The 67,110-nt window shown below is 51.9% G+C and overlaps 21 protein-coding genes across 21 annotated transcripts in view; 12 read left to right on the top strand and 9 right to left on the bottom strand.

Moving 5' to 3' along the window:
* The window catches only part of A1O5_10407 (uncharacterized protein), a gene marked incomplete at both ends in the record, with an annotated part of 6,016 nt that extends 468 nt beyond the window's left edge, over positions 1-5,548 (top strand). Inside the window, 3 exons of the mRNA XM_007750983.1 lie at positions 1-5,073; positions 5,101-5,274; positions 5,393-5,548. The exon at positions 1-5,073 is cut by the window's left edge and continues 468 nt beyond it. Of these exons, the coding sequence (XP_007749173.1) occupies positions 1-5,073; positions 5,101-5,274; positions 5,393-5,548 (5,403 nt within the window). The remainder of the gene's footprint in view (positions 5,074-5,100; positions 5,275-5,392) is intronic.
* Positions 5,549-6,358: 810 nt separating this feature from the next.
* A1O5_10406 (uncharacterized protein) lies at positions 6,359-9,507 on the bottom strand (the record flags this gene model as incomplete). Its single annotated transcript, XM_007750982.1, has 3 exons — positions 6,359-9,011; positions 9,059-9,246; positions 9,292-9,507. 3 exons carry the CDS (start codon positions 9,505-9,507, stop codon positions 6,359-6,361), a joined length of 3,057 nt encoding a protein of 1,018 aa, XP_007749172.1.
* Positions 9,508-10,084: 577 nt separating this feature from the next.
* Positions 10,085-10,852, bottom strand: A1O5_10405 (TDG/mug DNA glycosylase; the record flags this gene model as incomplete). The annotated part of the gene is made up of 1 exon (XM_007750981.1): positions 10,085-10,852. The coding sequence occupies one exon, from the start codon at positions 10,850-10,852 to the stop codon at positions 10,085-10,087; it is 768 nt and encodes a 255-aa protein (XP_007749171.1).
* Positions 10,853-12,553: 1,701 nt separating this feature from the next.
* A1O5_10404 (uncharacterized protein) lies at positions 12,554-13,827 on the top strand (the record flags this gene model as incomplete). The annotated part of the gene is made up of 2 exons (XM_007750980.1): positions 12,554-13,317; positions 13,374-13,827. 2 exons carry the CDS (start codon positions 12,554-12,556, stop codon positions 13,825-13,827), a joined length of 1,218 nt encoding a protein of 405 aa, XP_007749170.1.
* Positions 13,828-15,025: 1,198 nt separating this feature from the next.
* On the top strand, positions 15,026-17,282 carry A1O5_10403 (uncharacterized protein; the record flags this gene model as incomplete). Its single annotated transcript, XM_007750979.1, has 11 exons — positions 15,026-15,272; positions 15,347-15,450; positions 15,519-15,562; positions 15,614-15,807; positions 15,879-15,976; positions 16,048-16,137; positions 16,196-16,335; positions 16,412-16,550; positions 16,646-16,777; positions 16,835-16,998; positions 17,117-17,282. 11 exons carry the CDS (start codon positions 15,026-15,028, stop codon positions 17,280-17,282), a joined length of 1,518 nt encoding a protein of 505 aa, XP_007749169.1.
* A 637-nt stretch (positions 17,283-17,919) lies between these two features.
* On the top strand, positions 17,920-18,872 carry A1O5_10402 (uncharacterized protein; the record flags this gene model as incomplete). Its single annotated transcript, XM_007750978.1, has 2 exons — positions 17,920-18,050; positions 18,125-18,872. The coding sequence occupies 2 exons, from the start codon at positions 17,920-17,922 to the stop codon at positions 18,870-18,872; spliced, it is 879 nt and encodes a 292-aa protein (XP_007749168.1).
* A 3,799-nt stretch (positions 18,873-22,671) lies between these two features.
* A1O5_10401 (uncharacterized protein) lies at positions 22,672-24,309 on the top strand (the record flags this gene model as incomplete). The annotated part of the gene is made up of 3 exons (XM_007750977.1): positions 22,672-23,005; positions 23,092-23,489; positions 23,893-24,309. The coding sequence occupies 3 exons, from the start codon at positions 22,672-22,674 to the stop codon at positions 24,307-24,309; spliced, it is 1,149 nt and encodes a 382-aa protein (XP_007749167.1).
* Positions 24,310-25,203: 894 nt separating this feature from the next.
* A1O5_10400 (uncharacterized protein) lies at positions 25,204-27,061 on the top strand (the record flags this gene model as incomplete). Its single annotated transcript, XM_007750976.1, has 9 exons — positions 25,204-25,404; positions 25,454-25,561; positions 25,613-25,702; positions 25,754-25,817; positions 25,870-25,933; positions 25,983-26,097; positions 26,143-26,357; positions 26,407-26,476; positions 26,528-27,061. The coding sequence occupies 9 exons, from the start codon at positions 25,204-25,206 to the stop codon at positions 27,059-27,061; spliced, it is 1,461 nt and encodes a 486-aa protein (XP_007749166.1).
* Positions 27,062-27,533: 472 nt separating this feature from the next.
* Positions 27,534-28,895, top strand: A1O5_10399 (uncharacterized protein; the record flags this gene model as incomplete). The annotated part of the gene is made up of 1 exon (XM_007750975.1): positions 27,534-28,895. One exon carries the CDS (start codon positions 27,534-27,536, stop codon positions 28,893-28,895), a length of 1,362 nt encoding a protein of 453 aa, XP_007749165.1.
* A 155-nt stretch (positions 28,896-29,050) lies between these two features.
* A1O5_10398 (uncharacterized protein) lies at positions 29,051-30,484 on the bottom strand (the record flags this gene model as incomplete). Its single annotated transcript, XM_007750974.1, has 2 exons — positions 29,051-29,866; positions 29,993-30,484. 2 exons carry the CDS (start codon positions 30,482-30,484, stop codon positions 29,051-29,053), a joined length of 1,308 nt encoding a protein of 435 aa, XP_007749164.1.
* A 3,491-nt stretch (positions 30,485-33,975) lies between these two features.
* Positions 33,976-35,572, bottom strand: A1O5_10397 (uncharacterized protein; the record flags this gene model as incomplete). Its single annotated transcript, XM_007750973.1, has 4 exons — positions 33,976-34,082; positions 34,133-34,606; positions 34,662-35,047; positions 35,103-35,572. The coding sequence occupies 4 exons, from the start codon at positions 35,570-35,572 to the stop codon at positions 33,976-33,978; spliced, it is 1,437 nt and encodes a 478-aa protein (XP_007749163.1).
* Positions 35,573-37,184: 1,612 nt separating this feature from the next.
* On the bottom strand, positions 37,185-37,790 carry A1O5_10396 (uncharacterized protein; the record flags this gene model as incomplete). The annotated part of the gene is made up of 1 exon (XM_007750972.1): positions 37,185-37,790. The coding sequence occupies one exon, from the start codon at positions 37,788-37,790 to the stop codon at positions 37,185-37,187; it is 606 nt and encodes a 201-aa protein (XP_007749162.1).
* Positions 37,791-39,595: 1,805 nt separating this feature from the next.
* On the bottom strand, positions 39,596-40,400 carry A1O5_10395 (uncharacterized protein; the record flags this gene model as incomplete). Its single annotated transcript, XM_007750971.1, has 2 exons — positions 39,596-40,093; positions 40,143-40,400. The coding sequence occupies 2 exons, from the start codon at positions 40,398-40,400 to the stop codon at positions 39,596-39,598; spliced, it is 756 nt and encodes a 251-aa protein (XP_007749161.1).
* Positions 40,401-42,288: 1,888 nt separating this feature from the next.
* A1O5_10394 (homeobox protein cut-like protein) lies at positions 42,289-44,581 on the bottom strand (the record flags this gene model as incomplete). The annotated part of the gene is made up of 3 exons (XM_007750970.1): positions 42,289-44,183; positions 44,233-44,400; positions 44,449-44,581. 3 exons carry the CDS (start codon positions 44,579-44,581, stop codon positions 42,289-42,291), a joined length of 2,196 nt encoding a protein of 731 aa, XP_007749160.1.
* A 400-nt stretch (positions 44,582-44,981) lies between these two features.
* On the top strand, positions 44,982-48,646 carry A1O5_10393 (uncharacterized protein; the record flags this gene model as incomplete). The annotated part of the gene is made up of 2 exons (XM_007750969.1): positions 44,982-45,141; positions 45,195-48,646. 2 exons carry the CDS (start codon positions 44,982-44,984, stop codon positions 48,644-48,646), a joined length of 3,612 nt encoding a protein of 1,203 aa, XP_007749159.1.
* A 677-nt stretch (positions 48,647-49,323) lies between these two features.
* On the bottom strand, positions 49,324-50,496 carry A1O5_10392 (uncharacterized protein; the record flags this gene model as incomplete). Its single annotated transcript, XM_007750968.1, has 3 exons — positions 49,324-49,860; positions 49,906-50,358; positions 50,434-50,496. 3 exons carry the CDS (start codon positions 50,494-50,496, stop codon positions 49,324-49,326), a joined length of 1,053 nt encoding a protein of 350 aa, XP_007749158.1.
* Positions 50,497-51,729: 1,233 nt separating this feature from the next.
* On the top strand, positions 51,730-52,218 carry A1O5_10391 (uncharacterized protein; the record flags this gene model as incomplete). Its single annotated transcript, XM_007750967.1, has 1 exon — positions 51,730-52,218. One exon carries the CDS (start codon positions 51,730-51,732, stop codon positions 52,216-52,218), a length of 489 nt encoding a protein of 162 aa, XP_007749157.1.
* Positions 52,219-54,376: 2,158 nt separating this feature from the next.
* On the top strand, positions 54,377-55,957 carry A1O5_10390 (uncharacterized protein; the record flags this gene model as incomplete). The annotated part of the gene is made up of 1 exon (XM_007750966.1): positions 54,377-55,957. The coding sequence occupies one exon, from the start codon at positions 54,377-54,379 to the stop codon at positions 55,955-55,957; it is 1,581 nt and encodes a 526-aa protein (XP_007749156.1).
* A 1,205-nt stretch (positions 55,958-57,162) lies between these two features.
* On the top strand, positions 57,163-58,739 carry A1O5_10389 (uncharacterized protein; the record flags this gene model as incomplete). Its single annotated transcript, XM_007750965.1, has 2 exons — positions 57,163-57,673; positions 57,733-58,739. 2 exons carry the CDS (start codon positions 57,163-57,165, stop codon positions 58,737-58,739), a joined length of 1,518 nt encoding a protein of 505 aa, XP_007749155.1.
* Positions 58,740-60,407: 1,668 nt separating this feature from the next.
* On the top strand, positions 60,408-62,398 carry A1O5_10388 (uncharacterized protein; the record flags this gene model as incomplete). The annotated part of the gene is made up of 2 exons (XM_007750964.1): positions 60,408-62,276; positions 62,342-62,398. 2 exons carry the CDS (start codon positions 60,408-60,410, stop codon positions 62,396-62,398), a joined length of 1,926 nt encoding a protein of 641 aa, XP_007749154.1.
* Positions 62,399-63,166: 768 nt separating this feature from the next.
* A1O5_10387 (uncharacterized protein) lies at positions 63,167-65,203 on the bottom strand (the record flags this gene model as incomplete). Its single annotated transcript, XM_007750963.1, has 1 exon — positions 63,167-65,203. The coding sequence occupies one exon, from the start codon at positions 65,201-65,203 to the stop codon at positions 63,167-63,169; it is 2,037 nt and encodes a 678-aa protein (XP_007749153.1).
* Between the last annotated feature and the right edge of the window lie 1,907 nt (positions 65,204-67,110).

Below are 67,110 nucleotides of genomic sequence, written 5' to 3'. Positions count from 1 at the left end.
TTGAACATCGTCACGGCCCTGCTTGAATATGGCGCGGATCCGAATTTTTTAAGTCACGCCTGTATCCTCCGACTGGCTGAAACCGACTGCCAACTACTTCAACTCGTTCTTCGCGCTCCAAGGCAGCTACGGTACGAAACTTTTGGGAATCTGTGCGCCACTGCTATTCGGAATGGACTGTCAAATACTCTCAACGTCATCCTCCGCAGTATGGCTGACTATCCGATATTTCGCGACTCAGCTCTGCCGTGGAGCCGAGATAGTCTCCTCGAAGCAGCGATCTGTTCCCCTGATAAGAGTACGTTTTTCTGCATCGCAACGTCGACATCCACATGGCCCTTGAGAGACAATCGTTTGTTTCTGCATATCTTGGACACTGCGGCTATAGATCGCTGTCAAGCTAAAGACATGATAGAGGTTTTACTCTGCCTGAGTGATATGTCGCCAGCGTTCCATTCAAGCCCAGAGGTTGAATCGTCTTACTGCCACTGTGTACAAGAACAGCATGAAGATATTCTACGGTTAATGGTATCTTATGGCGTTTGTGTCTCGGCAGAGCCGCTTATGCTCGCATGCCAAAACCATGACGAAAAGATACTGGATATCCTCCTCGCCGGCCCCATTCGAGGAGAAGAGCAGGTGGTTGCTCGTACCTCGCACCTGCAAGGGCAAATTCAAAGAGACATGGGTCGGAAGATCCTTCGGCGTCTCCTTGCCGGAGGAGCCAAGGGTACGTGGAAACACGAGGAACTCATCACGGCAGTCTCGCTTGGGCAAGTCCAATGGGTCGAAGCTCTCGTCAACGCGAATGCTTCAGTAGACTACCACAATGGCGCAGCACTTCTCAAAGCCGTTTCGTTGGGACATGTTCGAATCGTTCAGAAGCTCCTATCTCGCCCTGTATCTCTTGAGACCTTGCGAGCTGCCTTTCCAAGTATCAGTCAACTCGAAACTTTACCACGACGACTCCTTACAAAGCTCTTTATCAACCAGGGACTGTCAGGGCAATGTCTAGACGACGCTCTCAATAGGGAACTTTGCAACTATTCATACCACAGAGATCCCGAATTAGTCGACATCTTGATCACGTCCAGCGCTCGCTGCAATGATCTTTCACTCACAGTCGCTTTTGAACACAAAGACGCGGTGATCTTCAAAAAAATAGGCCTTTCCAGGATAGTGCTCCATGAATCTGTTGCGGAATGGTTCAAAAGCTGGCATCGCATGCTCCTTCACGCGCAACGGAAAGATGAATATTCAGCAGTGGCCTCTGCATGCCTCAAGATGCTATTTGGCAAACTGGACACCATCGCAGCACTTTGTGATGCTCACGAAGGTCATCGGCGACTTGAATGCTTCCATCAGTATCTTGAACATGGTGCTGAGGACATTGATCTTCTCTCAGCATGGCTTAGATGGGCACCACAGATGGACAGCAACACATTTACCGAGCTTGTACTGACAGCAGCCTGTTTCTGCGATCTCAGCAGACTCCAGTTGGTTGTAGGGTCCAAACCACTGAGCAGTCCGTTCCCATCACCTTCCGCGACCTCTATCGAAAATCCTATGCTAAATTCTGAATCAGGGAGGGCACCGAATATGTTCTCATCTGTACAAATACCCCCGCTTCGTCACAATCCCGTGAATTTCTCGGACGCACACAGTGTTGAAAGTTTGAAGCTTATCTTTCGCCAATATTTCTATGGTGCCTATGAGAGTCACCTTGTGACAAGACTCCTCCAGAGACACCTGGAACAGTGTACCGAAATCATTCCTGAGGGCGAAATCTGGCCGCTGCTTACGATACAATATCTGCTGTCCCAGCCGATCGAAGTCACATTGTCAGAATACAGTTCCTGTCTTTACATGGCCATCGCGTCTCAGCAGTGGCTCGTTCTTGGCCTGCTACTAGACCGGCAATTGCCAAGGGAGATGGTTGCCCGCTTCTTTCTGGTTGATACGTCTCTGCTTGCGCCTCGTGCGATCCAAGTTCTTCTCGAATCACAAGCAATGACATGCATGGACGACAGATTCTTCTCTGAGGTTGTGCAGCGGACTTTCAATCATGCATGCCTTGCCCAAGACCAGGAGATAGCAATCCTTCTGTGCTCTAAATCTCGCTGCAAACTACGCATCGCGGATGTTTTGCTACCTCTGCAACAAGCAATTGATGCCTCCGACCTCGACTACATTTCTGCTTTGCTCGGTGCAACATCCTGTTCCAAGGTTGACCTTGAGGTACTTTGGAAACATGTCAGTCATCAATATCACAACGATGACATTCTCACGCTTGTGGAGATATTGCTTAAAGCCGGTGCAGACGGTGTCTCAGTCGGCGCTACATTGATAGATGCCATCGAAACAGATAACGAGCCCCTCATCGCGCTCATTCTGGGTCGATGGCAAAGTCCACGGTCCCTGCAGTATCGCGAAGAGTTTGACTATAAAGGACGCCGGCCAATTTCCAGAACATCAGGCCCTGGGCCCGATGCAGACTATTTTTCAGGGCTCGCTCGCGCTCTCTCCGTTGCTGTTCGTCGAGACCGAGCAACTATCTGTCGGCGCCTTTGCACAGCCGAAGCTCCACTTGTATGTCAAGGACAATCACTCATTGAGCTTGCAGTGGTCCTGGGAAGTCACAGTGCTCTCGTGGAGATGATTCAGTACTCGAAAACACGCCCTGCAATGAGTCAGGCTGTCAACTTCGCTTTACTTCAAGCTGTGGTACACAATCGCCTAACCTGGGTGCAAGGTCTAATGCACCTCGGCGGTTCAATCGAAGCATACGACTTTGAGCCCTTGAAAATTGCGGCGGGACTTGACCATCCTGATATGTTGGCAGCGCTCCTGCCCTACGCCCAATCCCCCCAGGGGCTTAACGCAGCATGCCAATCCCTTCAAGAGCGTCTTACTGCGTACGAGGTTGATCTGGACAATATTTGCGCGATGTTTGAGCAGCTCCGCAGAGCAGGCTTCCAGGTGGAAGAGAGGTATAACGAGGCTCTCTTTGCACTATTAAGACTCCGGTCTGCCGGCTCGGATCATGTCGGAATTTTGATCAATTGCGGAGCGTCTATCGACTACAGAGGCGGCGATTGCATGATACAACTCTGGAGACAAGGCAATGTGCAACTCTTTCCCGACCTCCTTCGCCACTGCAGTCAGCAGTCCGTCAGAACAAGACTGTTGAGTGAGGCATGTAGCGACTATTTACAACAAGAACAGGATCGTACCAGTCTTCGGGCCGCCGATATGCAGCTCGTCCTGGGTGCTCTCCTTGAGACAGACATACCTCAGGATGCGCGTGATATGGTGCTGGATGCAATTGCTAGGGCTTGCCATCATAAGCCCGAGTCTGCCTCGATCATCCAACTGCTACTGGAGAAAGGGGCTCGTTTCATCGATGGGGCTGGAGTGTCCCTCTATCAAGTTTGTCGCCTTGAAGATCCCAACATCACCTCCCTAGTTATCAACAGCCCGCCTCATGTGCGAACTCGCTTGCTAGCTCTCCATCGCCTCTTCCGCAACCAGGGTACAGGATATTCGAATGCCGCAGTGAGAGAGGTCGGGCAAGAGCCCAATCCATCAGACCAGGCATCCTTGTACAACATCAATTTCCCCACGTCGGCAGCTGAGAATCTCGACCTTGAGGCCTCGGACATCGTTACCTTGATTGAGGCAATGCTAAATCCAAAAGTTCAGTCTACAGGGACCAGTTTGATGTTTACGTTCTTCTTCATGCTAGGAGGTCTCCGCGTGTTATCGTCCCAACGTTGTTCCGACGACGATCGCAATGACGTGGAGCAAATGTTTGCTGCTGCCATAATGAACTCAGAAGCTAAAGAATTAGACGATCGAATCGAGTTCTTACTCAGGGTCTTGCAGATTGACGCACCAGATTCTGTGAGCTTGACCGCAGACGACATGGGCTTTGCCTTGGAGGTTGTTTCGCTGAATAGGCTACTTTTATTGTCGCTCCAGCACAAGAAGTTCGGTTTGGTGACTACACTCCTGGATGCCGGTGCCGACCCAAATGCAAGAGATGACGACAGACGATCTGCATTGTACCTAGCCACACTAGAGAAATCTCTCGATACAATGGAATCTTTGATCGGGAACGGCGCAGAAGAAGACGACGGAAGTCTGCACATCGCGACTTGCTGGCAACACCACGAAGCCATGCAGCTGCTTCTCGAGGCAGGGCACGAACCAGGCTATTGTTCTGAGCTTTTCTTTGGCGCTACTCCGCTCGAGGCTTTCTTACGATTTAACCACTCCGGGGCAGCACCTGATCATTTCGAGATGACACTCGCGGTGCTGCTGTGCGACGCCAATGTACCAGCAGATTTCTGGAGCAGTGAACCCAATCTTTTGTCTCTGGCTCTATTGGGTTCGTCGCCGTATCAATTGCTCAGCGCGCTGCTATATTACCTGCCTTCAGAAGTGGTTGAATTGCCTCTCATTCGTCGAGACCGGTTCATGTTCTCTGTCCTCAGCCTTGCCGAAAGAGGAGAGGATATTTTGTTGTCTGACGCTGAGCGAGTGGAACTGTCGACTCGTCTAGAAGCATTAAAATTCACGCGGACCTTTTACGCTGAGGAGGGAGATCAACCAGAAGACGCCGTCAATGTGCCAGAACACCTTGAGGTCCCCGAAGTGAGGGCACGCCGTCGTGCTTGGAGAGAAAAGGACTGTGCTGTTTGCACCGAGAAGCCTTCCGATCGAAACGCGATTCATGCAGCGCTGGCCCCGTCTTGTGAAGACAACCACGGGTGGGAGCACAACATCATCTGTACCGACTGCCTGAGAGGACATCTCGAATCGCAGATGTTCCCGCAGGGAGACGACAGGTTCCCCTCCGCCAAAGTAAAGTGCTGGGCTCCCAACTGTTTAGAAATCCTCGGCCACGCGGTGGTCCAGGCCCTCGCTGATGCAAAACGATTCGCTATCTACGATGCAGCCCTTGCTCAGCTGTTCTTTAATGATAATATGGCTAAATGCGCCAAGGCTGGTTGTACAGGGGCGACATGGCTCGGGGAGGAAGACAAGAACACGACCATTTTCCCATGCGAAGTATGTGGTGAATATACCTGCATACAGTGTAATCAGTTGTACGACATGCATAGGGACGAGCCTTGTCCCCAGGGAGAAGAGGCTAAAGGTATTGAAAGACGAAGGGAAGAGGAAGCGGCCACGGCAGCCCTCCTGGCCAAAGGGAAAAAGTGCCCACAATGTCAACTGCCGTTTGAGAGGATTGAAGGATGTGATCATATTGTATGTGGCAAGGATGCGCACTCGAGTGCGAGAGGTCGTAAGCCTTCCTCCTATCCCCTCTTTTTTCTTTTTTCCTCGGCTTTAGAGGCTTCTGCTAACCTGGGTTACTTGTTCCTAGGTGGCTGTGGATTCGAATTCTGCTACATCTGTGGCGCAGACTATAATGCCATTCGCAGGCAAGGGAATACGGCGCATGCGAGGAGTTGTAATCACTATGCATGATGGCATGATGAAAGAAGAAGAGATGCCATCTTTCTGTTTTCGAGAAGTGTGAAGTTCAAGTCCACCATACCATACATAATTACGATGGATCATGCCATAATACACGAGACCCATATGCTTTGAGACCTGCGGTCCGTATTCCATACTATTTATATATAGAATTTTGCCCCAAATTGTATACACCTGCTGAGGCTGCCTCCTCTTACTTGCATGACGGAGCTTGAGGACACTGATCATACGACCAGTCTCACCTTCTACAAATTGTCGCCATACGAAGCCCGCCTTCTACATGGACAACACGCAGAATGACGAGCAACCCTTCAATCCCTCACTCATCTCACAAGACAGCCTTCTCGCCTCGCGAGATCTGGCCCCACAGCCCAAGAGATGGTTCCCACCGTGCGAGTTGATTCTGGTCGACGCTCTGGAGTGGGAGGAACTCGAAGAATGCAAGAAGTTGTAGACGGAGTGGGCGAGAGCTGACAAAGCGGCTCTGACAACCTTGGAAGCCGCGTTGGCAAGCTTTGTCTTGAGTCATGCTATTATTACTGGTAACTGCCATCTTTGTAATTTCAGCCTTAATGGTTTCTATTTTTCTCTATCAAGTTTTCATGTCGGTTTTCGTCTCTCATATGGGTAGGTAGGTAGGGCGTGAATGCGTCTAGTAGTCGCGAAATAATAGACAGGTGCTAGCACTTCACGGCCTGTCCCGAATGGACCAGTAATCGATGATCATTCAGCTTCTTGCAGGGCCCCCATCGTGCATACTAGCATGTCACTGATCAACCAGGTAGGTGCGTGATCGATGCGGCCGGACATGGTCTGTTGATACAGATGTACGCACGGCGATCCCATATGAAATTCAGTATCGCGAGCTGCCGTATCCACCTCCGTATCCGTCGTTGTCGCCTCCGTCATCACCGTATCGACGCCGACCTTCCCCACCATAGCCTTCACTCTCGCCGTACTCATCTCGTCGCCCTCCGAAGCCGCCGTCGTCTCCACCTCCACCACCGTATTCATCGCCACGACCGCCGCCACTGTAGGACGAGTATTCGTCTTGTCGAGAACTGCCGAAGCCGCCGGGGACGTCGTAGGAAGATCCCTCTTGTTGTTGACGACCATATCCGCCGCCGCCATAGCCTGAAGGTTCTTCTTCGCGCCGACCATAGCCGCTGGACTCGTACCTCGACTCTTCTTGCCGCCGACCATACCCGTCTCCGCCGCCGGAGGAATAATCTTCACGGCGCTGCTCCTGGCGTCCGTATCCTGACCCGTACTCATTACTGTCATTGTCAGTTCGTCGACTATATTCGCGTTCCTCGCGGCGCCCGTAGCCCTCCGAGCCGCCGCTGTACCCGGAGCTTTGCGGTTCGTACTGTTGGCGTCTGCCGCTGCTGCCGTAGCTGTCGGCAGAGGATGGCTCCTCGTCACGGTCACGGCGCTGCTCGTAGCGATTACGGTCATCGTCATCATCATCATCATGTCCGTGTCGGTGGTGAGATCCATGATGATGATGCTCTGGACGACGTTCGCCGTAGGGGCTATCATCATCATTGTCGCCGTAGCGTCTGCGTAGATAGCACGTTAGTCCGCTTGGCCCATTCTCTTCTTTTCCCAGCTTTAGCAAAGCTATTTTTTTCTCTCTTTTCTTAAAAACATACCTCGTTTCCTCCTGATATCTTCCCTCGCTGGTCCGCTCTTGATGATGAATCTCGCTCTGCCACCCTCCGCTAACGGTCTCGCGCTGCTCAAATCGATTATACTCTTCATGCCGCTTCTCACCGCTGGGCTCGGTGGTCCTCGAATACTGCGCTTGACCGTACCTGTCTCCCGAAGGCGAATGGCCGAGCTGCGTCACAGTCTCTGTACGGGACCCGTCTTGACGACTATACGAGTCGCGCTTATAGGTTTCTTGACCCTGGTTGAGTCCGCCGCCGAGGATATCACCACCGATTTGACTCGTGATGCCGCCTACCAGAGAGCCCAGGACGCCCCCACCCACTGCTGCGCCGGCCATCTTGCCGAGCTGGTCGCCTGTTCTGGAAACATTAGGTGGTCGGCCACCACCGCTCTGATCTCCACCCAAGACAGAACTGATGGCACCGAGAGCACCACCTGCAATACCGGACGGCTGGTTTGTGTTGAAGTTGAGATTAGCCATGCCGAGAGGACGGTTGTTTCCGTGTCCGTGGTCCGTAACCCCCGGCTTGTGGTTTCTGCCAGTCTCCACGCCGCGTCGGCTGAGTTGTTCACGTAGCCCATCCTTTTCAGGGGCGGATTTGCCGCGCCACCATTCCTCAACGACGCCGAACATGAGACGACGCCCGTCGCTAGCGCCATCTTGCCCGTAGTCACGCAAGGCAGGGTGATGAAGGACGCCGTGGATGATGCGGTTCAGGGTGCGTTCAACATCGATTCGCTCATCGTCCCAGCAGGCGACAATCTGTGGAACCACCCATTTCACTATTTGACGGGCCACTTTTCCCGCGGCTTCGTTGAGGACGTTGGAGAAGTGGTCTTTTGAGAGCATAGAGTGAGTTGGGTCCGAGGAATTGTCGTCGTTGAAGACAATGTGTTGCTGAGCAACGCTGGATTGGATGATCTCGTTGGAGCCTGTGTTGAGCTCGGTCTTGACTTGATTGATGATAGGTACGATGAAAGGAGCTAGTAGGCTGAACACAAATTTATTGATCTCGTCTTGGATTTGCTCAATCAGGTCAGGCAGGATTGGGATCTTTTCAATCGTTTCGGTGATAGATTGCATGATTTCGTCGTGCCATTCGATGATCGGGTAGATTTGCTTCTGTACGTCGTCAAGGTAGCGGGTCCATTGCTCCGGTTGACGAGGCGTGATGCTGGCGTTCTGCATTTGATGGTTCAGAGCGTTTTGTTTCAATTCATTTGCTTTTCCCGCCTGGTCTTTTCCACCGAACACTCCCGAAGGCAATTTATTGAGGAGATCTTGCAGGATGCTGTTGTCCTGGTTGCCGTTTTGGTACTGCTGCAAGGTGTTGTCCAGTTCTTGAATTTCGGATTGCGTTGTCTTGTCGTCGAATTCGCCACAGACGGAATGGAGGAAGTCGACACCGCCGAACGTACCCGTGACAATTGGGTAGACTGGGTGACGTGCCTCGCGGAGTTGAATAGCAGTGCGGCGGCCGACATGAGGAAAGACGTCACCTTCACCCATTTCGATCAGAGCAAGTTCGACATAGTTGGAGTGCGCCGCGTAATCCTCCAAGCAGTGAGATCCGGTACCGAGCAGTCGGAGTGCTTCGTAGAGATCCTTCTTATTCTTGCTTCGTGAATATTGTCGACCGAGTTCGATGCTCCTACCGAAGAGTCTCTTCACCAGGCCAGCAGATGTCTCAATCCCCATGCCTTCAGACGCAATGTAATTCTTCAACCCGGTCTGTGGATTGACGGAGAGCTCCCGGCGTTCGTCAACGGGACCGCGAAGGCGACGATCATACCGCCTGGCGTCTTCGTTGTCTGCATAATCCTTAGGGTTACTGAGCGGAGTTAGTTACTACCCTGTTAGGAGGCTCATTTAGCTCACTCGATATGTTCCTCAGGTCGGTAACACCCGAGCCTCTGACTGGTGACTTCGAACTCGCCCGAGCCATATCCGAAAGACATGAATCCCAGTACCCAAAGCAAGATACGGATGGCTTCTGCGCTGACATATTTGACAGTGCCGACATCGACTGCCTGACTGTAATCGCGCAGCCAATTACCGAAATAAACCTGTTTGGGATTAATATGTGCCAGTGTCGATCGAGGACGACTCACTCTCTTCACATCAAGCTTGCTGAACTTCTTACCGCCCATGGCGCGGGAGGCCACAATGGTCAGCAAGGTGTCTTCAAGATCACCGTGTCGCCAGTTTTGCCCCTCAATTTTCGATGTGGATCCAATATTGCCCGCACCAAAAGCGTGAGCAGGTCTTGCCAGCAAAATGATGCCGACAGCGCAGAGAAAGAGGACCTGTGATGATGTGAGCGCCATGCTGGGCAGCAGCGGTTGAATTGATGGTTTTGGATTTGTTCTCAGACCGAGCGATATTGGAAGGTCGATTTCAGGTCAAGGACGTGGAAATGAGGCTCACGGCTCGACCGATGTTGTCTCGAAGAAAAGAAGATGGCAAAGCTGGTTGTATCTTATGCGCCGTAGACAGACATCATAGAGTGGCAGACAGCGTTTTATAAGGAATACTGTGGGACAGAAGGTGAAGTTGATGTCACCGAGGAGGGCAAGGAGGGGTCTGTTTCATTTGAAGTGAAAGTGAGAGCTTGAGGTCAGATGAGGGTCATTCTGCCAGGTTTCACCCCCGGCCGAGGAGCCAATCACAGCAGCAAATCTCACCACCGACGTGTCTTGGCGATGCTTGTCTTGGAGGCGGTGAATATTTGATATCACGGCCAGCACGACCCCCTGAATTGGGGTGGTCACCTCTTGGGCTGTTGGCTGTTATGATGAGACAAAAATGGTGAGCGATTCACACTGCCCACCGAGACGAAGCCCCCTGTCTGGCGGAAAGAGGAGGTGTGTATGTCTTGGCATTGGTGCAAGGCTGAGCAATTCTTCAACCAGCCCCGGATTCATTGCGCCTTGCCGTCATCCAGTCGCCCAGCGGCTTCCAGATGGCCAGTTTCTCTGCTGGCGTCAGAGTTGCCGCCAGCCCACTTGTAGACGTGGCCACAAATGTCTTTGCCCCGGGCCACGTGAGATGGCCGTCTTCCCAGACTCTGCCCAGTTGCACCTCCTCGTCTTGCCATCCCCAGTGGAAGTTCGGATCGTTGAACTTCTTCTGACCTTTCTTAGCCATCCAGATAGCTTCCCAGATGCCTTTTCCAACTATCACCACCGCCTCCGGTTTGTATAGTGCAATCTTTTTGTCAAGAATGACAGCCCCTTCCTCCATTTCCTGCTTACTCAAACCATCGCCACTCCTGGTAGGCCGTGCGCATATATTCGTATTGCCAATCTGGTAAAGATCCATCAGATCTCTCGTCTCGGATGGGAGATGTTTCTTGGGGGTGATGCCAGAAGTATGAAGTAGGTGCCAGAATCGATTAGAGGGGTGAGCATAAGCATGGCCCGTTGCGGCTGTCATAAGCCCAGGGTTGAGGCCGATGCATACGAGTGTCAGACCAGGCCGTAGACTGTCCACCAGGTTGTTGACTGGATTGTGCGGATCCTGCGACGATCGCTCTTTAGTTGTGCTCCTTCTCTTCTTTGACTTGGGCACCGTATATCTTGCTTCGGCCGTCGAGGGCTCGGATCCTGGACCATCCTCCTCTGCTTTGAGAGCATTCTCATCATCCTCCTCGTTCTGGTCCTGTTCCTGCATGCGGGACCTTTTTCTCGGCGACGGAGACGCGCTCGCCGACCTCGAGAGCATGGATACGCGTGAACTGGCAAGTCGAGGGGAACGCCGCGTTCCATCTGTTTGTTTCAATGGAAAATATTTGAATTGCTCCATTCGAGCTTTGAAGATGCTGTCTGCAAAATCAATATCTGAAGGCTTAAGCGACTGTGGCTCCCATACTCTGTTCCGCAACCGGCGCCTCAGATCCAGACTCTTCTGATCGACCTACAATGTCCTCCATGTCCACCGTGATTCGCTGCCTTCGCTTTTGAATTTGGTGTTGTTGTCACACAACAAACTGGCCTAGTAGTGTAAGAGGCCGAGCCATTGCCGCCCCCGAGAGATTGATCGGGCTCCCGGTCCTCGCAAAAGCTTCAGGCAAGCAAAAACAAGTTCAATGCGCCAGATCTGGGGACCGCGAAGTTGTCTTGCGCTGACCCCCTGAAATACGAGATACTCCGTACCTAGCGACGACTACTTTAGGTACCAAGTACCCGATTCCTTGCCGGAATATTATTAGACTCCGCGCCCTGCACTTGCCTCTTCCGGGCAGAGAATCTGGCTGCTCTGTGGAATCATCGACACATCAGTCTTCTCGCGAATACCTTGGTAATACCATGACACCAGTTCTAACACGAGTGTAGCCTCAAACGATATCTTTCATGCTGTTTAGTATGTCAGCAATACGCTTACACGTGATCGGTGAGTGAGACACAGTCAAACTGTGATTCGATTACTTCTGTTCGTCTCATTTTGAACGACAGTCTGCAGTTACAGGCAGCGTTTCTAGAAGAAGACTGGAGACTATCCCACAGCTCAATCATCAAAGTTCCCTCCCCCCCCCCCCTTGTGCTAGTGAGACAACGATCACATAGCCAGCCGGTATCCATGAATTTAGGTAATTTACCTGCGCTTGGAGATGGTGGCGCTTTCGAGCCATGGCCGGAGTTTTCTCCTTCCGCTAGACAAGAATCACGTCAGCCCGAGGCACCATCGCAGCTGCCAAAACGTCGCAAGGTCTTCCTCGCCTGTAACACCTGTCGAAGACGGAAGAAGCGGTGCGATGGCCTTTGGCCGTCCTGTACGCCGTGCAAAAAGAGAACTGGTGGTTGGAATTGCCAGTACCCGGAGAAGCCAGGCACGGGGAAAACGTGCGAAAACGCTCTCGATCTTTGTACGGAATTGACTTTTCGAAAGGACCAGTTCCGCAATTCTCCAATCTCCTAATCCCGACTTCGAATGCGCTGCTCGAAGACATTCCAAACCTATACCAGCGGTGGTATCCACGACAAAGGTCAGCCCCAGGGAATTATTCAACGGGCCATGCATGCCATTGGGCCGCGCCTCAGATGCTCAATGACACACTGACTAAAGTGCAGGACCTCTCGAAGCGTCCGATACTAGATACCGATACACCCCGATCGAACGGCCCTGCGCCTTTGCGAATTGACTTGACAGCCAAGTCGGGGAGTAAGATCCTCCAGCTCTTTCTTCTGGTTCCATCACAGGATTTGGTTCTCCTAATCATGTCTAGGTCTCTCGACTTCGACCCTGCCCGGGAGTGGCCCGTTGGCACAGGGCCTATCTCGAAGTTCGTACCGATCCCTAGTCCGCGTTTCATGTCTCGAATCTCCCTCTGCAGAGCCCGCCTCAGAGAAGAGGAGTGTGTACAGCACCGATGCTATGGCAGTCGTCTTTACGGCAACATACGACGGCAGTGGGCTCTATGGTAGTTCTTCAACGGTCGCATTCATCGACAGCGTCATGCAAACCGCGGAGCCCAGCGATGAGACTGGTGATGACGTGGACTCGATTCAGCGACCCGAATCGCTTTCCAGGCATGGAACAACCAAGGTCTTCCATGGCGCCGATGATGATAACATGGGACTCAATGAAGGCAGTCTCGTCCTACCCGGGAAGAGACTGGCTGACCGTCTCTTGCAGTGCTATTGGGACGTGGTCTACCCAATTTTTCCCGTCCTACACAAACGCGCCTTCCTCGAAGCTTACGAGGCGCTCTGGGCCAGGCACTCCATGCTAGCGAACAGCGATGGTGGGCAAGAAGATGGACACTTTGGCTCGTACTGCCTGGTGAACATCGTCTTGGCCCTCGGAGCGCAGTTCAACAAAGAGTTCTCTCCCGGCCAGAGAGCCCGGGCTTCTGACGACTTCTTTCAAAGATCCAGACCGCTACTGGCACTGGATGCGCTGGATGCTAGTTCCTTCTCGGCCGTCCAGACATTGGTGTTAACGGGCATCTACCTGCAATCGACGAATCACGCCGCTCAATGCTGGAATGTCGTTGGCTTGGCCATTCGAGCCGCCCAGGGACTCGGATTGCATTTGAATGATGAACCACCTTCGACGCCGGCGGAGGCCTCGGCTGAGACAGACATAAATCGCCAGGTGAGATTGCGGGTTTGGGCTTGCTGCCTGGCCCTCGACCGGTATGTGAAGAAGGTGCTGTCCGTTTGATTTATAATGACCTTTTGGAATTTGGCAGGCTTGTGTCAGTGACCTTTGGTCGCCCTTTCATGATTCCGAACCACTCGCCCGTCACCATGCCTGCTCTTTCGGATGAAGGAGATGGCCCTGAAAATGGTGAAGACCTCGGCATCGATTCCGTTCCCACTTGCGGCTGTCTCGTATACTCGTTGCAGCTCTTCGAAATCCTCGAGGATATCATGTCGGCCTTGTACGACGGAGTGGCGGCGCCATCGCATGCACGAGGACAAAATATCCCTCCGACGAATGTGCCTGATCTCACCAAGGTGATTGAGCTGGATTTGCGTCTCAACGACTTTCAACGTGACCTGCCCTCATTTTTGAAGCCGAGACAGTGGTCTTCTCTGGTCAGCGAGCGGGCTACATTACAGGCCAACGTGCTTCAAGTTCGGTACGTCGTCCTGCCGGTTTCCTCTTTCTCCTCCGCCCCTTCCGCCGAAGAATGCTTCTAACCGCATTAGATTCTTACATGCACGGATTCTCCTGCTACGCCCGGTTCTGCTGCTCCTGATGCGGACAGAGTTCGGTCCGGTGAAAGACAACCAGACTATTTTCCGAACGGCTCTCTTGCGAGACATGGGCTTGCGGATGTCCGAGGTATGCGTAGCCACGGCTCACGATATAATTGAATTTCTCCACCAGAGATTGAACACGGTCTATCGATCTGCGTGCTGGTACACGGTCTACTGTAAGATGTGACCCTACGAACCTTGCTTCTCTTTCCCTATGTTTTCTTGTTTGAGATTGCTCACACAGGAAAGCAGTCACTTTTACATCAACAACCGTCTTGATTGCTGCAAAGCTGTGTCCGTCCTTGCGTGTGACGAGCGACTCGTCCCGGTTTGAAGAATCTTGGACCAAAAGCCAGGGAATTTTGGAGTACCACAGATCACAAAGTCAATCTGCTGCGAGAGGCCAACAGATTCTACGTGCTTTAGACAATAGGGTCTCGTTTATTGGTGGCGCGATGTAAGTGATTTCAACTTCAACCTTCACAACGTTCCCAGTTCGTAGTCAGTGAACGACCACTTACAGCCAGTGCGGCGACCTTGGCAGCCAATCAATATGACAGCGATGCCGGACTTCCCAATCAGTTAGGATCCATACCCGGCGGCTTATCTGAAGGCGTCGCGCAGGACAAGTCCCGCAGGAATTCCTTTTCGGAAGATTGGTTGTTGAACGACTTCGGGACCAACTTGGATTTCCTCGACCTTGGAAACTCGTAAGCTCTGTGGCTGATCCGACCGCCGACCTCGTTTGGACTGCCATTGAGGCCGTCCCCTGCTGGTGTGACCGACGAAAAGACTGCGGAACGGCGTCTGCGAATACAGCTCACGTTCCCCTCATTCTCGGTCCTATCGCCTCAAGGCTGCGGTCCCTGACCAATCGACCAGCATATCCACCCTCCTCAGCCTCGCCCCCTCAGCCTGGCCCGCCTCATGCCTCCACCCAGCTCCACCCGCCTCCGCCTCCGCCTCCGCCATCACCTACAAGCCTTGTGAATCCCCGCTCTTTTGTCGCCATCGAGTGTTCCGACAGGGGCAACCCCGACTGGTTGTTTACCGTCCAAGTGAGGAGCTTGCATAGTATATGTTTCTAAGAGCGTCCACGAGTTGCCATTCACAGAAGTCTTTGATCACGACCGTCACTATGGCACTAAGCGATACACCAACAATGCCCCAGCTGGGACCCTCGAGGCGCTTGTGGCCGTTGTTTCTAGCCTTTTTTGCATTCTCTTCGCTCTACGTGTTTTTGACGATCCTGTACAACCTGTTTTTCCATCCTCTTCGTCGATATCCCGGCCCTTTTCTTGCTCGCATTTCTTGGCTATGGAGTCGCATTCGCAATTTCCACGGATGCAAGTCGGAACGTATTCACGCCGCCCACGAAAGATACGGTAACAACCCTTCGCCCTGCGGAGCAACTTCGTCCAAGACAAAGAATATCCAGAAGATTGATCACCGCCGGCAGGACCTATCGTTCGAATCGGACCAAATGAGCTCTCATTTGCAAATCCAGCGGCCGTCCGCGACATATACAACTCGAAGAGCTTTGTGAAAGAGGAGACTTTCTACGTGAGTTCACTCGTGCAGCACCGATCGGGGGCTTCGAGAGCGAAGTACTGATCACCTAGTCGCAATAGCGAGCCAAGAGAATCTTTCACGAGGATCATATGTTCAGTTTCAGGTATGATCCCATGCGTGACAGCGTGCAATGGTCCAGCACTGACTCCCAAAGGAATGTCGAGGCCCATAATCAACGGCGGAAGTTGTTGGCCCGTGGCTTCTCCCAGGTCGCCATCAATCAGTTCGAAACCAACCTCGTTTCCAAGATCCAAACGCTCTTGGATCAGTGGGAACGGCTGAGTCGCTCGACTGACGAGCCCATAAATGTGTACCCATGGGTGCATTGGCTAGGATTCGACACCGTGTGTGAGTGTTGCCAGGCAAGGATTGGAGACCCGCAAGGAGAACTTGGGCTCACCAGAGGACATCCATCGCAGATCATCTGATGTTCGACGAAGATCCCGGGTCGGTCAAAAAAGGCATAGCCGACCCTATCATGAAATATCTCCACGCATGGCGCCCGACATTTATCTACGTGAGTGCTTCTTTCAGGTCACAAGAGAGGGAGAGGTATAGTCGCGAAGCCGCTTGCTGATGGATTGACAGAAAGAGTTTATGCCACAGCTGGAACAGTGGGGACCATATGTGCCGGGGGAAGTGGGTGGGTATTTTCGAGATGTGCAGACATGGAAAAAGGTTCGCTATCTCCCTTCCCGCTATACCAATCCTCCTTATCGATAACATTCGATTACAGGTTGCTATGAATATTGTCGGCAAAGTTCGTGTCAACGGGGCCAAGACCCCCTTTCTCAGCAACGTTCTCAACGACCAGGATGCTTACTTAGGACGACCCCTGAACGACTCAGAACTAGCAGAGGAGTGTATGGGTGGCATGTAAGATAGACCATTCCGACGCCAGTCATAACGAGACAAATTTCGGTCAGTGCTGATGAAATAATCGAACGGACAGGTTTGGAGGCAGCGGGAGCACGGCGAACACCTTTGTCTACGTTCTTTGGGGCTGTCTTCGCAACCCGGACGTCGTTCGCAAGCTGAAACAGGAACTGACGACGGCATTCCCGGATCGGTCTGTGGTTCCCGACAATTTGGTACGTGATTTCGCATCAGACACTACTCACTCTCCAAAGAGTCGTGCAAAAGACAACAGATCCGCTAATTGCTACTGTGGCGTCTCGTACGTCAGACCTGCAGCGGTCTTACCTACCTTCAGGCCGCGATCAAGGAAACACTCCGCCGGTATCCCGCCGTCATCGCTACACTGCCGCGCACAGCCGTCGAGGACGTCGTAGTGGCTGGCCATGCTCTACCGAAAGGAGTATGTTTCCATTTCGGTATTTCTTAACGAGTTTCCTGGTTAACAAGTCTTGAGTAGACAATTGTTGGCACCCAAAACTACACCCTCCACCGGTGGACATCAGCATTCCCGGATGCGGAGAACTTCGATCCGGACCGATGGTTTTCTAAGAAGAGTGACGAGGAGCGTAAGCTGGCGTTCACTCCTTTCTCCGTCGGACCGAGGAGGTGTATTGGAATGAAGTAAGTTCATCCTTGTTGTCCTTGATGATACTACTGTTGGAGATTTGTAGTTTCAGTAGCATCCAAACCATCTTGGAGAAATGAATTGATTGCAGCTGACCGAATCGTGGCTCTCTAGTCTGGCAGAGATGGAACTCAACTTGCTCACGGCTTCTTTCTTCTTGCGCTTTGACGCCGCGATCGATCCTTCCATGACGGAGGAGGATATGCGGCAGTACGATACTTTCAACGCTGGTCCAACGGGGGCTAAACTGCTGTTGCACTTGAAAACGGTTGAAGAATAGAAGGCTCCGAGAAGAATAACGATGGAGTTGGAGCTCAAAATCCATCATCCTGTTCTGTAGGCCTTTCTGGATATCCGCCGGCGGAGATCTTAGAGGGAATGCTCTCAAGAGGTGCAAAGTAAGTTATCCTTGCAACTATGGCTACAGCTCTTTCATCGTCTTCTTTTGGCACTTTCGTGCGCGTCGTATTCGTGCTGCCTAACATGCACCTGCGACCACTTCGTCGAGCTGGGCGGTTTCTTAGTCAGGAGAGCTGCAGGCCCGGAATATCTCCTGATGTTTGACATGTCAATATGATCGGGGTCTTCGTCCAAATACGCGTCTTGACCGTTGACAATGAAGTGCCATCCACATCATGTGATGGGAGACGTGAGCATCAAGCTGCTTCCGGTGGTGTGGTGTTTGTCGACTTTTGAAGTTGCCTCGCCGTACATCGTATTTGTCTCGTTTAGCTTCTGCGGCCAATTGGATGGATGCAATCTAACTCCGGTATCCGCGGCGATCGTATGAGTAGCTGGCGGCCCAAGTTGCTTATATCTCGACTTTAAGGAGAGGTAGCGGTCTCATCGCCTTCTGTGAATCCTCAATCGATTGAACATCTCTCTGCTTCATTGTTGCCTGGCATAGCGTTGAAGACATGGCCGAGGATCAGACTGGTGAAACTCCGGCAGCGCCTGAGAGAGAGGCGACCCCTATTTTCCGGCCCGCGGAACCACACGAGGATGATATGCTGTCTAGAATACTGTGTAATGCATTTCTTCCCCTCTGGTAAGTTGTCACTAAGACCTTGAGCTTTGAGCGCGAGGAGCAATGTGTGTGATGAGCCAGCTGACATTCTGCAGGAACCACAACTGGTTCCACGGCGTGTCACGGCCCCTAGAGCCCGTGATGATCGGTACACCCACCAGCAAACCACATATGAACAGCCTGCAAAAGTCGCGGGTCCGCTTTTATCGAAGCCTGATCAGCATGACGAGGTTGCTCGATGGCTTGGTTCTGGTCGCGGAGATTAACCCGCCGGCGGTTGAATCTGACGGCAACAACGCGACGACCACCAAGCAGGCCGACATAGGAGCGGTCCTGCTTTGGCTACCTCCGAAGAAGCGAATGGGGACGTTCGACCTGCTCACACTCTGGCGCTCCGGCTTCCTGGGCCTCATGCTGCCCTGGCAATACGGCCTGACGGGCTTCTACCGCATCCAGCTTGTCTTTGAGGAGAACATCCACAAGATGTGGACAAGGACGCTGCCGGACCTGCCGCCCCACGGGTTCAAGGAGGGCGAATGCGGCTTTGTCCAGATGATCGCGAGCAATCCCAAATACTCCGGGAAGCGATACGCGTCGGTCCTGCTGAACTACCAGATCGAGCAGCACTTTGCCGAGTTCCCCGATCGGCCCGTGATTCTCGACACGACGACCACACAGGGGATCCGCGCGTACGAGAAACTTGGCTTCAAGCTCCTCGCCGAAGTATCCGTGGATAGCGGGACCGATGCGCAAGGGATGAAGCTAAAGTCCAATGCGAGCGGGGAGATCAAGACGGAGGCGAGGGAGACTTGTATTCAGCGGGTTATGGCGAGGCTTCCATGAGAGATGAATCCCTCAGTGCTGCGTTCGGAGAGCTCATAGCAGGAGGTCCGCTGTGAGTCAGGGCTGATGTGATCGTCCATTTTTGTTTCTGTGTTGAAAGCTGCAGTTTCCCGAGTAGAGGCCATGTTTGCTTTTTTTTTTTTTTTTTTTTTTTTTTTTTTTTTTCTCCAGATAAGAAAACACGAACGGAGCCGGGAGTTGAGTGTAGAAACATACAAAAACTAACACCAATTTATTAGCATAGATAAACAACTATGCATCATTTCCTCAGGCTGGATAGAATTCCACATCACAACGTCACGTCTAGACCTACTTCAAGATTGGGACGTACCTCTGCGCCATCCCAAGGCGTTGCACAATAACCACCTCAATGCAAGAGAAATCAGCAGCTTATTTGGACAAACATGACGCCCGCTGTCTGAGAATGGCGTCCCCATTATTTGTAGATGTGCTCGTACGGAAATCCTCGGTTCAGACGTTGAAAGTTCGTGAATCTTGGTCAGGATCGGGTGCGGTGACTCGAGCAAGGGGGCGGCAAGGCTGAAAACCCCTAAGAGCCACATACTACCAACATTCTTCAGCACTCTCATTCGAGGAGCCATAATGCACTGTGACAGGAAATCCAGGCCACTTACAAGCTCGGCGGCATCATGCCCAGGGAGCACGATTAGCTACGATCATACGGCTCGGAGTAACTTCAACCAAGCAGAGATTACGCGGAGTACAGGTCCCAAGGATCCAAGGACTCAAGGTTCTCCTGGACTTCACCAGAGGCAGTCATACGAGTATCCACACTGTCAAGGGATAGCAAACGAGGACAAGCCACTGCTTAGTAGTGCTGACTCGAGAAGCACAGGGCCGACCACTGATCCACACACAGTAGCGGAAAGACCCCAGCTCCACTCAAAAACTAAGTCCTGTGTGCTGCGTACCTATGGGAATACGGAGCGGGCAATGCGACTCCCGTTTGCATACACAAGGTCAAGCCCCCAGGCTCCACCCCATTCCCGAACCCGCTGACCCGGAAGGCTCGCTCGTTCCGAAGTCCGTCAACCAGAAAGATCGTGCATATGCCTAAGCTGGAATAGCCTCGCACATATTTGTACTTTTTACGTTTCTTTTCGGTACTCGTGGACCCAGCCAGATTCAACTACCCAGGTACCTATCTCGACCTTCCCGCTCGAAAATTGTTTTTTTGCTAGGCGACGAGGGGGGTTTGAAAGCTGGAGATGGAGGCTCGGTACAAAGGGGCACACACTGGTGCATGCAGCGTTATTGATATGGAACAAGTAGAGGCAGACAGTATCGAAGATTCATGGTGTGGTACATGTCCAATTAAGTGATCTCGTGAGCGGAGGTATCTAGGTAGGGACGCTTATGGTGCCGCCATAGGGGTTGTCTATTGCCGAGAGACGGAGAAATTTGAAATTTGAAATTTATCAATTATCAGGGTGAACCCGTGTCCAATCTCGAGGAGGGGACAACTGAGAAATCTATATCATCTTATACACGAATATAGAGATACTAAAAAGCCACTCGAAAACACGACGCAGGACCTGCTCATCGCTGGGTTGTCAAGCAGTCAAGCTGGACAACAACATAGCCAAGTTCTAAATCTCTGCAAATAGGCCATCGAACTCGTTGTCAACATAGTGAAACCGCTTCAATTGTTCTCGAACCCCCTCCCAATTCTCCACGTTCAATAGGCGAGCCAGTTGCGCGACGCCCTGCAGGAAGAATGCCTGTCTTTGAGAGGCCGAGGATCCGTGAGCTCCTACGAAGCAAATCTACAACATGCTGGAGGCTACAACCTGTGGACAAGAGACTGGAAAAGGTGTCAGCTGCAACTGTAGCGCCAAGTTGGCAGTGAGGCATTCCAATAAGTGGTCTTTTGGTGTGTTTTCCAAGCATGTGGTGGCAACGACGAATAGGCCAGCCACTTGTAAGGGTTCGGAAAGATCGATGTCTTCGATGAAGTATAATTGGCTCGTACATGGTTAAATGGAGCATAGTAAGAAGCCCGCAAAGAGACCGGGCAAGTTGAGATTGTCTTGACCATTTGGCCCTGGGGTCGATGACGCAGAATGGTTGAAGCCGTCTGTGGCCTGAAGCAAGTATCCGAGACCGTTGCGAGTCTGCGAAGCCTCGTCTATTCACAAACAGTCTAATTTCTCAAGGTCAGATTCTCTCTTTGGAAATTTTCGAGTATACAGCCAGCCGTCTCACATGTGTCAAGTATCTCCGAGAGATTTGGCTCCTATTTGCTGATTTTCCGGTAGCTGCGGAAGATCAAAAACACCACGACGGGGGCTCCACCATTTCGCTGAAGATCTGGGCACTGGTAACTAAGTGACCGATGCTGAATCGAACTTCACTGTTTCCGATCAAGAATGGCACCAGGTGTATTTTCGGAATCCGGGTTATTGACGAACTTCGATTCGTGGTAGCAAGCTGCCACCTCCAGCGTACGGGTAGTAGGGGGCCTTAAGCAGCGGTCTTGAATGGACTGAAAGGCCGCTCGAATTTCTCGTCAAGATGTGGGAATTCATTGATCCCACCGCGCCTTCATCTGAAAGGTTCGCACGTCTTAGAAATGACGGTGCTGGAGCCATTGATTCCTTTCCTCGACATTAATGAATCCGTTGCCTAATCCGTTGCCTAATCCACTGGATAGGGTCCAGTAGTCTGCGCCCTCATTCACTTCTAGGACTTCAGGTGGAAGTTCTTTCTTTGCCAAAGTCAATAGTATCGCGTTTCTGTCATCGATCCGATCTCCGGATACGTGTCGAACAGCATTATTGGCTTTGGCCTGGTCGCCCACCTAAATCCAAAAGGGATCAGTTTCAACACGCTTCACGCATAGAACAGTCGAGTAGCAGAACAATAACTGTCAGAGGCGTTGTGAGAAGGGAGACAACGTCCGAGAGTGCCCAATCCATGCCCACCGGTAATGCCTAACACCTTGGACTGCTTAGTAACGGTAGGTCGCCATCCCCCGCAGCAGACCTCGTACACGTAATGCTTGCAAGGGTGCCCACTGGCCTCAGACCTTCGGTTAGGATAAACTGGGATGGATGAGGTCTGTTGGCTGCAACAAGCGAGCAGCCGTACCAGATCGGGCTCTGCGCAGGATAGACAACCTGTCACAGATTCGGACCCCAGCAACAGGATGTTGCTTGAACTTCGGGGCTGGCCTCAGGCCCTCAGGCCCTCAGCCCTACAAACCTCCCTCCTCGTATGACGGGACAAGAGCACCGAGTCGTTTCCAGCCAAATAACCCGACCCGGGACGTGGAGAGATACTGGACTTTGGTAGTCAAAATTTGTGTGCTGGAAGACGTTAATTCTGTCCAAATATATCCAATCCTCGCTTCACTTTCCCCTGTCTCCGGATATGCTCAACAAATCGGCAAGTCATGCTTGCCAGTTGGGACCCAGGCCGGGCCACCAGCCTTTCCCAATGCCCCCTGCACATGAGCATGTTGCACCTGTGCCGCTGGCTGGGAGCAACCGGGGTGACGAGTATTATTCATCTCGCATATGGTTTGCTTCAAGGCCCTCTAAACCCTATGCGAAGATGTGATTCTAGGCCTCCAGTGCGCCCGCACACATACTCGATGATGTCTCATAAGAGCGTTGTTTGGGACGTCAAGCAGAATCCTACACTCTCCCAATCGTCGCCAGCTCACGACTGTAGCAAGAGACGACCTCCACGCCTGAAGCCTAGACATATTGCGTCCAAGACGGGATAAACTCGCGAAATCCGATTCTGGTTTGTACCGTTGCTCAAGCCTCCTCAAATGGCTTCTGCCGACGGCGTCTTCGACTATATAATAGTTGGTGGCGGCATTGCTGGCTGCACGCTCGCTTCTCTCTTGTCGAAATCAAAGCCATCGCCCTCTGTTCTATTGATTGAAGCCGGCCCTGATGTGTCGAATCGCCCACTAACCCAGGCTCCTGTGGCCTGCTTCGCCGCAGACGGATCCGACATTGACTGGAATTATAAAACTGTGCCTCAGTCCCACCTCGACAATCGACCTCTATATGAAGCCGGTGGGAAAGCCCTCGTTGGCGGTAGCGCAACCAATTATGCCACCTGGACTCGTGGATCGAGATTCGACTATGACCGAAGAGGTAAGCTTGTGGGAGATACGAGATGGAGTTATGACGGGCTCCTGCCTTATTTTGAGAAGATTGAAAAGACTATATGTCAACTGTAGCGGTCTCGGAGAGCAGCTCTAACCGCAAATATCCATTGCGAGATCAAGTGTTGAAGGCCTGGCTTGGTCTTGGACTGGACAAAATCGCAAACGCCAACAATGGTGATCCCCTAGGTGTCGGAGAAATGGTCGAGAGCTGGAAGGATGGGAGAAGACAGCTGACGAGCATGGCATTTGATTTGACAGACGTCACAGTCATGACGGAAATACTGTCGCAAACGGTGCTTCTCGAGGAGCAAAGCGGCAAGCTTGCCACCAAAGGAGTACAATTTCATGACGGCAGGCATTTTCTGGCATCAAAAGAAGTCATCCTCTCGGGAGAGGCATTTCGCACGCCACAGCTTCTCATGCTCAGTGGTATTGGTCCAGCCGCAGAATTGAAGAAAGAGAACATCCCAGTACGCGACACGACTTAGCTGGAGTAGGCCAGAACTTTCACGGCCACCTTCTTGTGGCATTTGCTTTCCGACTCAAGGGCCCCTCATTGGGTCCTGCCATGGGCGGCGCAGCCGGTCCTTGGGCAGACCCAGCATACCAATCTGGTCTTGCTGCGGATTGGATTGTAACTGAAAACGTTCCGAGGTCTATTCTGGAGGAGGCTGTGACAAAAGATTTGGCCAGCGATCAATCTCGGAATTAAGACGAATATGCCATGTCTCTTCTTGACCCTCGGTCAGCACACCTTGAATCAGTAATGATATACCCACCCGGTGGCCCTCCTATTACCAATTTGCATGTTCCATTTGACGGAACCCATATAGGAGCCGTGGTTGGAGTCATGTCTCCGACCTCTCGCGGCAGCCTCAGCATATCTTCCACCTCGGCACTAGACCCTCCAGTGATTATCCTAACTACAACGCACCAAGTGTTGCTACTACACTCCTGCGTTACGGCATTCGCCGCTTGCTCAAAGCCGTTCACAACTCCATGTCTGACGTGGTCGAGTCGGAGAATCCTCCGCCTCCATTCGAAGCCTTGGCCATTTCGTCTTCTGATGAAGCAATCGATGCCCGGGTGAATTCCGAAGCCCATACTTTCTTTCATGCGGCAGGAACAGCCAGTATGGGGTCCGTATTGGACACGAAATTGCGAGTCAAGGGCGTTAGTGGCTTACGAGTCGTGGATGCAAGCGTGATTCTATTGCCAATTGGCGCCCGCCTTCAGGTAGCGGCCTATGCCATTGCTGCTCACGCCGCGGATTTGATCGGGCAGGAATGAGTATCATGATACCCATTCAGGCTATGTTGGATGGCGATGACTTTAGGATCGCGGAACTCAGAGGTTCCTATTGAGATTCACCTGATTTGCCTGGTGTGGCCGTTGGGGGCAGCAGAACAGCATTACCCTCTCGTTGCCAGAGAAAAGCTTTAGATGATGTCCGATCAAAGATTCCTCGTGTTTCTCGCACGCTCGTCGATCAATATGACGGGCATGACAGCCCGATTCCGGAATCCCGAGGCAAACGATAAAATCCGACAAAAGGACAAGGGACAACCTTGCACCGTTTGTTCGAGTGCTGGCGCAGAGGATTGCATTGCCAGAGGCCGCACTAGCCCGGCGTGATTCCCCAGATTCTGCAAGGCTAGCGTTGTGTAAGACGGAGGCCAAGCCAGCCTCCCGGCGGGCAAGCCACTAGTCAATCGGACCAAGAGCCTCAATCTGGTCAGGTTGCCAACATAAATAGTCCTGTATGCCTTTGCTCGCTTCGAGTCAGCGACGGCTAGCTATTGCTGTGGGGCGTCAACCTTACCATGTCCTGGATCGTACCAGGTAAATGTTTCCGTAAGAGCTTGGCACCAGCGCGGCAACTCATCTGAATGGTGAGGGCCAAGCTGCCATGGAGAGGGGTAAACCGTACAACATGCTTGGACAGCACATCACACTGCCAGACAAGAACGGCCAAGGGTCTTGGACGAGCGGATTGATTCCTCACGTTGAGTTGGCCATGCCTGGGCACAGATGATGCATCCAGAACCATAAATGCCCAGGTCTTCCGCCTTTCAACTCGTGCAAGATATCCCTGCTTGAGTTGGAATTGAGCGCACAAGACGTAAGTCAACATATCTCCGCAGGGATCTGCTTTCTCGCTTGAACTACATCGTTCCAGACATCATGTCGTCCACAGATGAGAAATACAATGACACAACCGGCCACTTGTCGGATTTGAGTGCCCAGGAGCAGCCGCAAAGTCCAAATGACGACCTGCCGTATTACGACAAGCACGCTGAAAGTAAGCTGATTCGAAAGATTGATTTTCGTCTTCTCCCGATCCTGGGCGCTTTGTACTCGATTGCTCTCATTGATCGTGTCAACGTAGGACAAATCCTCCATTTGGGTGTGCCATCAACACTGACTCGACCAGGTCTCCAACGCACGGGTTGCCGGCATGGGAGAGGACCTTCACTTGGAGATTGGAAATCGATATACTGTCGTCTTAGTGGTGTTCTTTCCTCCGTACTTCTTGTTCGAGGTGAGAAATCTTCATGTATATATCAAAATGTCCAAATTGAACGTATTGCAGTTACCGTCAAACATTGTTCTCCGCCGAGTCGGAAGTGCCAATTGGCTCTCATTCATTGCCTTTGCGTGGGGATGTGTCATGATTGGTCAAGTAGGAGGCGTCCTTGGTCTCATTCTGTGCTTTGTGTCTAACACAAGATAGGGATTCGTCAAGTCGTACGAGGCCCTCGCTGTCTGCCGTACGTTGCTGGGGCTTTTCGAAGCAGGTGAGGAAACCTTTCCCCCATGCTTGCAGTGAACTGATGAAGTGGTTGAAAGGGTTCTTTCCCGGATGCGTGTACTTGATCAGTTGCTGGTATGTGCGATATGAGGTCCAAAAGCGGTACGTGTCAACGCTCCTCATTGAAAGCGTAAAGTCTTAATTCCTCAAGCCTTGCCTTCTTCTATATTCTGTCCGTTCTAGTCGGCGGCTTCTCAAATATTCTCGCATATGGTCTGATGCAGATGGAGGGTGTTGGCGGTCTGCGGGGATGGCAATGGATTTTTGTAAGACGATCCTGCAGGCGTGTGTTCATAGCTGACAGTGAACAGATCATTGAAGGCCTGATGACAGTGACCATTTCTGTTATTGCATGGTTCATTATTATCGACTTTCCGGACAAAGCTGAGAAAAAGGGTCTCTTAACCCATGAGCAAGCCGCCTTCATCGTCCAACGGATCGAGAATGACCGCAGAGACGCTATCCCTGATCCTCTCACATGGGCCAAGTTCTGCCAACATCTCAAAGACTGGAAACTCTGGGCTTTGTATGCCAGCCCATCTCACGCGTCTTCCCATTCCTCTAACCGTTCCTAGTGCGACAATGTTCATGTCGACGACTATGCCAGCTTATGCATTTGCATATTTCACGCCAGTCATAATCCAGGTATGCCTTATGCTGACCTCTCCTATGGAAGTGGAACTAACCCTGTGACAGGGTATGGGATACACTGCTGGAATTGCCAATTTACTGTCGGCACCTCCGGTTGGCGCAGCAGTGATTAGTGCTTTGTCATTCGCCTGGGTCGGCGATAAATACCACAAGCGAGCCCCTGTAATTATAGCTCAAGCACTCATCATCATTGTTGGGCTCATGATTACCGCCTATCACAGTGCTGACGGAGTCCGATATTTTGGCATATTCCTTGGTGTTGCTGGTTGTCAAGGAAATGTTCCCGCCATCCTTGCATATCAATCGAATAATATTCGGATGCAGTCCAAACGCAGTGTCGGTAGCGCTCTTCAGATCGGATTCGGAGCAATTGGCGGCATCATCGCCTCGACAGCTTTCTCTCAGAAGGAAGCTCCGACGTATAGGAGCGGGTTGTGGACTACCGCAGCACTGCAGCTCTACATACTAGGCTCTGTCTGTTGCACTTCGTTGTACTTCTGGAGGAAGAATAACCAGGTGGATGATGGGACCCTGGAGAAGCCAATCGAGGGACAGGAGGGATTCAAGTACACGCTCTGAGTTGGCGAGGAATGGCGAGACCGGGCGCGTAGTTTGAAGGCGGACAGTGAGATGCCAACAGAAGCTTTACTAGAAGATAGGTTTGAGATGCGTCGGTAAGTTGATGTTCTCAAGTATCAGAAATAGGTAAAGGAGAGAAGAGAAGACGTTGGTGTTTTGGTCGAGTTCTACAAAGCAAGACAAAGGTAGTTTAACTCGGCGAGATCGGGATTCAGAAATGCACTTCGTAGTCAAATGCTCCGCTGTACTATGTCCGTCCAAGCATTTTTGCCTGCAAGCGTATCTTCCAAAATCTCCCATACTTCGCCTCGTGTGCGATCGAATGGGCCAAACTCCTTGTTCAGCGCTGTCCTGGTCGTCCTGTCAGTCGCTGTAAAACTAACTATGCCCGGACACTGGGGTGATTCAAGCAAAGGTCGCCTCCTTTCCTTGGAGCATCGCAAAAAATAACCCTCGCACACACAGAGACATAATGCCCAACAAGAAATCCAAGCCAAATGCGTCGAAGGGCAAAAGTCCTGCTCATCCATCTGGACCGGCGAAAGCTGCGGTGTCTGCGGCGTCTACAGCTCCCGAAGAAACCACTCCTTACATACCTCTGACCCTCCCTAAGCCAAGCATCGATGACGACTTTTGGACCAAGAATGCCCGCGCGAAAGCTCTAATCCTGTCAACCTTGGTCCCAGGGAGCGAAGCATGGAAGATTGCTGAGCCAATTGAAATCGCGTCAGATATCTGGAGGGCACTGGAAGATCACTTTACTCCCAAGCGTATGAAGGCCTGGGCGAAACAACGAAGTTCTGCGGAGGCAAGCAACACCATGGCCGCTGTTGCCGACGATGGTGCCAGTTCTGGTGCAACTAAGAGTGAAGGGGAACCTGTCAACGGCAAACTCTCATCTTCTACGAACTCTGTTTCAAGCTCCGTGGTAGGAAAATCGTTGAACAACATGGATAAATATATGGACATGCCCAAGGACAAACTTTCAATACCGCAATTGGACGGGACCACATCGTCTGCTCTTTCGAGAGAGGTTTCGACGAACGCAGAGGATGCTTGCAGAGCGCTGGAAGCCTTCGACATTGCAGATATTGCAAAGAGTATAGCAAAGGAGTTTGACAAGCAGCAGAGGGTTGCGACTCTGCCTAAGATTCAAACTGAGACAACGCATCAGAGTGAAGCCCGGCCGAGTCTTGAGGTACAACAAGCCCAATCCCAGGCTCAAACCGAGTTTCTGTCTCAAATTCGGTCGCAAATTCAGGCCCACGCTACGACTCATGGTCAGGTAAAGCCTCAACCCCAGACCCAATCGCAAGCTCAAGCCCAGAGTAAGACCAAAGTACAGGTCGACGCTCAAGCCCAAGTCCCAGCCCAATTGCAAGCTCAACCTCAGTCACAAGCCGAAGTTCAGCCCCAAGTTCAGAGTCATGCCCAAGGTCAAAGTCAAGCCCCACCCGCACCCTCCCAACCCGCTACCGCAGCAGGTATCCCACGACTCTCGACACTGACGCCCTCGGGACGCTGGAAAGCGCACCCCGTCAAGCACGACAGCTACCTTAGCGAACAACAAGCACTGATCTTCGCCCGGTACGACGAAGACCGCAAGAAGCAGATCCAAGTGGCCGCCACAAAGGTGCTCATGCAGAAACTCCCGACGCGGGACATGAGGCTTCTGTGGGCCGTCCTGTACGGAGGCGAGGATGCACCCTGGCCCGGGTCGTGCTCGGCCGTCATCCCTGGTGTGACAACTCTGCAGTGGCAGAATAAGAGCTATGAGATGGATTACAAGACGCTAGGGTGGAGCTGGAATAGCAAAGGGGACGAGAAAGGATGAGAGAAATAAAAATGGGCTGCGATGATTGAACATTGAACAAGAGCTCAGGTCCATTTGAGCGTTCAGAGGGTATCAACAATGCGACAGGATACCGCGTGCAGACTTCTTACCCAACTCGTCTGCAGAGAGAGCGCACACACACTCCATCTTCCAACTCACCGCGAGGCTCCAAATTCCCCAAACCAAGACAGCAACAATCCCACCAAGACAATCAGCAATGCGCTCGGCTCAGTGGCCATTCGATCAGCAGCACTCTTCTCCCTGATATAGGAGACATTCTGCGCCAACGAGATAATATCCCTCGTCGCATGCCCCGTTTGTGCCAACTGCCTCAACTGATCCCCAAATGTGGCCAAGATCTTTGAACTCCTGCCCGCAGGACAGAATACGACCTCAAAGCCTCCACCCTGAGGAATGATGAACGTGGAGGTCTGATCGTCATACGCATAGCTGTATGCGTCCGGACATAGCTTCTTCGCCTGCTGCGAGTACAGGCTAGGGGAGCAGGTGGCGGGTGTCCCGTGGTTACCGGTACAACAGTACTTAGCTTTATTCCACTTTGCACAGGCGCTGAGGCACGGGTTGAAGATGGGTCGCTGGATGTTGTCATCGGGGTAAGGATAGACGCCGTCGCCAGGTTTCGTGGGTGGAGTAAGTTGGAGGGGCCACGGACACCAATCTTGCACGAAGGAGGATGTAACGGACTGGTCTAGGGGAAGTGGATAGGTGGAGTTTGTGCCAAAGTCGGCGTCTGGGCTGTCACCTACCGGAGCGAGAAGGGAGGAGGTCCCGATGCAGACGGGGTTTGTGAGGTTGGGAGGGATATCGGTCAGATTCGCATTCCCGCTCTGCCCAAGCAGGGAAACGATGCCCACGGGGATGTTGTAGCCGTCGACCAGCGAGATGTCGTAAAAGCATTGGTTGGTATTTGACGACATGGTGAATTCAGCCAACGTTGCCGGTGCTTGTCCCTGAGTGCCACCATGTCAAGATCAGCAAGCCTCGTTCAAGGTAAATTTTATCACACACACTTGCTCGCTCGCCAAATAAAAAGTGGTGATGGAGGGAGAGCAAAAATGTTGAAGCGAACCACTCACCGCACCCTGACACTGCAAAAACATGCCACAATCGCCCGTCTGGCACGGACTGCCTCCCTGCCCGCTCGACGGAACCGAGCCCGATCCCGCCGTCGTGGGAAAACTGCAATTTGTACGAGCCCACACGCGTCCCTTCCAGTCGAGGCCGACGGTCTGCGGCTTCGTGGCGCCCGGGCCGAGCAGGAAGCCAGAGCTGGCGGGCCCGGTGCCGGACTGCGTGAGGATGGCCGGCCAGATGGGTTCTTTGCAGTTGTTGGTGACGCGCAGCGGGAGCATCGTGACGTCGTCGGCTGCTTGGACGGTCGATGGTGCGCCCAGGAGGAGGCCGACGGCGGAGAAAGAGAGGACTGTGAACGCTTTTGATGACAGCCAAGATGTGTGCAAGGAGGAGGCATGCTGTTTGGCATGGTGGTGCTGGTGCTGTCGTGGGCTGGGCTTCTTTGCATGCTTCCCACCCAGACGCCCCTTCAACAAACGGTCTCCTCTGGCCATAATTGGCTAGCTAGCTAGCTAGCTAGTGGCGAAAGAAAGCGATGGCGGGCGTTGGCTGTTCACCTCACCCTCGCCCTGCGTTTGACCTGCTTCAAAGCCGTCGACGTCCGAGGAGGCTCATGGAACAAGCAAGCTCTTGCGATGTCGGGGAGGGTTAGCTTGATCGTTCTCCCAGAATCGGACTACAGTGTAGGAAAAGAAATCCGTGCCTAAATAGACACGAGATTCCTTCCTGATTCTTGTTTATAAATGAATTCCGGAAAAAAAGAATAGTCGTAGAAGAAGACGGGTATGGGTACGTAAAGTTTCGATGCCGAATAGGTGTGGAGGAGTCTAACGATGCAGTGTCGCTGGCTTATTTATGTATGTAGACGGTCCATAGATGCTCGTGGCTGAGTGAGTTGTTTTCGCAATTTCTGGCCCGCGTCGCAGATATGTGGGAAGTTGCGATCCGGGCATAGCGAGGTAGCAAGGTAGGTAGGTAGGTAGGTAGGTAGGTAGGTAGGTAGTTATACCAGAAGGTGCTGAGCTCACCAGCCAAGATTCATACCCAAACCTTTGCTTGCTTGTTTAGTTCAGATGTCGATCGTATTAACTGCGAAGCCACGCCCGGAATTGGCGTGGATCAATCCAGCCCGCCAGTCTTTACTGACAGACGGACAGATAGAGGGATTGACGGCCAATTCAGCGAGATAAAGACATGAGGACGCCCACGCGTCAAAGAAGCAGATTGATGGGGCACGCGCCAATGACGACGAGGACGGGGATGAAGGAAGTCCATGCCATGAGATGTTTCCCTCATGGTTGCTTGCTTGTTTGTCCTTCCTTGGTCATTTTGCCAGAGATCGTCGACCCTCACTCCTGCCCTGCCCTGTCCGTTGCTTGCTTGCTCGCTTGCACGGGTGCACACGCAATATGATGTCATTGGCGTCGCTACTTAGCGAGATGGGCTTGTTATAAGGTGGCGGTGCAGAGACCCAAACCCTGTTTCGTCTCTGTGGCTTGTGAGGGCCTTAATAATTACTGGAGAAGAGAGAGAAAACGAAATGGATAATCGTCCGCCAAGGCGCCGTGGCAGTGGAACCGACGAAGAAAAATATTACCTAAGCTACGAAGACACAAAGGAAAAGGAGGAAAAGGAGATCCTTTCATGTTTGACCCCCTGCTGTTCACGACTGGCCTCTCGCTTGAATAGGACCACATCGCGTCGGGATTTTACATGCCCCAGACTTACATATTCTACCAGTAAACAGTTCTCGCACATGCATGGATTCCTTTCCATCTGCTACATGAGGAGACTAAGACGCGATCGGACAGTTCCGATCATAGACCTTGTAATTGCTATTCCCAAGCACCACGTTGGCAGCCGTGAGCGTCGAGCCGTGGAACTGGTAGCATACCGCGGCCGCCTCCCAGACCATGTACGCGGTACAATAAGATGTCCCTTCGGGATACGACTGACAATTCGCAGCACATTCGGCGAGAGTGTACGGGAGGTAACCTGGTTGGGAAGCCATGCCTCCGATGATGCCGATGACGCCGCAGATCATGCTTGGTGTTGGCGACGCACTCTGGGTCTACGAGACGAAAGGGTTCGTTAACTGTCTGTCAAGCCATGATGGGTGGATCAGGTGAGGGACTGAGACTTACCGTAGTTGTCGTTGTCGTTGCCATCGTGGTGGTGCTGGTACTGGAGCTGGACGTGGCTCTAAGCGCATCTAAAGTCGTCGAAGTCGTACTTGTCGCCGTACTCGTCGAAGATGGGACCGAGGATGTCGTCGTTCCCGCAGAAGAAGCAGACGTGGTAGGATCCGAGGTCGTCGACTGAGTGGATCTTGACGTGGAAGTGGTGCTTGGAGATGAGGTAGTCTGAGGATCTACCGTAGATGTTGGGGGGCTAGCAGGAGAAGAAGATGTGGTATCAGTACTCGAAGTCGTTGATAGGGTGGAAGACAACGTGGAGGTCAGCGTCGACGAAGAGGGTTCCAACGATGTAGTACTTCCAACGCGAGAAGCCGACGAAGTCGTGCTTGAAATGGTGTCAGTGCTGGAGGAATGAACACCCGTTGTGGTATGGCTACTTGTCGAGGTGGTGTGAATAGTCGGCAGAGGATCGGTGCTTGTTGAGACCGTATGGGTGGTCGTCGACGTACTGTGAGCACTGGAGGTAGTATGAGTACTTGGGCTCGTGTAGGCGCTCGAGCTCGTACTGGTGCTTGAGGCGGGTTCTTTCTCGAGGGTCGTACGCCTGCTTAAGGCTGTGCTCTTGCTCGTACTCGAAACGAACGTCAAACGAGTCGAGTAAGGTATCGTGATCGTAGTCTTGCTCGTCTTGTGGTCATGTTCCAAAGCCGACGTCGGAGAACTGCTGTGAGTACTCCAGGAATGAAGCTGGGAGCTGCTCTTGGTCCTCATTTTCGTGGTGTGCGAGTGTGAGGTAGGCTTCGACGAGACCGAAGTCGCGCCACGGGTCGACTCCCAGTCGCCCCATGTAAGATGGCCGTCCGTACGAGTGGCAGGGATCGTAGGGCACGTAAATGTTGACCGCGTCGATGCCCAATCTTGCCAGTCAACAATCTCCGTTGACTCCGCACAAGGACAGACAGTGTGAGTGTTGGTCTTTGTCAGTGTAATTACCACGTCCCATTCATTTGTCCATGCCTGAACAGCAGGCAGAAGGGGAAGAAGCGAAAGAACGGAACTTAAGGCAAGCATTTTCGTGGCTAGAAGGCCCGGAAAGAAAAGAGTGACTGGGCAGTGCGACGATAAAGGTGCGAAACAATTCTGAAAGAGTGACTGGTTCAAAAGAACATGAAGAAGATGAAAAGATGGGATTGAGGACTATTTACAAAGTGTCCGAAGAGGCGGTAAACCCACGAAAACAAACCATCTCAGACCTACCGTATGGCTTCAGGGTTGGCTAGTGAGAATCTGGAGGCACACCCGTCAGTTATCAGAAAGACAGTTGTGGACATAGATTTTGTTCGAGGGCTGGCTATCCTTCGTCAGTCCCGGGATTCTGGCTAGCATGGGCCAGCAATTTTGAGAAGTGCAAAGTGCGAGGGTTCTTCTTTTCGTGGCGAGCTGAATGCGCAGGAATGAGAAGCTCAATTGGATCTCGCATTGGAAATCGCCATGTGGCGCAAGGCTGTGGGTCAATAGCCAACGATCTCACACCCGTTTGGAAAGCAAGGCGTTCCAGAACCTCGCCCCCCCCTGAGTCCACCAGCCCCTAAGGGGAATCTCGAGCCCCGTCTCTCTTGCCTGAAAAGGGGCATGCTAACCAAGCGCCGACAAGCTTGACCACTGCAAGCATGCTCGAATTTGCCATCTTCACTTCAAATGGGCCTTCAGGTCGTTCTGTGTCAGCCGAGCACCACCCGATGCGCCCTCGTCGCTCGTCGTACGGTAAACACGAGGGTCCTTTTGGTACGCTGTTTAACCGAGTGGGTTCTTGCTCCTACCTCAGTTGTCCACATGGCGCCCAATGTTCACGGAGTCAGCGAAACATGCTTGCTGAATAGGAATTCCCCGATGCCATAAGCAGCGCCATTGCTTCCCCACCCACTTCCCTTGAATCCTGTCTGTGGCGCCGAGACTTTATTGACCGTCAGTGAGCGACCCTAACATATACAGAAGAGTGCTTACCATTTACAGACATGGTGTGAGAGTTGATCTGGATCTGGCCGAATTCGAGGTCTCTAGCCAACGCCAGTCCCTTCACATGGTTCCTTGTAAAGACCGAGGCGGAAAGTCCATATGGTGTGTTGTTCGCTAGTGCCAACGCCTCTTCGTCACTCTTGACCACATACAAGGTTGCAGACGGCGCAAAGGACTCTTCGTGGGAGAGCCGAGACTTTGAACTCACGTCCGTCAAAATCGAAGGCTCAAGGGAGGTTCGGCCCGTGTATTTGGCGTTGCCGACGAGATACTTGGCGCCGTCAGCCACAGCTTCTTCGAGGATGTCGTGGGCGCGTTTTGCTGCCTCTACCGTGATAGCGTGGCCAGCCGAGGGCATAGCTTTCGTAGCCTCGACGAGGAGTTGGGTAAATTCCAGGGCCACCTTCTGATGTACGATGATTCGTTCAGTGCCGAAACAGATCTGGCCGTGGTGGGCGACCGCTAAGACTTGGTGAGACATGCTTCATCATACACAGAAACCGCAGGGTGGACATACTTGCTCGAACGCAATTCTCTGCAGCAGCCTTCAAATCTGCGTCTTCAAGGACAATGACTGGACTTTGATCTCCCAACTCCATCAGGACAGGCTTTAGATGCTTGCCCGCAATACTCCCTATAATCCTCCCAACCGTGGCACTACCGATGAATTCGACTTCTCTCAGAGCCGGATGGCTGATGATAGCTTCAGTGACAGCGGGGCCATCGGCACGAGAACATTGAATCTTGTTCAATGCCCCAGCTGGAAGTCCCGCTTCGGTGAAGACTTCGAGTACCAATTGGTGAGTCCATGGACATAGTTCGGAGGCCTTGAAGACAACGGTACAGCCTGCTGCGAGGGCAGCTGCAATGCCACGGCAGGCTAGAATGGTTGGAGCATTCCATCTGCCACCTGGTGAGTAAGAGGATTCCCGATGGTTGAAGAGCAAATCGAACTTACGGTATGATAGTAAGGACGACACCGACGGGCTCTCGGAACACCAATGAAGTTGTTCCAGAGACCTCCGAGTCAGGAATGCTCCCTTGCACGGTCGAAACATTGGCAGACGTCTCTCTCACAAACTTCGACGCATAGGTTACTTCAAACTCGGGCCAATGCGGATCACAACTGGTCTCCGGGATCTCTCTCTTCGCCAACTCTTCGGCCTTTGTCTCCAAGATGTCAGCAACCTTGTTCAACACCGCCCGGCGCTGAGACAGCGGAGTCTTCCTCCACGCCTTGAAGACCTCAGCAGCGGTCTCGACAGCCTTGATTCCGACGTCGACCGTCGCGCTCTGGGCACAATGAATGGCGTCACCAGTCGAACCTTGAATAACGGGGAAATTCTGGGATTCGGGCAAAGAGACGACATCGCCTCCAATGACGTTGGGCACAACGACAGCGCCGGAGGAAGATCTCTGGAGATACATCGTGGGAGAGTTTCCTCAGAAAATTGCTGTTCCGCACTCATAGCTGCGACGCTGGAGTTGCCACTGGAGTATAAATACCTCTAGAACACCCCCAACAGGGAGTCACGTGGGTAAAGCAATCAGGCCGCCAGCTCTGACTCTTGCTTCTCATGTAGATATATTGAACCTCCGACGTCAGTCAGTCAGTCAGCTGGATAGACGGCAGCGCAATGCAACGGACGACGCTGACCAAATGCAGTATTTTCTCGTATGGCCGGCCTTAACGCGAATGGATACTTGCCAAAGGCAGAATGCTCTTCTCCCCGCTCCAATTTCCAACCTAGTTGTTAGGCGAACCTCTCCAGACATGACTGCAGGTTAGTTGCTGGGCTCAAGGAAAGTCGAGAGCTGGAGCACAACGCCTTGCCCGATGCGCAGCCAATGCGGGCTGGCGGATCATCGAGCGGAGTCGAAAGAAAGAGGGACCTGTTGTTTTCAGCCGCTCTTCATGTTACCATAGCCAAGCACCTCAAGCGCAAATACCCTGTCGTGGTTTACCTCCTGTGGAAGTGCCTCCTCGGGTTGTGGGGACCGTAACTGTCCTGGGACGGCCCCGAGAAAAGGAACGAGGGTTGTCAGGATCGCATTCTCTCATCGCTTGTCTCAAAGGGAACCAGGCCTTTACAGCAAACCAGGGATTGAAATTCCCTTCGCCATTGTCATGTCAATGTCAGAGTTTTTGTTTAAGCAGTCGGAGAAGTCTTGGTTTCACAGTCCCTGGACGAACAAGGGTGCTGCTACTCACACCCTGCACCGCGAGAAGGTGCCTCTCCATCGCAGGGCGTCCTCCTCTTTCCAAAATCCCGTAGGATCGCTTTCTGCCCTTTCACATTGGATGTTGTCAACCCATCATGAAACCCGTAGGTCTTACTCTTCAAATCCCTCATGGCCTTTTCTAAGCCCATACTTCAAATCCAATTTCACCACGTTTTTGGTGTCCAACTCCCACACCCTATCTCAAGCCACATGTGGACTTGGAGGGGTTTATAGCTCACATCGATCCGCAGCTCACTTAGGTTGAATTCCTCACTCTCTCTCTGTCTCTGTCTCTGTCTCTGTCTCTGTCTCTGTCTCTCTCATCAACAATCCGCGTGTGTATGCGCGGATTGGGGTGTCTTCTGCGTAGTGTAGGTTAGTGAGAGAAGAAGTTGGTACATTGGGAAGAGACACATACCCATTTGGATCTTTCCACAAGTGCGCAGCGGCACTGGGCTGGTAATTGTGTCTTGTGCATAGATCTTGATGATGTAACTCATGTGGCCGTTGCTGTTGCCGATTTTGTTGTTGTGGCAAATATTCTCAGTCTTGCTGTTGTCGCAGTAGGTGTCGTAGTACTATTGTAGTAGATGTTGCCAATTTTGGGATGTCCCTGCAGATGTACATTGCTGATAATTAGGTTGCACATCTGATAGACGCGGCGGTGAAGCCGACTGGATTCGTTGCTGGCTGGCTAAATAAATGACTGACAGACTGATTGATCGATCGATTGTATGAAACCATGTGAATTAATACCCAGGGGCACCCTCAAATGTAGAAGCCGGCACGTGAACGCTGGGGATGCTCATGATGACGGCTAGGTCGATAGGAGAGTATTGAGATAAGATACACTCCATGCCGGATAGAGGCCGGGTGGTGACGGCGGAAAAGAAGGTGGTGAATAGAAGGCGCCGCTGGGCTGTTGCTGATATTGATAAGTGTAATCGAATGCACAGAACGGAGGAGGGCACCATTCCTGCTGCAAAGGAAATGGTGGTAAATACCCCTGGAAGGGAGGAGTAGGGGCTTGGGGTGTGAAGGACTCTTGCTGATAGGGAGCGGGTAATGGAAGTGTCGAACTTGTGGAGGTCGATTCCGGTGTTGACGGTCTCGAAGGAGAGAAGATCCACGAGATCCTTTGAAGAATTGTAATGAAGTGGTCGTGTCCGTGGTCTGATGTTCCACTTTGCCTATGAAACTCGGCCGTCTTGCTTCTTAGGTCGATTGCTGTTCTCAGGTCTTCAAGTATGTCCTCAGGTATTTTGATTCCGTCTTGAACGGTTGAGACAGCCAACTGAAGATGACTGTTCAGGGGAATCGTGCTCGGACGGTTGTAGAGAGCTCTGATCCAAGACAAAACGTTGTCTGTGGCTTGCTTGTATTGCCCGTAAAGCTTCCCGTACTCCGGGTTGAGGATAGACATATTGAACAGATGTAACAAATATGTGCAGACAGGTATAGATGTCGGTAAGATTGAAGGCAAAATTGAATGATTCGTCCGAAGCGTGTCGTATGCCGAGCTATTTGAGTCCGTTGGTGCATCCGGATTTGTAGAGAACGAATGTGTTGTTGAGTTCGCTGTTGTAAGAGCGAGCGTGCTGCAGAGTGTGCCGAGTAGTATGTTGTGTGTCGCCGAGCGGGCGTGTGTATGTTTGTGTGTTGAGTCTGTGGAGAGCAGGGCAAAGAAATATGGGACCATTGGGCTTTTGTACTCGAAAGGAGAGGGTCCCGGATGCATTTTAGACACATGCTGCACCAACTGAGTATCGCTGGGCGTAGGAAAGTTGCAAAAGTTTCTTTGAAGATTTAACACACCCAGAGCGACTCATCAACTTGGGTAACATCTTGATTGAGTAGGGGACCGCCACGCCATCCATCTCCTCCGGCTGGATGATTGGTCGAGTCCCCTGAGTGAGGCTTTTGGCCCAATGGGTGGTTTGACTGGATCGCTTTGGATCAGCCCCATAGTGTTGCGATGGTGGATAAATCGTGAAGCCGTTTTTGGCAAAACGGCATCTCGACTTGAGCGTGAATAACGTCCTTTCCCATCAAATGCATAGCAGAACCCTCACGTAACAATTTTTGCAGCGGACATGGCTCCCCTGTGGAGACCCGTGAAGACAAATGTGCTCACCTTCAGATTATGAGAACGATTGGATGAGTACAGAGCGGCTTGAGAGCTGCATGCACCGGCAATTGAGCCCAAAGACTTGGTATGTAGCTTTGAAGAAGTGCCCATATGCGTTAAGCATCAGGCCTAAAGGATTTGCTCGGTACAAAGCAGAATTGAGCCTCATTCTTCGCTAGATTCTGACTCCAAGTCTGATGAACCGGGTGGCTAGAATTGCAGACTTGATGCTGGTGGCTGTGTCAGGATTTTGCCCCTACTGCAAGACAAGGTGGTCAATGCGCAGCCTGAACCACTGGTCGAACTTGATATCGTGTCCATCGGTAGATCACCTGGGTCAAGTTGACTCATGAGGAAGTACCAATTGACATCTTGTGAGTGGAGTCAGGACCACTTGTTTAGACTTTCGACCGAGCTCGAAACAAAGTCTATGTCGACTTGGTGAGAAAGGAAAAATGGGAGCATGGCTGAAGAGTTGGGCGATATGAAGAAGGCTGAGCTAGTATCATACTGCTAGGAGGCATGCGTGAAGTTGAGATTTTTGGTTCTTGTGCTGCTTATTAACTTTCACAGGCCGGAAATTGATGTGTGGCGCGTCTTCAGACGCGCGAGCCGACAAAGTCATTGTGTCTGCTCGAGGATGGGCTTAAACAAGACGAGGCCGGTCACGGCGGAAGTCCCCTTTTGCTTAGAGCGGTGATTCGGTTGATTTGGATGGAATGGCTTGTCTTTCGCTGAACGGAAGAGAGAGAGAGAGAGAGAGACTCCAGGAAGCTGTATTCAATAGTTGCGAGTGATGGCAAGGAGTTCGGATAATTTACGCAGAAACCTAATTCCGCATCTTCCGTCTTTCATCCGAGCTGGGATAACCCAAGGAGCGCGACGTTGTATCAGTTTCAAAGTGTTTTCTTCTCAGATGTAACTCTTAGGTACGGAATATATATTGCAGCAATATGACGTTCTCGACAATTTGGCAGCATCTCAGTGTTCATCAAGAGCGCCGCCCAAACGAAGGCATCAGTGCCTCTAGAAAGCCTATGTAACCCCAACGCCAAGCCAAGTAACAATCACTCTCAATTTTCAACACCATATTTACTTTATCACTTGTAGAACCAGTAGATCGCCGAATAGTCCACGCTGAAAGCCGCAGGCATATTTGCACAGGTCTCCGGCGGTTGCCCACCCGCCGTGCTTAAGCGGTAGACGGCTTTGATTGGGCTTTCACTGGTGGATCGAGGAGTCAGGTAAAGCCAAGGGACCGCACCGTTGCCGGTACCACTGATGCCGGGCACAGCGTTGGCTGGTGCGTCGGAGGAGTGTATTTTTTGAGCAATGATTGTGCCAAATTTGGGAGAGGTGGCAGTGTCAAAAGCAAAGACCGGAGTGGAGGCGTTGGAGAAGTAGTGATGTGTCGAAAGTTGAAGGTCCGACGGGGCAAGAGGAGCAGATGGATCAGCCGGCAGGGGGTATTGCAGCGCCAGGTTGGGGATGAGGCCGAGAAGATCTGGATAGTCGGCCGCCACACAGGAGGCATTGTAGAATCTCGCAACCGCCCCGAGTGCCGCAGGAGTGGCTGTGGCATTGGCACATGTATAGTTCTAAATATGTCAGCAATCCGTTGGCCAAGAAGGAAGTAGGGGTACGTACCTGTATACCTCTGCCCACAGCAACATGCTCAAGTATCAGCCCCGTCGGATTGGGCAGTGGCGTCGGTGCGATCGGCATAGCAGCTCTTGAAAGGTCACAAGTTGCGGATGGTTGTCCGGGCGATTGAGCCTGCTGCATGTATTGGAAAACAACGTCGAAGTAGCCAGCTAACGTTGGCGTCCATTCGAACGTATCGCGAGTGAGTGGTGCGGCCATCAGGGTGGGCGCCAATGAAGCGAGAAGCATTGAGTATTTCATTTTGGCAAAAGGAAAGTCACAAACGGTATTAATGAAGGGAAGTGTCTGGCCCGCAGATTCTTTTGGGACTGCAAGAAAAGGTGCACACTGATTAATGAGTTGCTGGAATGAGCTGCTGAGAATGAGAGGAAAGACTGTATATGAGGAACCCAGGAAATGATTGACCATTTTCGAGACCAGCCGCCGCATTATATCAACTTGCAAAGTGGACTGGTATACCAACCAAGCATAGGATGGTTGTCATTCTGACTGTGGATCTGGCAAGCTTGGTTGAGAAGGCAGTGTTGCTATCTTGGGGCCCTTGCATTTGTAATTGGCTCGCCAGGCATGGTGGAGGCTCTTTGGCCGCCTGGATGCTGCAAGAGGCGGCAAGGGAGATTTGTCGGCTGCGAGTCTGATCGACGAGGGTCCGGTGTAATAATAGAAGGGCAATTGGCGCCTGCGGCAGCAGAAGACTGAGCTTGGACTAGGAATTTGGAGGCTCTTGTGCCATCTTGGTTAGGCTGGGACCCAGAGGCCCTGGCGGCCAGGCATTTGGTACGTGGGTCGGCTGGCCGCTTGTTGGCCTCCGACGCCCAATACGCCCCAGCCCTGTCTCCCTATCGGCTTCCTTCAGGCGTCCTCGGAAGTTCGTCTGGTCATTTCCTTGCCGCCCGCCAGCCGCCAGCCCACCATCTCACACCAATCCCAAAGTCTTTGGCCCGCTTGGAACTGGATGACGTGCATACGAAGTGCGCAAAGCGGATACGCGATGTCGAGGAGGCGTCCAAAAATGTCGAGACAGTTCCCTCCCTGACCCTAGTACTCGTTTCAGGTTTTTAGACACGCATATCCAATCGAATCGTCGTCAGCGCTTGTCTTTGGCCTTTTCATTCATCTGTGGGCAGCGCGGGCGACGAGAGACAAGTCTTTGAGATGCTTGCACCGCGATGATGGGGACATGGTCATCTGTCAGTTGCCTCACAGATGTTGCCGAACATGGTAGTGTGAGAGTGCAGATTCCTCTGCTAAACTAGATGATGCTCCATCGGTGCTAAGTCCAGAAACAGGCCATCAGATCTAAATGCGCACAATTACCAAGCAGGTGACAGGACCGAAAGGCGAGACGTTGGAGAGGCAGGTCCCAATATTTCCGAAAGGAATACCTATGGAGCACAAGTTAGGTCCGGTGAGCCATCACCCAGCTGACGATGATGGTGGGCATACCTCGTCGTTTTTGGATAGTTTGTGTAGACAGAGACAGGGCGGACAGAGGATCCAAGGGATTGGAAGAAACGTGGCTCAACCCAAGGTGCATACGTATGCCCTGTGCCATGTGTTGTGCGCTTACTTGGACAATAGCGACGGAGCATTCGCGTCAGCCTCGACGTCTGTCTCTAACAGTCGTTTCAAGTAACGTTTACGGCCGATGGAGTCTTCGTTGTATTATTTGTAGAGGACCGTGGTGAGTCCATCTAACGTCCATTGGAATACTCGGCGTCCTGTGGCTTAGTGCTCACTCCGATGGACCCGCAGAATATTAGTTGGCATGCACGCCTCAGCAAAGGTTGTCTATCCGAAGAGCCACAATCCGCTGATTTGAAATTAGAAAATTCTGATTTGTTGTGGCGATGAAGTGTTAAAAGCTACTGTAGTCGTGGAGCTCGCTGGCTTCAAGAGGGGCTCCTTCGCATGGGAGGTTCCTGGAGCTCGTACGCATAATAAAAGCGTGTGGAGCGTGCCAAAATCTCATCTCGACGGAAGAGGGCAAGATGACTGGACTGGAAGGATAAGTGAGAAGCGACAGGGAACTCTGTTCCACGGGAGAGGGAAAAAAGCTGCGGGTGTTCTCATATCCGACGCAACAATAGAGGAGCACCCCTGGCAACGCAGGGTTGCTTGCGAGAAGCTATCCAAATTCCTCCTGATGCCAGTCTGGATCATGGGACTCAGGTGATCGAAGCCCTGCGCCGCCCACTGCTGCCGCTGCCGCTTCGCCTAGGTGGACGACATTTCGATCAACGTCTATGGTACCCATCCAGTAGAGCATTACGAAGACCAACACATGGAGCGCGACACAATAACCGGCAAAGAGGTTGCGCGAAGTCCTGGTGGCGAGAACAACCCTTGTCAAAGAAAATATTATTCTTTCTGGGAAGCTCATGCGCTGGTAGGCACGTGCCGCTTCTCGGCCACGAAAAGCAGCAAAAGGGGAAATGTTGGCCTCGTATTGCGACTTCCAGCGACTGGTAGTCGTGTCATCCATATGGATGGCGGTGTGTGCTGGCGCCCCAGAGTAAGCTGAAGACGATGTGGCTGGACTCCGGTTGTATGCGGAGATATATCGCGTCTTTTCGTACAGGTTCAAGTTGTCCTTCTGAAGAGAGGCCACTTCTTGACGCAGTGAAGTCACGGTCGTGTAGGTTTTGGATAACTCCTCTTCAAGTTGTTGATTCTTCTGTTTGAACCGATCCCTTTGAGCCTGGATCATTGGCAAAATACCAGATCCTCCACCAACAGGATCTCCCGCTCGCAGTGACTCCAAAGTATTGCTTCTCGGCTGCATGTCGTAGCCCGAAATGATTGAGGATGTCGGTGATGCCCTTCCTCGCCGCAAGGAGCCCGTTGGATGCCGAGATACATATGTCCCCGCGACAGACATCCCGGAAGAGGGAAGTGCGTTTGCGGCCTCCTCCTGAACGCGCATGAGATCGTTCTCAAGGGTTGAAGAAAGTTTCTGGGATTTCTCCAACTCGGCATTCGTCCGAGACAGCTCTTCTTGAAGGTCTTCAAGCTGACGTTGAAGGTCTTGATGTGATACCCGTAGGAGTGTCAGCTCGTTGGCGAGCTTCTTGTTGCGCGCGAGCAGCAGCTGTTCCAAAGATTGCTTCGTGCCATTCTCTGCCGAACCATTCAGAGCAGCATCGTCCCCGTCTTCATCGTCCCCAATTGACAGTTCAATCGACCGAAGAGTATCTAGCTCCCGTCTGAGATCTTCATAGTCAGACCATTTACTGACCTTTGTACGCAGTTCCTCATTCTCACTTGCGAGTTGAGATCGCTGCCTATCGGCCTGACGCAGCTTATTGTCCCAATCTCTCTTCTCTGTTTCTCTCTCGAACCTTGCCGACTCAATTTTCCGCAGAAGCGAAGAGTTTTCGGACTGGAGGCGTAAAAACGAAGGGTCTTCTTCAATGTTGTGATTTTCCGTGCTCTGTGAAGTCGTTCGAGCAAGGTCGACTCGCAACTGTTCGTTCCTCGCCTCGATTTCGGCAAGACGGGCAGTTGTCTTTTCTAGTTCGTTGGTCATCATCTCCAGCTCGGCCGCAGCAGCTTTGGATGTTGCAGCTTCAGCAGAACCATCCTGAAGTCTCTGAGACACTTCGTAGCTGGCTTTCAACTCTTTGAGCAATCTGTCCTGGTTTTCGACTTTTTCTTCTAAAAAGCGCTCTTTTGCCGTCCAATTGCTCTGTTTCTCCTCCAAGACGTTCTCCCATTTGGCTTCAATCTCCTGCACTAGAGTACCTGTTCCAGCCTCGGCATCTTTTCTGGCCTTGCTTTCGTCTTGCAATTTTTGTTCTGTCTCCTCGAGTTGGGCCGTCAACTTACTGACTCGAGCAAGCAGCTGCTGGTTTTCAGCATTGAGCTTTGGCACTGTATCCTCGGACGCAACCAGAGAGTCGACCGAGGCCTCGAGGAGAGGAAAAGGGTCCGGAGCCTCGGAGAGGGACTGATATAGTTGGAGGAATGCAGACGAGGAAGTCTTGCCATGGCCAGTAATCAGGTCAATGAAAGTTTGATATGCTGCAAGCAGTTAGATTCGGACCGGTTCACAGCACAGAGGCAAATGAACCTTTCAAGAGTGACTTATACTCGGTCAACTTTGCTGTATCCTCCAATTTTCGAAAGTCCTTTGTCTTCTGTGCAAGTTCCTTCCGTTCGAGCAAGGCGTCTCTTTGTTGGGCGACAATTTCTGAGGCTGTAGAATCTAATTGGGACATCAACGAGGAGAGATCGATGTCTAATGAGTTAGCAGCGGAACAAACAGGAGGCAGTCGAAATGACCTACTTCGCCATGCTGCAATTGCCTTCTGGAACTTATTTTCTGCTTCACCTGGAGACCTCTGTACGATGTCTTCAGGCCGGGGACCATCCTCCTCTGCTCGAGGGTCATTGACCTCCGATATCACCATTGCGTCCATATCGTCAGTACGGGATGGAGTTTACTGATGCTCCCGATTGAAATGTGGCTGGCTCGCAGGATCCATCAGCAGAGGTAGATCAGCGGAACTTTCGTGTGCACGAGAATAAAGTGAGATGAGCCTAGAAAAGGCTTAAAATCAAGGTCCAACGCGTCAATAGCAGTGATACTGGGATGGAAGATCTGGCTTTGAGTTTGAATCGTTGAATCTGAGACTGCGCCTCGAAACCGAATCTCCCGCAGTAACTGCGCTTAGGCCGCATTGCTCCGCTTCCAGCCGTCAACCACGATTCGCGAGAGTGACCGAAACCAACACTGCACTTATTGTTGACCACAACCTTGCGAGACTACCTGCAGGTATGGATGATTTCTCCCAATATCCTTGAAGTTTGATGCAACCGATGGATGGCGTCAATCTGTATGACCCGCGACCTGCAAAGCGACAGAGGCTGGCCCCGCCTGAACCAGGCCCGTATGTTCTCCGAGTGGTTCTCGAAGACATTCCACTGGCGGCGGATGATGGTAATGCAGAGGTATCAATTACATGTGTAGAATATTGGAGTAGGTGAGGCTGTGTATCCTGCAACTCCCGCATGCCTCTCACGATCCTTCAGACAACAATTTATATATCGGAACCTCTGCGGCCGAAATCCTACACCTTGTCTCGATCCCTTCTGACCAGGAAGACGACAATGCCCCTTCAACCTTCATTCTAGCCTCGCGACTGCAGCCCAGTGGTCATGCGGTATCAGCCGATTCTCCGAATGCGCCAGGCATACAGCAAATCCTCGTCCTGCCCGGCCCTCTGAAAGCCTGTGTATTATGCAACGGCGTCGTCTCATTCTACTCGCTTCCAGAATTCAGCCCGGCATTTCCCAACAGGGAACCCACTGGAGTGCAATGGATTGGTGGCATCGATGAAAATGAAGACAAAGAGAACCCCGAAGGGCCTGTGGTGATGATCGCAAACTCCAAACGAATCATCTTGGTTCGAGTGGGCGAGAGGCTGAGGTCGCTCAGAAATAACATCGAATACCCTGGATGTTTGAGGTCGAGCAGAAGAGAGACAATTGCATGCGTGGCCGACGATACGAGTTATGCGCTCCTGGAGGTGGAACATCAGCAAAAAATTCCATTGTTTCCCATCTCGTCGCAGCCCACGGAAGACGATGTTTCGGCTGATAATGGTGGGCGATCGCCAGCTCGGTCACCTCCACCTGCAGAAGCAGCTGGTCATGGTCGAAGCACGAGCATGGGAAATCTGATCGGCTCTACAGAAGACAGAAAGGATAGTCCTCAAGGCCGTCACCAGCAGTCGTATCTAATGCCTTCTGACACAGGAGCAGCCAGTCCAGGCCGTCCTACAACACCATCTATCAATTTGCCAGCCCCTGGAAGTAGTGACGGAACTGGACGTCCGAGGGCTCGTCCCCGTGCGTCGACTGATGCACTACCCACCAGGTCGTCAGCTAGCACCAATGGCAAGCATTCTGACAAGCGTCTCAGGCCACATATCCTCTCGCCTTTTCCAACAGAATTTATGCTTACAACCGGCACGACGGAATCCGAGCCGGGTGTTGGTATGTTCGTGAACCTGGACGGCGATGTTGTCCGAGGGACCATTGACTTTGAATGTTATCCTGAGGATTTGATCGCGGACAATTTCGCTGTACCAGAAAATGAAGGTGCCCCGCGCTCGGAAGATGAAGGAAAAATCATCTTTGCCCTTCTGCGGAAGGTTCAGGAAGGCGTCACGAAGAGGAAACTGGAAATCCAGCTAGTGGAGAATGCTTCCGAGCTGGCTCATCCTCGCACATGTGTTGCACTGCCATCAAGCGAATTCGAAAATGCTCACGCTGGCTTGCGCCACACGCTAAGTACACATCAGCATTTCTTCAAGGCCCCAGGAGAACTCCTGACACTTGTGCCACTTTCGATCAGATCATTGAATCATCGAGAAAGCGCCCTCAACGAGAGTGATCCAAGGACTCAGTCCGCCGTGGAGCAGGTGGAGCAAGAGCGTGCTCTATTTGACAGTCAGTCCTTGAACACGCCTATAGAGCTGTCGAGTGAGCTCATGAAAAAGCGTGCTGCTGAGGAACAAAAACTTGCCGGCCGTTTCGGACGAGCTTTCACGAGAAACTTGGTTTGGCACGGGAAAGAGCTACTCATGATTTTACAGAATCCCTTAATCTCGCAGCTCGAGTGTCAACTAATGCAGTATATGGTCGACGGCCAACCCGCCAATGTAAGACCAGGGCAAATCTTTGGGTTCTTGGCTAGCATACACAATCGCGAACCGAAGGACGAGACAGAGTTCCTTTCATTGAACTATATCCGACAGAAGGCCAGTTTGATACTGTTCTTGCATCTGGAGACACAGCTTTCGGCTGCCTCAACCCTCGAAGACACGTTCCGAGCTGTTGAAAATACACTCCATGACGGAGGATTAGATCCCCGAATCGTGCTGCTCCTGTCACCTCCACTCTCGTCGGAGGTCTTGTACGGACCAGAAGGTATCTGGCTTCATCAAGGCATGGCAGACCTTCTGCAGGACCATCAATCACCGATTTCTAACTTTGATGATGCTCCGACTGAATTCTGGATGATGATGAGACATTTCTTGATGCTATGGCAAGAAAAGCGCGGCTACGGTAGTATTACAGATGACAAATATGTGTTTGATTCTGTAGATGCGGCGGTTCTTCATGTCTTGCTTCATTTGGACCAAGCATTGCCAGCAGAAAGCCCTACCCAGAGATCGGTGCGAGCCAAATTGCACAATGCCGTCGACTATTGGAAGGGTGATTTCGAGCGTGCGACCTTGCTTCTGGAACGGTACAATCGACTTTACGTCTTGAGCCGGCTCTACCAGAGCAGGAAACAAGCTCAAGATGTCCTTGCGACGTGGAAACGCATCATTGACGGAGAAAAGGATGTGGATTACGGCTCAAACATTGGGTATGTGGAGGTACAACTCCGCCGGTACTTGACAGTCATTCGGGATGTCGACCTCGTCCAAGACTATACTCTATGGCTTGCTCAACGAAATCCAGACCTCGCCGTCCAAGTTTTCACGGATGACGCTGCACGGATAAAGTTCAGCCCTCAACAAGTGGTTCAACTTCTCAAAGAACAAGCGCCAGGGGCAGTCCAGCAATACCTAGAATATCTTGTCTTTGGCAAGCATCTTGGGCAGTACGCCGACGACCTGATCGGCTACTATCTCGACTCAGTCCTGACTGTCCTCGAGAAATCTGAATCTGCTCGTACGTCACTGGCAGAAAGCTATTCGACCTACCGGGCTCTTGAATCCCCCAAGCCGACCTATCTCGATTTCATTCACCAAAACGCCCCCCCAGAGCCATGGTGGCAATCGCGCCTCCGTCTCCTTCAGCTTCTAGGGAGTGGCGCGTACGCAACCACCGGCAACAGCGCGTCTGGGAACGATCTGACTTATTCGGTCTCTATGGTCCTTGAGCGCTTGGCACCCTTCTCCTCCTACCTTGTATCCGAATCTGTCATCCTCGATGCCCGCCAGGGCCGCCACAAAGAAGCCCTTCGCCTTTTAACCCACGGATTGGGGGATTACGATACGGCCACACGATACTGCTATTTCGGTCGTCCCTCTCCACTCTCATCATCCTACCCAATCGACCCCTCCACCTTGCCCTCCCGGACGACCCAGATCGAGCTCTTCACCTTCCTCTTCCACGAATTCCTCTCTATCTCCGACATCGAAGACCGTCTCGAACGCACATCCTACCTGCTCGGAAAATTCGCGACTTTCTTTGACCCTCTGCAAGTCTTGAGAGATATCCCAGATGATTGGACGGTGGAGATGTTGAGCGAGTTCCTGGTGAGGAGTTTCCGTGCTGCTACGAGCGAGAGAAACCAGCTCGTGATCATGAAGGCGTTGAGTGCGGCGCAGAATCTCATAGGGCAGGTCGAGTTTGTGGAGCTTTGTGAGAAGATTGGTGCGAGAGTTGAGAAAGGTGACGAAGCGGATGGACGGGGTCAGGAAGGGTTTGGGGAGCCGCGGGAGATAGATGTTAGAGAAGGTTGAAAGGGATTTCGGAACATCAAATTGCCACTACCACTGCCACCTCCATCCAGATAAAGCCAATGCTTGAAATTGGGCATTGTTTCATGTCACATGCACCCCGGATTCTCATGTTTCTCCTGTTGAATGCCTTCCTATCATGATGGCATGGTCATAGCCATTCCCCACGACCACCGCCCAGTTGTGATCTTACCTTTTTCGATGCCCTGCCATAATATGACGTGGGCCCCGGCGTGTCGAACACATCTCCACAGGGAGAACCGGGAAGGATAAGAATAGCAGAAGGGCAAAGGAGCCAGAAAACCCATCGTATTAATCGGACATGACTGTACTTCGAGAGAGGGGAAACGTCCCCACCCCCCAGTGCATGCGTAACACTCGTAGTGGTATCTATGTAATAAGAAGCGACGACACAAAGGAAACTGGACAAACTGTACATTATGCAGAGTCGCCCGAAGCCAATCCAAGAAGACTGTACAATGCTCACTTGCTCGCTCGCTCGCTTGCTTGCTTGCTTGCTTTCCAAAAAGCGCTTCGTGGTGAACAGAAGGGAAGAGAAAGGGAGAGAGCTCAATGTCTCGTGCAATCGTGGGCCACATTGCCAAAACCAAAAAAAACAAAATAAAAAATATAAAAAAAAATTAGACATTATGCATGCTTCTTCGAACTTTCTGTTTTCGTCAACAACACCGCCCTCGCCCTCCTCTTGAGGCTGGTCTGCGAAACACATCTTCCCACTCGCCCAGACTGGTGAGCACTCCGTTCCTTACCGTCCCCCCTCTTCCTCCCTTCCGCCTCCTCACAGTGCCTCCATCGGTAGTTATACTGTCCCCGTCGGCCCCCATGGCACCGTCGCCATACTGAATGCCACTTGCGGGGTCGTCCGGATCGATCTCTCCCAGCTCGATCTTGGTCAGGATCATGGCCGCTAGCCGGTAGAACAGTGCATCGACATTTTCGCCCGTGAGAGCCGAGACTTCCATCGTGACGGGAATATGGACTTTCGAGGCCCACCGTGAGGCGACCTCGGTGCTGACTTCGCGACCCTCGACCGATTGTGTTGCTGTCCATTTTGAGAGATTCATGCTGTCCCCGCGAGAACGACTGGAGGTCGTCTTCAGAGAGTCGGCGGCGCTCCCTCCTCCTCCAGAATCGTATGGGAAATATGACTGTCGACTTGACGCGCTCGATGCAGCAGGTGTAGTGCCGGATTCATCCTCTCTCTGTATGCGATGTTGGTGGGCGCTTCCGTTCATGTGCACCGCTTGCGTTCTCGCATGAGTTTGACCTCCTTGCCCGTGTGGTTGTAGCGACTCGTCTGCCAAATCCGATTTGTTGCCCGCCAAAATCACCGTCAACTGCGGACTAGCCAGCGCCCGCGCATCACTTAGAAAGGTCGGCAACGCCTGGAAACTCGCCATGCTTGCGACATCGTAGACCAGTATGGCTCCTGCTGCACCCCTGTAGTAACTCCGACTCACGCTTCGAAACCGCTCTGTGCCCGCCGTGTCCCAGAGCTGCAACTTGATCCGTTTCGAACGATTGGGTGGTGTGCCTATCTTTATTATTTTGGAAGAGAACTCGACGCCGATGGTCTGGGAAGACAGCACGCGCCATTCGTTCTTTACGAAGCGGTGCAGCATGCAGGATTTGCCGGTGCCGCTGGGGCCTAGGAGGACGATTTTGGCCAGGTAGTCGTACATACTTCCTAGTTCCTACAGATATCTTGTTACTACGGGCCGCCAGGATATGGATTTGACCTGGGACAGAATTGCAGAGTGCGTAGGTACCTGATTCTGATCGGGCACAGAACTGAGATCGGACGCGGCAGATGCTCGTCGTGGGCGCGCCATTTTAGCGATGGCGATTGTCTAGGAAGCCTTCTCGGCAGGTGTGCTCTTGAGCTGGGTTCTCGCGGTTCCATATGGGTAAGAATGCTGATACGGCACCAGTAACGCGACCTGCGTGAGCATTTGAGATAACGACTCAGTGCAGTTGCCGGGCTGCACCGAGATGGAGCTTCTCGGAAGCCCGCATCGGATTTACATTTAGCCGATATTTGACCACCAGAAGCTGAGAGGCTCTGTTCAACGATCAACACAATACCGAGTAGTCGGTAATACTCACCTGATTGCCCGAGAAGAACGCCGTTTTCACATGCCTTGATTACAGATTGCGGCGGGTGAGGAGCTGAATGCGTGGATGAACTCTCTCGCACATGTTCGTCAACCACGACCCTGCATATCAAGCCATCATCGTCATTGACAGCAGCCATGGTCAAACTCGGACCCTTTCTGGCAGCTTTAGGATCGAATTGAGTTTAGATACGCCTCTCGTTTCCCCAACTGAGAGTTCGGTGGCTGCTGCACAGCAGCCTTAGCGGGCAGTCGGGGGCTTCGGGGGCTTGGGAGGCCGTTAGGGGGCCAGGGGGACCGGAGCTCCGGGGCAGCTCCGGGGTCTCTGGGGGTGTCTTAGGGGGTGTCTCGCGGGTCTCTTGGCTCCTGTAAGCCCTAGATTCTGGGCTTAGCGAGAGGTGCAGGCGCCCAATCACCACCCTTGGCGGTGAGATGGCGCTTTTAGGCGCAGACGAGAGCCGAGAATGCGCCAGTGCCAGTGCCAGCACAAGCACCAGCACCAGCACCAGCACCTCCTCAAGCAATTGATCGACACAACGGCCATCAATGGCGGCTGAAAGCATCATGACATGGACCGTTGACAGAGACCCAGACGGTGTAGCGCGGTGGCCTTTTTGGCTTTTTGAACCAGCCTGCATCCTGTGTCGCCTTCTAGATTTTCCATATGTCCATGGTTTGGCTATTGCTGGCTTTTGTATACTGGGTGCCTCTGCGCGGAAGGCTAATCGAAATTTCTACCGTGTCTTGCAGGCTGTCATTGAGTTGTCAGCTCACTGTCGTCTCCTCACTGTCGTCTCAAGCATACGTCACTAGAGAAGCGGCGTCCTCTTCCTTCGCTTTACTCGTCCATAGCATCGTCGCTGCTTCGGCAGCTACCACCAAGCGAGGTTCAAATTTCCCAGCCCCGGATTTTGACCATAATCCCAACTCACTTCACTGCAACACAAGACAATGGCTCCCTGCAGTCGCCAGGCCGATAGTCGATCGACCTCTCGATCTCCTTCACCATCGGGCTCCATCAAAAGTACCTTGTCGTCCTCAAGCACTCTTGTCTCGCCAACTCCGGATTCCTCATCACCGCTTCCTTCACCTTCCTCAGCAGTGGCAACCACCTCATCCATGTACAGTGCTTTGGGCACCCGCCCCCGCCGGTTAACACCGCCATCACGACTTCTTGGTGCCATCGATGAAGACAGCTCTACCGTGCAGCCTGATGTGCCGTTATCGAGTGACAACGAGCATAACCCGGTTGCCAAACTTCATGTCTACGCTGCCGTAGTCAACTCAAGACAGAAGCCCACTCTCGCACCCATGTCGAGTCCACCACTCGACGAGTTCGATTGTGTGATAGGGCCCCGTGGTGAGAGGTTTACCGACCTACGAATGAACCGAAAACCCGTGGGAGTCAAGGGCTGGAAGCGATTCATGTGCTTCGGGTAAGTCGCCGCAGTTCTAACATTATCTTCCCTGGTATCTCTGCTTCCCTAGTCGATTTTGTTTCTCTCGCATCTTTCTAACGAGTTAGCTGACGTGGAATGCGACTATCGTCCGGGGAAACACGTGGACCATTTCAATCACATCTCGACGCCATACAGCAATGCTTGTTGGGGACAACGGTACAACCATGGCTTGCAAATCCATCTGGCTTACTGAAGAGCCACAAGTGGGGCTCTCACACTGACGGACAGGCGCAGCTTTTACTTGGCTGCCGCAAGAGGTCGACATTGTGGATTCAAATCTCGAAGAGAGATCATGGCAAGCCTAGGACACGAGACGGATTAGGTATTAAACGAAAACAGGATTTAACGAAGCTGTACGACTATGTGGCATTGTACATTATTTCAGAACTGAGCAGAGGTGGTTGGTGGCGCGCATCGAGCCCTTTTACCCTTCAAATACATCGAGCTTTCTTCATGTGAACCAGTGCGTATCCGTTCGTCTCCTCACTTGCACGTTTACAGGCCACTTGGAACCCAATCCGTAAGCTGTCGACTTCCTAAACGCGAGTACGCCCTTAGTAAGTCAAGTACTAACCATTTGCAGAGGGCTGCTCTAAGGTGAATTCGGTGTGTTGAGGTACAAGCTACATCAATTTACGGGTGTATAAATGCGCCCAGCACGCGCCCATTCTGCTGCATTGCCCTCAGCACTCGGCTGGCATCTCTGTCTTAATACCGTCCCCAACTGGTCAAGTTCTATCTATTTCTCCATAAATACTCATCTTTGACTTACCATCAAACGCACCCTTCGACCGCCGAGTACTCATACCTTACCATCACGACAAAAGATGGCATACCTCCTCGTCGCCGCCGGCGTTCTTCTCCGACAGAAAATCTACGAACGGAAAGAGTTACAGCGCGAGAAGAAGCGACTCGCGTATGAGCCGCGGCATCGCGAGTTGGAACAGGAACATCCCATTAGAATAAGCAGTGTTCAGCAACAAGTCATGGCTGGGCCTGATCGTGGGAGTGTTGGGCCATGGCGTGAAAATTCCGCAGTCCCCAGCGGCGATGGGCAGAGAAGGAATGGTATCGAAGACAGTGAGCGAAGAGACAGCGAAGACAACCTACACGATAGGTTGACAGGGTCGTGAGGGAAAGAGCACACATTACAATGACGTAGCCTGGTGCACGCAATCGAAGTAGTTTCCTTCAAAGGGCGACGTTGAGGTTGAGTTCTGGACGATATCGGATAGGGAATCCGGCTGTGTGATTCAAGCGTACCAGCAGCAATCGCTTGAGGTAAGTCTTGGTCTGGTGCCTTGAGCAATGGTTGAGGAGAAATTGATGGTCAAAGGGCGCGGCTTTACGAGGTACATGTGGCGCTAACAGCCCAATATCACTAGCGTGGAACTACCGGTGTGCATCTTTCCTAAAAAGGCTTAGACTACACGTGATGACTTTACCTAATTGCTAACGCGTCTCCCTCGGCCTCGATGTCACCACACACAACGACTCGATAGGATAGATTCAGAAGCCGATCTCCATGCCACTACTCCTCTGCCGTCATAACCGATCTCGCCATCTTTTCTTTGTTGCGAGCTTCATTCTCATGATGAATGGCTTATCAATATCCTACTGGTCCTCCTATGTACTTGTTACACTGCCTTTCTTCTTGGCCGGCACGGATTGGCCGGTGATGCTCTCCGCAGCTAGCTTGACTCCGGTCCTCCCACCGTCCTGCATACCAGAATGTCTTCTAGTTGATCCCCTCATCTAGCGGATATGTACAATGCAATGTCGCCCATCCTCCGTTTTCCGGAAGGTTGCTGTTGTTTTTCCTACACCTGCCCCTATGGTGTTCCTTTCCCAATCTTTTTTTGTTTTTGCAGTTGCCCCCCCGTTGTGCTCTCTCTTCGCAGTTTTCTTGACTATTCTTCAATAGAGAGACCCGACCATGGGCCTTGGAGCTCCCAATGAAAACCAGCAGTCGGTGAATAGCACCATCTTTGTGTCACAGTCCTTACCTGGTACCTTTCCCGTTCGACGTTTTTGCAGAGTTAGCTCTCTGACGATTCACAGATAGCCGAGCCAGCTGCCTCGATCTCGAACGATCCGATGCTTCTCAAGATACCCTCGCGAGCGGACGAGCGGCGAATATGTCGCCAGACGATGAGCCACAGACCAGGAAAGACTCGAGGAAGATCATATCGTTTAGCTCGACCGACCCAGATAACCCCTACAACTGGCCACGCAGGAAGAAGCTGTATATCTTCTTCACCGGCATCATAACTGTTATGAATAGCACGATTTCCTCGTCGTTACCGAGCGGAGCGATCACTTTCATCACAAAGCATTTCGACGTCACACAAGAGATCCAATTTCCATTGCCGATATCGTGTTTCCTCGCAGGTTATGTGGTCGGGCCCACGCTTTGCGGTCCTCTGTCCGAAAACAATGGTCGGCAACGAGTCATCTTAGCATTTTTCATCTTGTCTACCATCTTCAGCATGGCCTGCGCAGTGGCACCTAATTGGCCTTGTCTGCTCTTCTTTCGCTTTGTGTGTGGGATTGGATTCTCCGGGCCAATAGCAATCACGGGAGGATTATATGCCGACGTATACAACGACCCAAGAGAGCGTGGTTTGGCAATGGCTTGGTTCATGGTCGCGACGACATTTGGTCCCATCATCGCACCAGCAATTTCAGGATTCATTGCAGAGAATACCTCGTGGCGATGGGTATTTGCGGTGGGCACTCTGATCGCTGTTGCAACAATCCCCTTTATTGTTTTTATGCCAGAGACCTACACACCAGTCCTTCTGAGTCGTAAAGCAGCACAACTTCGCAAAGCCACAGGTGATCCCGAGATCATTGCCAAAACCGACCTTCAGAAGAAGACGCTGCGCCACGTCCTTACCGTTGTCATGACTCGACCCTACCGCATGCTGTTCCAGGAAGTCATTGTCATGTGTGTGGCGGCATATTGTTCTCTGGCATACGCAATCTTTTACCTGTATTTCGAAGCATACCCTATCATCTTTCAGGGCCCGGACTCGGTTTACAAATGGTCCTACGGGCTTTCTGGCCTAGCATTTATCCCCATTGGGTTTGGATCACTCTTCGCGGCACCTATATATCTCTGGTGGGACTCGTATCTGGCCAAGGCACAGAAGCAGCAGGCAAAGTGGGCACAACAGGAAGAGTACAGGCGGCTACCGCTGGCTTGTATAGGAGGGCCGCTGTACGTTGTTTCTCTATTCTGGATTGGGTGGAGCGCAAAACCAGGCACCTTTTGGCTGGCACCTGTCGCCTCAGGAGTTGTCTTTGGAGCGGCATTCCTACTCATCTTCATGGCTTTGCTCAATTACCTCACCGATGCTTATGAAACTTTTGCAGCCAGCGCGCAGGGTATTACCAGTACCAGTCGAAGCGTCTTTGGTGCGCTCTTGCCACTAGCTGCTCATAGCATGTTCTCCCACTTGGGCATCGCATGGGCATGCAGTTTACTGGCGTTCCTTAGTTTGGGAATGTGTCTGATCCCCTTTGCATTTATCAAATATGGTGACCGAATTCGGGACAACAGTAAGTTTTGCAAGGAGTTGAAGGAGATTAAGGCAAGGGAAGCGGCCCAGAGTGAGCAAGAAGAGAGGGAGGAAAAGCTGAGGATTGAGAACGGTGATTTGAAAAAAGAGGGAAATAGGGAGAAGGAGGATGAAAAGATGTTCGATCGGGTATGATGGATGATGGACATACAGTACATGGGACCTTGGGAATGGATTTCGCACATAGAAGAGTCGGGCATCATAGCTATATTCGATACATAGCGCGGAGTTTCTGGATAGAGAAAGAAGAGTCCTTCGGGTCGGTCTTTCAAGTGCCTCAACCACGTCTTGGCAATTCCTCAGCATTCCTTGGCGTGCCTCGCTTAACGTTGTACTGACTACCTCGTACTGTGGACGGTACAGCCACCACGGCCAAGGCGCTGGTGATCAGGTATATGAGGATTTGTCGTGGTATGGGACCGGGGGGGGGGGTCACCAAGCCACCGCCTTGCCCAGCGCTTTCCGTGTCCGAAACGTCGAAAATGCCCAACCTCAAGCCCACCGTCGCATATATACTCCGCGCGTCCGCCTTCTTGAGTGTCCCGGATAACACCCATGCTGTTATACTTCCATGACCGTGTTTGCTTTCTTTTTATCTCACCATGGAGGACGCAGTGCAAGTGCAAACGCATTCATGTGACCAATGCCAGAAGGTCGTATTCGATCTCCGCCAGAGATTTGAAAAGTCGGCGAAGGCAGTTTATGACCTCGCGGGCCAGCTGGAGAAAGGAACCCTTGGTGCGAACCCCCGACCAGAGACTAATCAACAGGATGAGAACATGGCTGAAAAAGGCGCCTTGTTCGATGTCACGTTTGGTCAATTTTGCGCCGGCGCTGCGGCTGAGTGTTAGCTGTTCGATTAGGTCATGAACGATGAGTGGATCTCCCGGGAGACAATTCACAGTCTTGCTCGAAGAGATTTGAATATCGATGACCCAAACCACACACTAGGGTGGGCCTTCAGAGATTCGTCGCTGTGGTTTGATGGATGGCTCCCCAAGCCATGCGCAGAAAACATACTACATAAAATTCGTCCCAGCCTAGGAGACTCTTTAAACCAATGCCGGCTGTGGGCTTCGACGTATCAAGGCCCCGAAAACCAGCTTGATATCGAGTATATCCAGTTCTTCGGCTTGTGGAACCCTATAACCCAAAAAAAAATTGTTCACCGAACAAGACACGGTTTTCAAGTCTTCGCACAGCCTGGAGATCGCTGCCCGAGCACCGTCTCGAACAGGCCCATTGCTAGATACCCGGGCTCCGTCACAAATCTTGCGAGAATCTCTTCGTGGCTGAATGACTGCCAGGAACACCACAATTGCAAAACCAAGCCGGGTGTAATGCCCGCCCGGCTTGTCGAAATTACGGGCACATCCGAAACTATCAGCTTGCGACTCCGCCAGACGGAAGAAGTAGGAAGCGTTCCGTTTGCCGCACTCAGTTATTGCTGGGGTGGCGAACAGCCTATGAAGTGCGACAGCTCCAATGTTGTTTTGTATGTAACTGCAATTCCGTTCGAGAAGCAACCGCAAACCATCAAAGATGCCGCAAGGGTCTGTCAGGGAATGGGATTTCAGTACCTTTGGATAGATGCGCTATGTATCATCCAGGAAAATTCCACCGAAAAATCTGTTGAGATTGCCAAAATGACCTCCATCTATGGCAGCGCTATGGTCACGGTTGTGGCAGCCCGGTCGTCCTCGGCCACCGAGGGGTTTCTGGGGGAAAGATTTCCAGGCCCGAAAAAGGGCGCCCTTGTTCCGTATCGCTGCTTCGATGGTGAACTTGGTTCTATCACTCTCGTCAAGCTCGATGACGGATTTGAATCGGTAGAGCCAGTCGATGAAAGAGGTTGGACCCCTCAGGAGCGGCTGTTATCCTCTAGAATCATTGAATTCGGCTCTCGGCAGACGAGATGGATATGCTGCAGCAACAAGATCTTCGGGCTTTCCTTGCGAAGGGGTTAACGGACGGCTGGAAGAGGGACGCGAACTACAGCAGCAAGCGAAAGACAGAAGCATTGAACCTCGAGAATATCCGCACCGCCAAATCCACGATTGGCTTCTATGGCCGACCAAGGAACAGCCAATTCAAGCAGTATTTAAATGCTATGCAGCATTGGGAGAAAATATGCGAAACATTCACTCAGCGAGCGTTGACACTCTCGTCTGATCGCGCCTTGGCCATCTCTGGAATCGCACAAATCTTCATTGAATTGTCCGGGGATAAGTACATTGCTGGTCTCTGGAAGTCGTACCTCCACTCAGGGCTGTTGTGGAAGATTGAACACAGCCATGTACATCCCAAGAACATACCCCGGCCAACAACCTACCAAGGCCCTTCATGGGCGTGGCTCTCTGTCAACGGGCCCGTCCAATTTGGCCAAGTGAGCAGGCCATCCGAGTGCATTGCAGAGATTCTCAGCTGCGAGACGGAGCCTGCAAACGAAACAGCTCCGTACGGCTTAATCCGCGAGGGCTCTGGCCGACTGGTGATAGCTGCTCGTACTGCTCCAGCATCGAGAACCAAGACGCCGTTGAGATCTCCTGGAAGATTCAAAGATGAGGTGATGATTCTAGGCTTCGGCAAGTCCTTCGGCAAGCCCTTCGTCTGCCACGTTAGCACCGAGATGCGCTGTGATGTTCAAGAGGCAGAGATCGACGCGGTAGAGCAAACCGCCGGCTGTCTAGTTGTGGAGATCACTCGGAGGACCGACAGGGACAACAAATTGTGCTGCCAGGGTCTAGTTCTTCGGTGGAGCTCTCCAGAGAGGAAAACATACTCCCGCGTCGGACGGTTCACCTACTACGGTGACCGGAAGGGACGCCTTTTCGCAGAGCATGTCAAAGCTGGGCAGCCAGCAGAGGTGGAGTTTGACTGGTTTGCGGATGAGCCAAAGGTCATAGAGATCATCTGAGAGGCAAGGTTAGTGGCTTTTTGTTTCTTTTTTTTTTTTTTTTTTTTTTTTTTTCTTGCGGAAGTCGTGGCATCGACCAGACCGGCACAGTGTCAGCTCAATGCACGATTTCTTTACAAACCGCCTAATTCACCACGATACTTCAGGCAATCTCTGATTTTGTGCAGACGAGCAGCTTTTACGAACATTGTTGTGCAGCTCGTCGGAGGAGCTGTTTGATCCTCAAACAAGGCAGACAACACAGAAGACGGAATCCGCAAACTGGCTAATCAGCAAGACAATATTATCAGTCGAACAGCCAGCCCATCACCAAACCGGCCGGCATAAATGGCAGCCGTTTTGGTTTCAGCTCTCGAGACTCCGCAAGCTGGGGGTGAGATCTGTGATTATTGCGGGTGCTATCGTGCTAGAGTGCCAAAGGGTTCTCAGGCGGACAAAACGGCTGAATTTTATGAAGTGGTAGGTAAGACGATGTTTTATCTGGTAATGCTCTGCTGTGGTTCGTGAATTTGCATCGCGGGAAAAAGAGAATGATGATAACGTATGTACTATGTATTCGAGGAAATCAAATCGGTCTACTACATGGCACATTGTCAATTAGCAGGCACAGGGAACGAGAACCGCACGAGCCACAGTCCCAGAGCAGCGTTCTGCTTTTCGCTGAACTCGTTCTATCCATGGGCAAAGACATTCAAACCACGGAAGATTAATACCAGAATACTCAGCGGCGAATGTTGACATGTCTGGGTCATTTCTGCTTTCGAACCCGAGCGACCCATCACTCAGCCCGAGCATTGACCCAACCTTTCCGAGCCTCACCAGCTGTAGCTTAGCGAACCCTGAGGCGCCCCTGCGTGATGAGCTCAGAGGTGAGCCTGGTGAGCCTGTGCAGCCACCCACAACATGACTAGGGGGCTCAGGGTTCTCAGTTTCTGTCGTCCTACCGACATGTGCGACCGTGCACCTTGACAGCGGCGCTTGTAAACCCCTCGACCTTGCCCTGCAGTTGTGTGGCTTAGGCAGGATTGGAGTGGTAGAGCAGAGACGCCCGCTATTCTCTACTCATACTTGATGATGCTACCCACTGGCAATCATCGATATCACACCACTATGTTCTTTGCTTCTGAAATGCCGCCTTCACTCTGATGGCTCGACCTGGTATCTCCTGCGCACAGCTGGCATATTATGCCTTGGGTGCTGGGCTTGCAGCAGAAGGCAACCTCTACGCGAATCACAGCAGCTTCGGACTCTCACCGGTCTGCAGAGAAGTTGCCTGACGAGTCGACCCCTCGCTTTCGGCCAAACTCGCTAAGCGAGCTGTCCTCGAGACCCTAGGGTAGACGGAATCTATCATTTAATGTAAGACTCCATCTCAAAAAGCAAATTGCTGACATTCTTTTATAACCTCGAGTTGAAGCCGAGTTGTGTATTTTCCTCGTTTCAGTAATGTCGCCTTTGAGAAGATAAATCGGCAACAGGGGCCACATATGTGCCTCGTATTTCAACATTGTGGCAGAAACGCCTACCTGTGGGCTCTCAGCCTCAAAAGAACAAGGGTCCTTCCCACCATCGCCTCTGAGAAAGTGCAGCATCGCAAGGCATCGACCTCAGCCTGACCAGGGTGAAACAACGCGCAGACTCCCGCGGTCAGAATCCGGCAAGATGATCATGCGTCGAGCAACCGGTGATAAGAGGGTCTTCAGCCCAGACGCTCAGTCTCTTCTGCCTCTCTCCAAGCCTAAACTCCACTCTCGAGATTCTAGCCATACTATTGCGAAGCTCACCTCGAGAAAGATCGTCAATATCATTATTAGAGCCGCCTCCGCTGCCTTGGGATTTCTAATTCTCGGCCAATTTGCCGTCATGCCGGCTATCAAGGCTGTACGGGCTGTTCAGGCGGATTTAACTGGAGTGCAGCGTATGTCCATTGGGATCAAGATCACAGAGACGCTGATCGCTGTCATTTCCGTGAGCATTGTCACTGTCGTATACCGTCTTCTCATTCGTAGAGGTACTTTGATGTCTACCACTGCGATTTACCCTTGTTCTGCGGTCGAGAAGAATATAGGGAAGCTGTTGTCTTCTGCGTGGCCTGACTACAGCGGAGATGTCACCAGAAATGCAGTAGCTGGAACACAGACGATCGACCCAGGCTCCAGTGGCGGCTCTGTGCTCGTCCGGGACAAAGACTCCGAACGAATACGCCTGATGTACATTGGGAAGATGCGCTCGGATGAAGACGGCAGGCTCATTGCGAAAGGGCTATTTGACAGCTGTGCGGAACCCAAAAGTCGCTGCTCGAGAGCCCGGTCATGGTTGACAAGCGGGTCACCACTGATGAAGACCATTGTGCAACTCCTCATCTGGCAATGGGCGACTTTCTGGCTAGTCTTGCTTATGGTGCTAGCAACTCTTATCTACAATGGCTTCTTGACTGGAGAATTGGCCATCGATAGTTACCCTCGTCTCACCATTATCGTTCTCTACAGTTTAGGCTATTTGGCTCATTCGATCTATGTGTGGAGGGTGATCTCCGACTTCCTAACGAATGTTGGTGCCGGTGCTGCTTGGAGCCTCCTGGAACGAGCAAATTTCGTCGTTTGTCATCACCACGATCTCCGCCGACATCCAACTGGCAGACCCTTTAGCTTCAGAGGAATCGACAAGGCGAGTAAAGAGCACGTCCCCACCATGTATGAGGCCGTCTTTAGGCACGAGACGGCCAGCCCAAAGGATGCGCACGACGAACCCATTGTGGACGACTACAGATCAGACTATGCGTCCGATGATCCCCAGGCTGTCAAAGCCGCATTGGCCACGATAGAGAAAGCACAGGAGGATGAGAGAGACGCCGCTCGAGACGCCGCTAAGCTTGCTCTTGATCGTGTTATGTCGAACGTGATGATCGTGACAGGAATTATTTTGTCCTCTGGTTTCTCATCCTGGACATCTAACCAAGCTACTGAGAATACCCCCAATAACTTCAATTCGCAGCAAATCGGGTCTTTGGCACTGCTAACATCTCTGTCTTTGGGGGCAGCCGCGATGTTTACGTCCGCTATGCATCTCAGCGTTATGGAATCGTCATTCAACACAATATTGTCTCTCAAGGAAACAAAGATCAACGGCCAAGCCGTCGATCATTACAAGAAGCGTTCGAGCACAAGCAGCGCCCTGTCATTCACGAACCACGACTCCGATGTCAGCAGCAGCACCACTGGCCACGCGGGCAATCTGACTGCATGTAGAATCGGCTTCATGGACATTCTTACCATGACAAAAGCCTCCGATATTGCACACGTGTTCTTCTTGGGTCCGGCATATACATTGTTACCGGATAAACAGGACCACATCCGTACATCAAGGAATCTCCAGTTTGACCTGTTCGCCGAGGTGCGCGGTAACACAGTTGTTCTGACTACCCAGCCCACCAACGAACACGCACTTACAGGGGAGGGTACCAATGTTGAGGCGGTCAATGTCTGCTTACTGCCACAAGGTGCAATGAAATCGACGCTTGCAGGTTCTGAGGATACGGTAAGCAGAAGTTCGGCCGGATTTGAGTCGCCTCTAGACGGCCAAGCTGACTATATTTCACCCAGCACGGAAAATCAAACTCCCACGCTTCAGAAAAGCCACTTGTTTGTGATCAGGTTTGAGCAAGACTGGTGGCTTTTGCGGGGTGTCAGATCGCTGTGCTATCAAGTAAAGCCTAGGGCTGCAGCAAATACACTCTTTCGACATGCCGAACACGGTATGCTGTCTGCTTGAGCGCCGTACACACAAGGGAGGAAAGAACCTGTTCCACGGGAAGTTTTCAAGCTGTGCCCGCAATGGGTCCGACACCTCCGCCCTCGTTGATTTGGAGGCCTCTCATTCAGAACGTCTGGGCTCATTAGCGTTGCGTTATACCACAGCCCCGGTAGGCCAACCACATTCATGACACCTCTTGAAGAATATCTTGAACATCACAGATTTCAACAACATTCCTTCGAAACCTTTGAGCCCCTTCGAACGGAAATGACAAGGTTATAAGCACATATCAAAGCGCTCTCTTATTTTTTTTTTTCGCTTTCTTTGTCTTTCCTCTGATACTCTATTGTGCATTGGATAATATAATATCATTTGCAATTCATCCGCGAAGCGTGCGGCTCACTGTGAGGAGGCAAGTCTCGCCCAAGGGATGAGAATTCGGTGTGGTCAGAGTGATGAGCCGAAGCTGAACTGGGGCACAGTCCGAAACGGGTGCTAGGGCTGCTTTGTCTGTCGTCGCTGAATATTACCAAAGCCTTATTCATTTCCTGTCACGGTTTACTTATACACCTTGTTCAACCTTTGTTGTGATATGGGTAGTCTGTCAATATGTATACACTTGCTTGCTCTATCCGGCGATAGTGTAGAGTCTTTGATTCCTATCCATCCTCTTCTCATCCGTCCCGAGGATACGAGCTCTCGCGACTGTCCTCCTGGAGCTCCTCTCCTGCGATGACTTCAGCCTCCACCACAAACACGTCGCTAAGCTTGTCCTGCACGAGCGCCTTCTGCTCAGGAGCTAGGCACGCTTTCTTCCGCCCTGCTTCTCCTTCGTCAGAGCTATACGGTGACACTGCAGCGTCGGATTCCCAGTCCTGCAACAATGGTGTGTCCACAGGAGAAGTCTCGCGTGACTGCCTGACCCGCCAACATACCCAGTAGACAGCGCCACATCCCAAGATGCCCAGAGACGTGGCTGGGTATGCATAATACTCGAATCTCTTGTTGGTTTCGTTATCTTGTCCAGGATCTATCCATGGAAAAATGAGCAAGAGGGCATTGCTAACCAGAAACACGACGATGTGTGATCGATGCGCCGGGCATGGGCTTTGCCATTGCTCCCTCGCCGATGCTTTTAGATAAAGGAGGCCCCCCGCAATCGCGACCGAGAAGAAGGAGACGGGATACCCGCCGATGTTGACAAGGAAAGTGTATATCTCGCCTGGAGGAGGCAGGATAATCACGAGCACACTGACCAGCCAGTGCAGGAAAAGTCCTGGAGCTGGAGCACCTGCCCAGTTCTTTTTGCGCCAGAAGTTGGACAGGGGGAGAAGTCCTTGGGCCGCAAGCTCCTGATTGACTCGAGCTTGAGCAAAAGAAGTGGCCGCAATATTTCCAAAAGCCGAGATGATGATGAAGCATGGCAGAATCCGCTCACCCCACAATAAGCCAAAGATGTTGCGAAGGAAATGGCTGGCGACAACAACTCCCGAAGAGCGAAAGTCGTCTTTCTCCACGGCGCAGAAGTAGGCAATGTTGGCGAGAATGTACCCTAGCGATGCTAATGTGAGAGCGACCGGAGCCGCGAATTTTATGGTGGAGATGGGATTTCGTACTTCCGACATGACCTGGTTCGCCGCGTTGTAGCCACGGAAACAGTAAAGAACTTGTAATAGGGCGGTTGCGTAGTTGTAGGGCTTGGAGCTAGTGCCTGCCCAAATCGAAGAGAAATTCTGCTCTGCGATAGAACTCTGCCTTGAAGTTGTCGCAACTCGACCGATGCTCGCAAAGCCACTCAGGATGACACCAGCAAGGATCAACATCTTGCCCACGGCGAGAACATTGATTATGCGGAGCCCAGTTGATGGCATTTGTGCGTGGATGAGACACGATAGTGAGATAACAACGACCGCGATGCCCCGGACATTCCACACCCCAGCTTGAGCACCTAATGCTGCCACTGCATAGTTGCCTAGTATGATACAGTTTGGCGTGCTGAATCCCAGAAGAACGACATATGCCATAAACATGCTTGTGGCCAGCATCCTGGGCCGGCGGAAGATGCGTTCAAGGTAGACCCTCTCTCCGCCTGACCGAGGCAGTGCTGTACCCAAGTCGAGATAGACGGAGAGCCCACAAAAAGAGATTACTGCGCCGACAATCCAGATGAGTATAGTCATTCCCACCGAGCCGACTTCAGCGAATATCGCTGATGGGACCGAGTAAACGCCGACACCAATGGTCTTGCCTAGGATGAGGTTAATGGCGGAGAAAGTTGTGAGTTCATTTTCGTGTAGGGTTGGTCTCGGCTGTTTTATCAGGCTTGGTGTCACCGACTGCGCACTTCGAGGGAGAAAATGATCCTCAATGCCGGAACGGCAGAGAGGCGATAGATGCAAAGACTCTGGCTTGAGCTTCGCATGTCTCGCAATCCTCCCCGTCTTGGTATGCCCATAACTTGTAGAGGGGATCGACTCAGTCGCAAGTGCAAACGTAACGCTGGAGGCAACGTTGGGGCATATGCTCTCCTCGAGGGGGAAGTCGGAGGTGTTTGCTTCTTCAGAATCTGACTGTGAAAATGATACCCTCGGTGTTCGTATTGCACTTGGCGTGACAGGCGAACGACAGTCGAATAAAGGTGATGACAAGAAGGATGTTGTGAATCCGGTGGCCAAGCCCTCACCCAAGGACCTTGGCCTTTCCGAGTCCATGCTGAGATGAATCTGTACTTGGCGGGGCTGTTATCTTGCTCAATTAACCTGCTCAATTCCTAATTCTTGCTCAGACGGCCCATGCCAAGTCGGCTCACGAGACAGATGGCTGAGTACACGCGTAATATCAGAAGAAACATATATAGATCAAAAAAAGACCACAGATGAGAAAGCTTCCAGCAGAGAGAACAAGAAGAACACAGAGTGACAGAAGCTGCCATGCACGAAAATGCAGAGAGACGAACTGACCCGTGAGTGGCAAGGCTGCAAGAGCCTCCCACTTGGAATGCACTTACCGCAGTAAGCAGAGACTTTGCGACGAGGCATTATTATCCGACTGCCACCGTCTGCTTCCCCAATGACTTTTTGCCAGTATGGGTGTTGAATGTGGTAGCGATGGGACCGGTTGCTGGTTCGAAACTGTGTCAGGGCAATTTGAGAATGCCATTTCGTTTCGATGAGTGGCGGTCAATGTCCTGGACGCGCGGATGAAACGATCCGCGAGACGATCAGGGGTGCTAGGGGTGTCCCTGGGCTTGCCTGGGCTGTCACCACCTGGTTTTAGCAAACTTGGCAGTTCTAGTTCTGCCCCTAGTTTCTTCCCTGACGCGTTTGTCACGTTGCTCCACCGAATAAATATCCGGCGAGGCCGGCACCATCAAAAGTTCTCCACGGCCTGCGTCCTGTACCTGAAAGGCATTATTATAACTAACAGAAAGAGCTGTCCAAGGGGCACAACATTATCAGCCCAGAAAACCCGGATTGGAGGATCTGTGGTTCGAAGACGAAGATTGAAGTTGAATTTACCATGGGTCTATCTACAAATCTGGCGGTCAGTGCCGCCGCCTTTAAGGCTAGTCTGTGGGGACTCCAATCCAGGAGGTCGCAGCCTCATCTGACCAACATTGTTCTAGCCGAAGTATTGTCTAATACCTACCTCGCTACCTACAAGCAGGGAGTTAGAGGGAAAATTGTTAGTGAAATTCGATCCTTCTTGTTTTTGAAAGGATTTGATTACTCTATCCCACCTCGCTACCAGTGTTATCAACCAGCAGTATCTTGCAACGTGCGGAGTTTCGTCTTAATGAGCATATGTCATTTTACGAGTCTATGACCAAAATCACACCCAGCCACATTACCACCCAAACCCTGAAGCATCAAATCCTCGAAAAGATTTCAAGTCTTGATCACTCTTAACCTATCTTCAACACTTACCTTGTTGTTCACGGTTCACATGGTGAACTCGCGACCGAAGGCCTTCTTCAGTCTGTAGTTGTCAATTGCGAATCTCACTCTCGCTCTGAGTCGCGACATCCAGGACTTGACATCGTCCTTGACTTCCTCAATCCACATCGAACGTGGCAGGCCATACCCCTCCTTCGAGATCAAATAGGTCTCTGAAGTGGCAGATGGAGGGACGGAGATGAAGTTGGAGAATTCCATGAACGCATGGAGGTCATCAGCAAGCAAACCTTTCTCGAATTCGGGAGCAGCGAACTCGGGGATGTTAGTAAATGGTTTCCTGAGATTGCAACCCATCTTGTGCTGCAGTGATTGATGATGCTGCTACAGAGAGGAAACCAATGGAGGAGACTTCGCTGCGGAGGAACTTGTGACTTTAGTTTTGTGTCAACCTTTTTCCACAAAGAAGTTTCTTGAGTGTTAGTGATGGCGGTAGTTGATGCTGCGCAGAGGTGCGAGTATGAAAAGATATTTATACCCTTCGATCTTCTGCAGACCAGGGATCCATTCAATAACAGATCGAGCCTCAAGGCAGATTTAATAAAGGCAGTTGTATAATGTATTGTGGAAGCTGTTGTACACAGAATGAGAGTGGATTCATCTGATTGATTGTGTTGCGTCCTCTGGCTTTTCAGAGAGACTCTGCCTGTCTATATACTATTTGC

This window comes from Cladophialophora psammophila (assembly GCF_000585535.1).
Source record: "Cladophialophora psammophila CBS 110553 chromosome Unknown aczJe-supercont1.20, whole genome shotgun sequence".
Lineage (NCBI taxonomy): Eukaryota > Fungi > Ascomycota > Eurotiomycetes > Chaetothyriales > Herpotrichiellaceae > Cladophialophora > Cladophialophora psammophila.
Note: the sequence above shows the minus strand (reverse complement) of the source record. Positions and strands in the feature narration are given on the sequence as shown.